The sequence below is a fragment of the Citrus sinensis genome, chromosome 2 (genome assembly GCF_022201045.2).
Source record: "Citrus sinensis cultivar Valencia sweet orange chromosome 2, DVS_A1.0, whole genome shotgun sequence".
NCBI classification, from domain to species: Eukaryota; Viridiplantae; Streptophyta; class Magnoliopsida; order Sapindales; family Rutaceae; genus Citrus; species Citrus sinensis.
Genome location: NC_068557.1, coordinates 30,045,190 through 30,098,098, shown reverse-complemented (window position 1 = coordinate 30,098,098; position 52,909 = coordinate 30,045,190). Strand labels below are relative to the sequence as shown.

At 35.8% G+C, this 52,909-nt stretch overlaps 6 protein-coding genes and 2 pseudogenes across 18 annotated transcripts in view; 3 read left to right on the top strand and 5 right to left on the bottom strand.

Moving 5' to 3' along the window:
* The first annotated feature begins 596 nt into the window (after positions 1-596).
* LOC102623886 (pathogenesis-related protein 1-like) lies at positions 597-1,132 on the top strand (annotated as a pseudogene).
* An 863-nt stretch (positions 1,133-1,995) lies between these two features.
* LOC112497323 (pathogenesis-related protein 1-like) lies at positions 1,996-2,487 on the top strand. The gene has a single exon (XM_025095642.2). The coding sequence runs from the start codon at positions 1,996-1,998 to the stop codon at positions 2,485-2,487; it is 492 nt and encodes a 163-aa protein (XP_024951410.2).
* A 14,295-nt stretch (positions 2,488-16,782) lies between these two features.
* On the bottom strand, positions 16,783-20,009 carry LOC102630885 (squalene monooxygenase SE1-like; annotated as a pseudogene).
* Positions 20,010-20,998: 989 nt separating this feature from the next.
* Positions 20,999-24,898, bottom strand: LOC102622494 (uncharacterized). Of its 4 annotated transcripts, none has more exons than XM_052435356.1 (6): positions 24,551-24,898; positions 22,363-22,457; positions 22,182-22,283; positions 21,691-21,761; positions 21,530-21,592; positions 20,999-21,426 (listed from the first exon to the last, which is right to left on the bottom strand). In XM_052435356.1, coding segments are annotated over exons 1-6 (612 nt in total). In that variant the 5' UTR covers positions 24,553-24,898; the 3' UTR covers positions 20,999-21,147. The 4 variants fall into 4 exon arrangements, with proteins under 4 accessions (XP_052291316.1, XP_006467783.2, XP_006467782.2 ...); XM_006467720.4 differs by lacking the exon at positions 24,551-24,898 and adding an exon at positions 23,411-23,759; XM_006467719.4 differs by lacking the exon at positions 24,551-24,898 and adding an exon at positions 23,181-23,377.
* A 2,468-nt stretch (positions 24,899-27,366) lies between these two features.
* LOC112497171 (uncharacterized) lies at positions 27,367-30,429 on the top strand. Of its 8 annotated transcripts, none has more exons than XM_025094715.2 (5): positions 27,367-27,762; positions 27,864-27,880; positions 28,210-28,297; positions 28,652-28,753; positions 29,973-30,429. In XM_025094715.2, the coding sequence occupies exons 1-5, from the start codon at positions 27,648-27,650 to the stop codon at positions 29,987-29,989; spliced, it is 339 nt and encodes a 112-aa protein (XP_024950483.1). In that variant the 5' UTR covers positions 27,367-27,647; the 3' UTR covers positions 29,990-30,429. The 8 variants fall into 8 exon arrangements, 6 of the variants coding, with proteins under 6 accessions (XP_024950483.1, XP_024950484.1, XP_024950486.1 ...); XM_025094716.2 differs by lacking the exon at positions 29,973-30,429 and adding an exon at positions 29,457-29,954; XR_008051728.1 differs by lacking the exon at positions 27,864-27,880.
* A 3,388-nt stretch (positions 30,430-33,817) lies between these two features.
* Positions 33,818-35,519, bottom strand: LOC127900452 (non-classical arabinogalactan protein 30-like). The gene is made up of 2 exons (XM_052435563.1): positions 34,875-35,519; positions 33,818-34,343 (listed from the first exon to the last, which is right to left on the bottom strand). The coding sequence occupies exons 1-2, from the start codon at positions 35,401-35,403 to the stop codon at positions 34,048-34,050; spliced, it is 825 nt and encodes a 274-aa protein (XP_052291523.1). The 5' UTR covers positions 35,404-35,519; the 3' UTR covers positions 33,818-34,047.
* A 6,247-nt stretch (positions 35,520-41,766) lies between these two features.
* LOC102623381 (eukaryotic translation initiation factor 3 subunit D) overlaps positions 41,767-52,909 on the bottom strand; it is a 12,541-nt gene continuing 1,398 nt past the window's right edge. Inside the window, exons 1-2 of one of the 3 annotated variants that reach the window (XM_006467723.4) lie at positions 52,472-52,909; positions 41,767-42,155 (exon numbers count right to left, since the gene is read on the bottom strand). The exon at positions 52,472-52,909 is cut by the window's right edge and continues 1,398 nt beyond it. In XM_006467723.4, the coding sequence (XP_006467786.1) occupies positions 52,474-52,909 (436 nt within the window). In that variant the 3' untranslated portion in view covers positions 41,767-42,155; positions 52,472-52,473. Of the gene's footprint in view, positions 42,156-50,735; positions 51,023-52,471 lie in introns of those variants that run through there. The other 2 variants (XM_006467721.4, XM_006467722.4) reach the window with 2 other exon arrangements.
* Positions 44,650-46,096, bottom strand: LOC102624729 (non-classical arabinogalactan protein 31-like). The gene is made up of 2 exons (XM_052434638.1): positions 45,553-46,096; positions 44,650-45,171 (listed from the first exon to the last, which is right to left on the bottom strand). The coding sequence occupies exons 1-2, from the start codon at positions 45,893-45,895 to the stop codon at positions 44,876-44,878; spliced, it is 639 nt and encodes a 212-aa protein (XP_052290598.1). The 5' UTR covers positions 45,896-46,096; the 3' UTR covers positions 44,650-44,875.

The window sequence follows — 52,909 nt, the reverse complement described above, 5'->3', positions numbered from 1 at the left end:
TCCAAAATCATGTCAGTTATTAATTGAATATAATTGAACAAGCTGATTTTAAAGGCATTTGAATCTGGTTTATTAATCAGTTTTCGTGTTGACTAGGATCGGTTCACGTCAGTTTCGAAATTTTAATTAGCAAGAAGATATGGCATTCTTAGAAGTAAAAGATAAAGTGTCTTGTACTTAATTATAAGAGAATAATTTAAAAATTAAATAATTTGATAAGTAAGATTTAGTTGGTTTTTTGGTCTAACAATTGTTTTTAAATAATAAGCATTTGTCCTGATTACGCTCCAATTTTTCCAGACGAAAAAGTGGAAAATCTACTACGTGTAATCATGTGGGGATAATAAATTCATTCATTAAGAAAGTAACAATAAGAGCTTAATTAATTTGTCCAAATACTAGACTCGGTCAATTTGATTAGTTAAGGCACCGCAAATTTTATCTTCAATTTTTTCCTTTTGAATATCCCACCATATACGAGTCTTGAACTAATAAGTTTTCCACATCATTTCCTTATATAAACCTCTATACATGGGCAAAATTTTTCATTCATAACCTAAGCAGCTAAGCTTTCTCATTAATTAAGTCACAACGTAATGTCTAACATTTCACTAGCAATCTTATGTCTTGTGGTCCTAGCTACAACCCAATTGTCCTCTGCCCAAAATTCACAACAAGACTATCTCAGAGCTCACAATGAAGCTCGTGCTAGCGTCCGCGTTGGACCGATGAGATGGGACAACAAGGTAGCGGCTTACACTAAAAACTATGCCAATCAACGTAAATGTGACTGCAGATTGGTGCACTCCGGTGGACCATACGGCGAGAACTTAGCGTAGAGCAACGGTGACATCACTAGTACGGCGGCCGTGAAGCTCTGGGTGGATGAGAGACCAAAGAACAATTACAACTCAAATACTTGTGTTGGTGGGGAGTGTAGACACTATACTCAAGTTGTGTGGCGCAATTCTGTGCGTTTAGGTTGTGCTAGAGTGAAGTGCAACAACAATCGTGGCACGTTTGTCATTTGCAGCTATGATCCTCCAGGCAACGTTGCTGGTAAACGGCCTTACTAATTAATACATATATATGTATATATAAAGAACTTACCTAAATCCTCTAAGCAAGTATGAGCATAGAGGGATTTGTGTTTTATGATGAATAAGCCATGTATTGGTAGGTATAAGAAAATAATAAAACATGTTGTGTGATCGATTTTACACTACATGCGAGATCACTTCCATTTACAGGAATAAATCAGTAATGCATCTAATTCTTTAACATATGCCATCAATCTATTTATGAATCTCAACCACTCAAAGTATTCTAATCTCAAGATCTAAAATTACTGTATAAACTTATGTAATTTATTATTAAGGGGCTTAATTATCCTTCCCATTATGGTAAATAATAACTAATACGGGTAAATTACATATAATAAAATTTTCTTGTGTGGTCTTAAGGGGCTTGATTGATGAGATGCTCCTTTAATCCTTACAATTTGAGTCAATTATTTAGTTAGTTCTTATATTTATAAAACTTATCAAAAAGATCCCTATAACTTTGTTTCCATTAAAATATATCTTCCTCACTTCTCTCTATTTGCTAACTGTTATATGTCTAACTTATCAGAATGTCAAATTATATTAGACAAAAATATTAGGTATGCTTAAGAAGTTAATTTAACATCTATTAAAGAAAAGAAATGAGTATTTTGAATAATTATAATTAAAAGATACATAAAATAAATTAGTAATTAGCCTAAACCCTGAAAATTAAAGGGGAATTTACCCTTACCAAAGTGCCACTAAGTTTTATTTATCTTGTATTACTAGAAATTTCTTTTGAAAAATTTTCGACCATACAATTCTTGATGATTTTCACACCATTCCCTATATAAACCTCTTATACACAAGCAAGCAGTTTCATCCATTACCTAAGCTCTTTCTTTCCCATTTCCATCGGATAAGCAAAATTAAAACAGTAATCACCACAATGCCAAGCACTTCAGTAATTTTTTGTCTCTTAGCCCTAGCGACAATCCATCTCTCCTCTGCCCACAATAAACCTGAAGACTACCTCAAAGCTCACAACGAGGCTCGTGCTAGTGTTGGCGTTGGCCCGATGTCATGGGTCTACAAATTGGCGGATTATTCACATAAACATGCACAAAAACTAAAGGGTAACTGCAATTTAAAGAAACCCCAAGTTAGCAAATACAGCGAGACAATTGCATGGAGCAACCAGGGCGAGATTACCGCCATCGAGTTCGTGAAGATGTGTATGGATGGGAAGCCATTATACGACTACAACTCTAATACTTGTGCTCTTAATGGTACGAAATGCGCAATCTATACTCAAGTTGTGTGGCGCAATTCTGTGCGTTTAGGTTGTGCTAAAGAGAGGTGCAATAACAATGGGACTCTCAACTTTGTCATTTGCAACTACGATCCCCGAGGTAATGTTTTTGGTCAACATCCTTACTAGTGGATCATAAAGAAACTTTCCTCTATATATGAGACCAGAGGGCTATGCATGAATAAGTCATGCCGTTGGCAGATATTCGAAAACAATAAAATCAAGCTATGTGTTCGCTTCCATTTATCGCAAGTAATAAAAAAATAAATTGAACATATAATTTCTCTTTTGATTAGGAAAAAAAAAACTAAATACAACTATTTAACCATCAAAAGATTTTAAAAGGGATAGCCACATTATGGATTAGGATTTTCTTATATTGTTTTTTTGTCCGAGTCTCTTCTAGTCTTTTAAACCTAGTAAAAAATATTAGTTTGATTGTCAACATCAAAATTTAAAATTTAATCTTGATTACTTATTTCACTTGTAGAGACTAGAAGAGAAAAAAAATACTAAGAGAGAATCCTTATCCCTAAATTATGATTTAACAAACTACTATGGATGCAAGATATTAATAGATTAATTATCCCTATTACACCTTGAAGGGGAAAATTCTTTAATTTTGTTTGTGCATGAACATGTAGAGAGTGGGATGTGAGGGGAAAAATTAAAAAAATATATATCAAAACATTTAGGAACATGAAACTTGCCATGGAGCTACTTGTACATTCAGAATTTTTGACCATAAATTAATTAAAAAAAATTGATTATTTGGTTACCAATCATAACTTTGAGCAAAATTTGGTCTTTCGGTAGAACCAGTAGCAGAACCAAAAGCTTTGATATAGGGGCTATTTTATTTTTAAAAAAACCAATAGGGTCAGAATATAATAAAGACAAATTTAAAGGTTAAATTTATGAGAGACATAATACTCATATTCTGTTTTCTCTTTTAAAGAAATGACAATTAAAGAGGGCCAAAATGTAACTATGTGTAATTTTGAGGATAAAATTTATAATATTGTAAACTTTTATAATGGTAGTATATGAAAAAAAAAATTCTATGGCTCGAGGGTCCATCAAACCCACTGTTAAAAATTAACTTGTAGGAAAAGGGTTTCCATGAGGATCATGAATTTATATATGCCTATTTAATTTTAGTTTTTTAGTAGGATTGTAATAATTTACCACTCTTTGCAACTGCCATCCATGATAATCTATCATTATATATATGCATGGTGGATTACCGTATGATGCCCTGTACAGTTAGTAACTCACTCCCGATTGCCTTGTCTGAAACAAAAGTTACGATGTAGCCACAGTTATACCGACCATTTGTGCAACATGATGATTTATTCTTTAATAAATACTCGACGCGGTGTCATCTTTGAGATAAATTTAGACTCTCATATATTGTACTTAGACATTTACGGTTTATATCAGATTTCAAACAAAAATCTAATTATTTTAAAATTAATTTAATTAAGTAGACCTACTTTTATTATATTATATGTATCTTACATAATTAGAAATTACTTTTGAAGAAATTTTCGACCGTTCGATTCTTGAATGATTTCCGACACCGTTCCCTATATAAACCCCTTGTACACAAGCAAAAGTTTTTCATCCCTAACCTATATAACAAGCTTTCTCTCCTTTCTATAATTCTATCAAAAAGCTAAATCGAGCCTACAAGTAATGTCAAGTATTAATTCACTAGCAATTTTCTATCTCGTAGTCCTAGCTGCAAGAATCCATCTCTTCTCAGCCAACTGTTGAGTGTTAGAAAATACATATTTATAAAGGAGAAAACCGTCATTTTACATTTCAAGTCTTACTAACAACCCTTACTTTTATGTATTTAACCTTCTTGTGATGTAATTACGTGTGTGTTATTTTAATTAAGTATTTTATGTATTTTAGGGGCATTATAGTCATTTCAAAATAAAGGAGAGATCAGACGGCAAAACGGACATCACTTTTGAACTCAGGACGGTCGAAAACCTTAGGAGGAGCATAAAAGGAAAAATGGCACTATTCACATGTACGGTACTATTCACGTATACGGTACTGTCTACGTTACTGTTCACGACACTGTTCACATAGACGGATCGATGACGTGGCATTGACCGATGATGTGGCATTGACTGATGAGGTGTCACGATCCTGTTGGGCTAAAATTCTTATGTACTGTTGATGGTGACGTGGCAGCATATCAGTGGACGAAAAATCTCACGTACGGTGCATGCATCACACAGGATTATTTTCAACCAAACCGCGTTACTGTTCATCCGGGTCAAACCGTGTTACTGTTCATCCGCGTGGTCAAACCGTGGACTGTTGACTGATGACGTGGCGCAATCCTGAGCGTCCAAACTGTTTTTAATCCGATGGCCATGATTTACTCCATGTATCTATAAAAAGGGGGCCTCCCCCCCCTAATTTGATATCTCTGAATCCATTTTTGGGATCCATTTTCTGTAATTCCTTCTCCATCTTGTATTTTCTTCGTATTTTAATAAATTCCCATTTTACCCCTAGTTCAATTATGAGTGGCTAATTTTCTTTCAAGCTTGGGTTGAAGGTGAAGTCTCAACATGTGTCATGGGCTTTATTTGGTAAATTTATTTTCTTTTCCCCTCTAGTTTTTGTGGATGATTTGACTTATCGTCGACAAATAATACTGATCTTGTCTAGATACCGCCTTGGTTACACCGGCTCTCTAGTATAAGGTTATTATTATTTGGCACGATAAGCCCTTAGCACCATATTGATTAGAGCGTGGTTCATGAGGTGTGGATTCCCCCCTCATGATTTAATTGGCATTAATACGGATTATTTAGCCCATGATGCATGTTGATACGGATCCAGATACCCAAGTACGTCATTTTAATAGAATTCTCTTTAATTTTATTCTCGCAATTACAATTCCAATTTTAGAAGTTATTCTCGCCATTTTAATTTAAGTTTTAGCATATTCCAAATCATTTCCACCACAAATCCAACCACCAATTTACAAAATTAATTCTATACACAATTAAAATCCACCTCCTCGTGGGATCGACACTCGTCACCATTGATCTATACTACAATAGATTCGTGCGCTTGCGAGTACATTAAAATTTGCACAACAAGTTTTTGGCGCCGTTGCCGGGGAGGTAAGTAATTTTAATTCATAGAATTAATTTTTGTGAATAATTTCTTTTATTTGTTTTCTTGTATTTTTTTTAATTATTAAAAAAAAAAAAAGAAAAAAAAAGTAAATCTACATTTAAAGGTTAGTATTTATTTTCTTTTTCTCTTCTTTAAAATTCTGTAATTTAATTTTCAATTTATTTTTTCTTTGTAATTTTTGTTTATTTATTAATTTAACTTTTAGTTAATTTATTTCACGTATTTGTTTTTGTGTATTTTTATAGAAAAGTTGTAACAGTGCAATAAGGTTAGTATCGTAATTTCTCCCTCTTCTTTATTTTTATTTGTTTTGTTCCCATCTTTATTTTTATTTTATTTGTTTTGCATGCATGGTCGTAGGTCATTATTACCTAATCTTGAACCTATAGACCTTGAACTTGAGAAAACACTTCGCACACAAAAGCACATTAATAAATTTGGAATGGATTTACAAGCACCACAGGAGAGGCCATTTAAGGACTATTTTAGTCCCTTAGCTAATTTGAGCACGTCATGCATAAGATACCCAAATGTAGCTGCTAGGAGTTTTGAATTAAAACCTAGTGTTCTAAATTGTCTCCCCACATTTTATGGCCTAGAAAATGAGGACCCATATAATCATCTGAATGATTTTCATGCAATTTGTCAAACTTTTAAATATGAAAATTTTTCAGACGATGATGTTAAACTTAGATTATTCCCATTTTCTTTAAAGGATAGAGCTCGTTCATGGTTAAATACGTTGCCTGCTAATAGCATTTCATCATGGGAACAAATGGTAACTAAATTTTTGAATAAATATTTCCCAGTGCATAAAACCAATGCTATTCGCAGGGAAATTTCAGAGTTTACACAAAGAGAGGACGAGCAGTTTTTCGAAACTTGGGAGCGATTCAATGGGCTACTCTTGAAGTGTCCACATCATGGGTACGAAAAATGGCACCAATGCCAATACTTTTTGGAGGGATTATTGCCGAATGTGCAAGAATGGCTAATGGCAACAAGTGGAGGAGAGCTAATGTCAAAAAGCGCAACAGAGATTTGGGAATTCTTCCAGCGACAAGCGGACAATTCCCAACAACGGAGTCGATCACTCAGGAATACTAGAAGGATTAAAGGAGTGAATGAGGTTCACATTGGCGAGTCAACTTCGGGAATCAAAGAAGTCAAGGAGATGGTTGAAGGTCTTGCTCGACAAATAGCATCGTTATCGACTGCTAAATCAACAGAATCACATGACCCTGACTCATATCCAGATCAAGCCAATGCCATAGGTGTAATGAGAAAGCCATCTAATTACAACCCATACTCCAACACATATAATTCTGGATGGAGAGACCACCCCAATTTTTCATGGTCTCAAGGATTTCAACAGAATGGACCAGCAGCTCCAGCTCCACCAATGCAACCAATTCCTCAAGTTCCTCAAGCCTCTCAGCCCCCATTTAGACCATTCAATCAGAACCAGAACTACTCTCAACCCAGACCATGGGAGGATTCATTCCAGAATCTCAAGAATGCTACTCACTCTACGATTGAGCAACAGAATCGCACCATTGATGGACTACGAAATGAATTGAGAGCGGGCTTTAACTCACAAGCCCAATCAGTTTCAAGCCTCGAGAAGATGGTGGGACAACTTGCTTCTTCAGTTCAGACATTGGCAATGACTGTTGAGAAAGGAAAATTTCCAAGTCAACCAGTGCCTAATCCTAAAGGAGTACATGAAGCAAGTACCAGTTCACCACAACAGCATGGAGAGGTCAAAGCAATCATGACCTTGCGAAAAGGAAAAGAAGTCGACAATAAAGTGGAGATGCCGGTGACAAAAGAAAATCAAATTGTACCTGTAAATGCTGAGGACTCACCACCGGAGGAAAAAGAAGAAACCAACCCACGAGAATACGTTCCCAAAGCTCCATTTCCTCAGAGGTTAGCGAAAGGAAAGAAGGGAAAATCCACAGGTGAGATTCTCGAAATCTTCAAACAGGTAAGTGTTAACATCCCTTTACTTGATGCTATTAAACAAGTTCCATCTTATGCCAAGTTTCTTAAAGACCTTTGTACTAAAAAGAGAAATATGCATGTTCAAAAGAAGGCATTTTTAACAGAAAACGTTAGTTCTATACTCCAACATAAAATTCCTTTAAAATGCAAAGACCCAGGCTCCCCCACTATCTCATGTAGTATAGGGAACCACACAATTGAGAATGCTTTGTTGGATTTAGGAGCTAGTGTAAATTTGTTGCCTTACTCTGTATTCGTGAAACTTGGACTGGGAGAATTACACCCAACTCCAGTGGTGTTACAACTTGCAGATCGGTCCACAAAAATACCTCGTGGTATTGTGGAGGACGTGCTTATCCAGGTAGACAAGTTTTATTTTCCTGTTGATTTCATTGTAATTGACACTCAACCAATACAGGACTCAAGGAAGCACATCCCCATTATTCTAGGCCGACCTTTCTTGGCAACTGCGGATGCTCACATTCAATGCAGGACTGGAAATATGCAGTTGTCCTTCGGCAACATGACTATGGAGCTAAACATTTTCAACATTGCCAAACAACCTCACAGTGCAGATGATGGAATTGTTGATGTGGATTTAATTGAAGCATTAGTTGATGACACATTTATTTCAAACTTTAGTGATGATCCTTTACAAACATGTTTAACTCACTTTGGTTTGGATTTTGATATTGACATATCAGTCGATGAGGTCAACGCCCTACTTGACTCAGCACCATCCATGGACACTAATAAATGGAAGTCAAGAGTTGAACAACTAGCACCATCAGAGAAGAAACTCATTCCATCATCAGAATCACCACCGAAACTCGAGCTCAAACCATTACCCAACACTCTGGAATATGCATTTTTGGGAGAAGAAAGTACTCTGCCGGTAATCATCTCATCATCCCTAAATGACGAACAAAAAGGTAAGTTGTTGGATGTGTTAAAAGAGCACAAAGGGGCATTAGGATGGACCATAGCAGACATAAAAGGTATAAACCCAGTAGACTGCATGCATTACATTCACCTTGATGAAAATGCTAAAACTACTAGGGAGATGCAACGTCGGTTAAATCCTAACATGAAAGAAGTTGTTAGAACTGAAGTCCTTAAGCTATTAGATGCAGGTATCATTTACCCAATTTCTGATAGTTCATGGGTCAGTCCTGTACAAGTCGTCCCCAAAAAGTCAGGAGTCACAGTAGTTACCAATGCTGATAATGAATTGATACCAACTAGAGTAACTACAGGATGGCGTGTATGCATTGATTATAGAAAGTTGAATTCTGTCACACGTAAAGACCATTTTCCTTTACCATTTATTGATCAAATGCTTGATAGATTAGCAGGCCATGAATTTTATTGCTTTCTAGATGGTTATTCAGGATATAATCAGATTCCCATAGCACCAAAAGATCAGGAGAAAACTACTTTCACTTGCCCTTTTGGCACTTTTGCATATAGGAGAATGCCATTTGGATTATGTAATGCACCTGCTACATTCCAACGATGCATGTTGAGCATTTTTTCTGATATGGTTGAACGATTCCTTGAAGTCTTTATGGATGATTTTTCTGTCTTTGGTGACTCGTTTGATCAATGTTTACATCATCTAACGCTAGTTCTGCAGAGATGTACCGAGAAGAGCTTAGTCTTAAATTGGGAGAAGTGCCATTTTATGGTAAAACAAGGTATTGTTCTCGGTCACATCATTTCAAGCAAAGGTATTGAGGTTGACAAAGCCAAGGTGGATCTAATTTCTAATCTTCCTCCACCTAAAACAGTCAGAGAAGTAAGATCTTTCCTTGGGCATGCTGGTTTCTATAGACGTTTCATTAAAGATTTTAGCAAAGTTTCTAGACCCTTATGCAATTTACTTGCTAAGGATGTACCTTTTATCTTTAATGATTCATGTCTCATGGCGTTTGAAAAATTAAAGCAGTTGTTGACATCATCACCCATCATTCAGGCCCCAAACTGGAACTTACCATTTGAGCTCATGTGTGATGCATCTGATTATGCAGTAGGAGCAGTATTAGGACAAAGAGTTGATCGAATTCCCCACGTTATTTACTATGCTAGTATGACATTGAATGATGCACAGTTGAATTATTCAACTACTGAAAAAGAAATGCTAGCAGTAGTGTTTGCATTAGAGAAATTTCGATCTTATCTCATTGGTTGTAAAATAATTATATTCACAGATCATGCTGCTCTTAAATATCTTCTCACAAAGAAAGATGCAAAAGCTAGACTAATTCGTTGGGTGTTACTTTTGCAGGAATTTGACTTGGAATTCAAAGATAAGAAAGGCACAGAGAATGTTGTAGCTGACCATCTCTCTCGCCTCCATTTTGATACAATTATGGAACCATTACCATTGAATGAGTCATTTCCAGATGAACAATTAATGAATGTCGAAGTATTACCTTGGTATGCTGATATAGTTAATTATCTTGTTACAGGTAAACTTCCAGAGCATTGGACCAAGCAAGACAAGGCTAAATTCTTTGCGGAAATAAAGAATTTCTTTTGGGATGACCCGTATTTGTTCAAGTATTGTGCAGATCAAATTGTTAGGCGATGTGTCCCAGAAAGTGAAATTCAAAATATCTTTTCATTCTGCCATGAACAAGCGTGTGGAGGCCATTTTAGTGCTAAGAAAACAGCTACAAAAGTTTTACAATGTGGTTTCTATTGGCCAACTATATTTCGAGACGCTTACACTTTCTGTTCTTCATGTGATAGGTGTCAACGAATGGGGAGCATTACACGAAGGAACATGATGCCACTAAATCCAATTTTAGTGGTTGAGATTTTTGACGTATGGGGTATCGACTTCATGGGACCCTTTCCCCCTTCTTTTGGCCATCAATACATATTGGTTGCTGTTGACTACGTATCGAAATGGGTGGAAGCAATTCCATGCAGAACCAATGATCACAAAGTGGTAATAGGATTTTTGAAAAGCAACATTGTTTCACGCTTTGGATTCCCTCGAGCGATAATCAGTGATGGTGGTGCCCACTTTTGTAACAAAGCATTCAAGGCTCTTTTGACAAAGTATTCAATCACACACAAAGTGGCGACCCCGTATCATCCGCAAACCAGTGGCCAAGTTGAGATCTCCAATCGAGAAATAAAGCACATATTAGAAAAGACGGTGAGGCCAGACAGGAAAGATTGGTCATTACGACTTGATGATGCATTATGGGCATATAGAACGGCTTTCAAGACCCCGATTGGGATGTCACCCTACAGGCTAGTGTATGGAAAAGCTTGCCACCTACCTGTGGAACTCGAGCATCGTGCATATTGGGCCATCAAGAAATTCAACTTTGACATGCAGCAAGCCAGCTCAGAAAGAAGATTACAACTGGCAGAACTTGAAGAAATTCGCAATGATGCATACGAAAATGCCAAGATTTACAAGCAACGAATGAAAGTCTTTCATGACAAGCACATTATGAGAAAATCGTTCACTCCAGGTCAGAAAGTGCTTTTATTCAATTCTCGTTTGCACCTATTCCCAGGTAAGTTACGCTCTCGATGGTCTGGTCCCTTTATTGTTCATACTGTTTTTCCACATGGGGCAATTGAAATTAAGGACCCAACGAACGGTGTCACGTTTAAAGTTAATGGTCAAAGATTAAAGCCATATCTAGAATACCAACCACATGGAGAAGACACCGAAATAAATTTGAATGACCCACCAGATTTGAATTGATTTGTTTTTTCTTTTCGTTGATTTGATTTTTCTTTCTTTCTTTTTATTATTCTTTTGCTAATTGAAATTATTTTTGCATAAGTGTGTTTGTCTAACTATTAAGTTTTCTCTTATCATTTTTAATCATGAGTACCTTACTTAGACCGTTCCTCCTGAACATTCTTAAACCACTTCAACGTGTCAAAACTCATCTCAAAAGGCAGATTCAATTTTGTAAAACACATCGCATTTGGGCTCTACAACCACCAGAGTTAGTAGCCTATGTTGAGAATCTAGAAAGCCAACTCCGAGATATTGAGAGAAGTGTTTACGACATCCAGTTGGAGCTTGAGGTAAATTCAATAAGAGGACGATTTTAATTTTCTTTGTGTGTTTTAATTTGTTTTTCTGTTTGTGTGCTTTAGTTTGTTACCCCGGTGAAGTGGCGGATAACGGTACTCCGTGATAATCAAGTCGGTTAACTTCAGTTTCCCATAATAACTGATATTCTGAGGCGAAGGTATGGACAGAAACGAGATTCTAGCGAAGCTTCACAAGCGATTCCCTTCACTTCCTCAGAATGCCCTCCTTACGATCTATAAAGCCCGGTCTGAACGCATGCGATTGCTCATGAAGAATAACATACCTGCAGACATCCGTTGGTTAATCGAGGCTAAAGTACGATTGGCAGGTGAGTTACCTCCTAAATTTATTGCATACATGCCTGGTTGTGGTAAAGGAAATTATGCAAGAAAACGACGAGCTCGAAGAATTTCTGTTGCTTGTCATAAGTGTGCCAGAATGAGTTGCGATAGAAACCCATGTTCTGTAGGAATGGTGTCTGATAACAGGGAAGATAAGATTCAATTCATTAGGGATGGCTTGAATAAGGAGTCATTGGATGATATCCTTTTGTCTCTTGAAACGCATTCCAGTGGATATGTGCAAGGAGCGATTCTCCGGTTATGGCCATTATTCCAGAAAGAGCATGCACGATATAGTCTCGGGAATCTGACTATAAACGACCCTGTTTGCCAGTTTATAAGAAAACTGGATGGGAAGCCCATCCTCGACCCATAGAGGGCGTTCAAGCCGTTTCTGGACGTAAAACCAGAGGAAGATGTGAGCCACAGTCGCAACTACGTGTAAATATCCTTTTACTTTCTGTTATTTTATTTCACTATTGTTTTATCGTTTGCATTATTGCCTTTAATAATTTTATTACTGTTTGCTTTTTCCTTTTTACTGTTTTCTTTTTGACTCGCGAGCCACGTGCTTTACGCGTTATTTGACACTGACATGTTACCTCATTCACAGCTGTGATCCATTGTCACCAAGATTCTTAAATGTGATTTACTTTTTGTCAAGCACTCACAAATTATTTTTGAGAAGTATCACAATGGCAGCCACTCCCAATAGACAATTCAAGAACATTTGTGTGCTTTCTGGATTTACCTATGGCAAACATAAAGAGTTCGTTGAGGCAGCCATAGATCTTGGTCGAAGCATAGCAGCGAGAAAATTACATTTGGTGTATGGAGGAGGTAACCGAGGGTTATCAAAAATGGTCTCAGAAGCAGCTTTTATCAGAGGAAGTCAAGTGTTAGGCATCATCCCAAGAGTCCTAAAACCATTGGGCAGTTCGTCTGACTCTGACTTAGAAGCTAGTTATATGGGCTAAAAAGATGTAGTGATGCATAATAATAATAAAAAAAAAAAAAAAAAAAGATAAATAAAGTGGGTTGACTAACATTTTATTTGACTTGAGATCGTATTATTTCTAAGCTGAGGGCATATTTATTTCATCTTGGTGAGAGCATGTGATATCATTTCTTTATTATTTTCTCTCTCAATTACCATTCATTGGAGTGACTATGTTTATTGGGTTTTAATTTCTTTGTGAGAGTGTCACTACTTCCAGTGAGATTTTGGGGTTTGACATGTCATTCTTGAAAGTAGTTATAACAAAGTCTACTGGGCTAATTCATGTGAATGGTTGATGTGGGTGTGATGTTGCTTTAGACTGGAGATAATGCTTATACTTTTATTTGATTGCTATCATTAATCTGATTGACTAAACACGAGTGTTTCTAAAAAAATATATATATATTTTGAATTTGAATTTTGTTTTCGCTTTATTTGCTAGGGACTAGCAATAAGCTGGTTGGGGGGAGTGTTGAGTGTTAGAAAATACATATTTATAAAGGAGAAAACCGTCATTTTACATTTCAAGTCTTACTAACAACCCTTACTTTTATGTATTTAACCTTCTTGTGATGTAATTACGTGTGTGTTATTTTAATTAAGTATTTTATGTATTTTAGGGGCATTATAGTCATTTCAAAATAAAGGAGAGATCAGACGGCAAAACGGACATCACTTTTGAACTCAGGACGGTCGAAAACCTTAGGAGGAGCATAAAAGGAAAAATGGCACTATTCACATGTACGGTACTATTCACGTATACGGTACTGTCTACGTTACTGTTCACGACACTGTTCACATAGACGGATCGATGACGTGGCATTGACCGATGATGTGGCATTGACTGATGAGGTGTCACGATCCTGTTGGGCTAAAATTCTTATGTACTGTTGATGGTGACGTGGCAGCATATCAGTGGACGAAAAATCTCACGTACGGTGCATGCATCACACAGGATTATTTTCAACCAAACCGCGTTACTGTTCATCCGGGTCAAACCGTGTTACTGTTCATCCGCGTGGTCAAACCGTGGACTGTTGACTGATGACGTGGCGCAATCCTGAGCGTCCAAACTGTTTTTAATCCGATGGCCATGATTTACTCCATGTATCTATAAAAAGGGGGCCTCCCCCCCCTAATTTGATATCTCTGAATCCATTTTTGGGATCCATTTTCTGTAATTCCTTCTCCATCTTGTATTTTCTTCGTATTTTAATAAATTCCCATTTTACCCCTAGTTCAATTATGAGTGGCTAATTTTCTTTCAAGCTTGGGTTGAAGGTGAAGTCTCAACATGTGTCATGGGCTTTATTTGGTAAATTTATTTTCTTTTCCCCTCTAGTTTTTGTGGATGATTTGACTTATCGTCGACAAATAATACTGATCTTGTCTAGATACCGCCTTGGTTACACCGGCTCTCTAGTATAAGGTTATTATTATTTGGCACGATAAGCCCTTAGCACCATATTGATTAGAGCGTGGTTCATGAGGTGTGGATTCCCCCCTCATGATTTAATTGGCATTAATACGGATTATTTAGCCCATGATGCATGTTGATACGGATCCAGATACCCAAGTACGTCATTTTAATAGAATTCTCTTTAATTTTATTCTCGCAATTACAATTCCAATTTTAGAAGTTATTCTCGCCATTTTAATTTAAGTTTTAGCATATTCCAAATCATTTCCACCACAAATCCAACCACCAATTTACAAAATTAATTCTATACACAATTAAAATCCACCTCCTCGTGGGATCGACACTCGTCACCATTGATCTATACTACAATAGATTCGTGCGCTTGCGAGTACATTAAAATTTGCACAACACCAACAATGCAACTCAGCAACGGTACGTCCACCTTCATAATGAAGCTCCTCATAATGTTGGCATTGGCATAGGCATGACATGGGACAAGACGTTGGAGGATCATTCACATAGCTATGCACTAAAACTTAAAGTTGACTGTATAATTGAACACTCAGTTCGCCATTACGGCGAGAACCTTGCATGGGCTGACTACGACTTTACCGTCGATCACATCGTGAAGATGTGGGTGGATGAGAAATAATTTTACGACTACAATTCTAATACTTGCGCTCCTAATCAGATGTGTGGACACTATACTCAAGTTGTGTGGCGCAAATCTGTGGGTTTGGGCTGTGCTAAAGAGCGGTGTAACAATAATCATTAATTCATCGCCATCTGCAACTATGATCCTCCAGGCAACGCTGCCGGTGAACGACCTTTCTAATTGGTAAAAACAGCTTTCCTAAATCCTTCAAGCAAGTACGAGATTAGAGGGCTTTGTGTTTTATTACGTTTTAGTCGTGGGTTGGTAGATATCCATAAAAAATAGGAAAAAGCTATTTCCCCCGAATCACGCCCCAACTCAAGCCCCGAATTGAAACTCACCGTTTTGATTAAAATGAAAACGCGCCGTTTCATAACAAAGCCAAAACCGATTCGTTTTACTTGTCAAAATTTTCCCCTTCCCTTCATCATTTTCCCTTCACTTCACTGTTTCCCTTCCCTGTCTCTTTTTCATGTGAGCTTGCTCACATCAAGCTGAAATCATCATCTTCTTCAAAGATGCCAAGATCCTTGCTTCTCTGAAAAAAACCCTCCTCCCTCCCTCTCATTCACAAGTCTCTTTGATGAACCGGCAATGGTAAGCTTCTGCAACAGTCAGATTATCTTCATGACCAAAATCACTTGCAACCTCCAAATTAGATTTGGGAGGAAAACGTGGCGGAGCAGGGGAATCATTAGCTTCATTCTTCAATTCTAAGCTTGGTGACAACGGTGAGGCGATATTAGTGTTTAATTCATGATCTTCACTCTTACAACCAATTAAATCCGTCAGAGACACGAGCTTTTCTATAAATGCAGTCAAATCTTCATAAAGAATGGGCGGTGCAAGTGCAATTTGAATGCCTCTAGCTAAACGCACAGCTGAAGGAATAACAGATTTTCACAATTGTATGATCAGGGCTAGGGAAAACAGACCATCACAATCATAAGACAAGAAAGGCTGCACGTTCGATTCGACTTCTTACTATTCCAGAATTTCATTTCTACTTGCTTCAACTCATCAGTTCAAGAGGGGCCAAAACAGAGTAGACCCTGCAAATCATCAAATCTTCTACTAAATTTATGGTTGCTTCACCCCATGGGAAAATGAAACTTTTTGTTCTGAAATTGCATTGCAGAAAGAGTGTTTCAGTAATGGCTCTGTGCTTTTCGTTTGCTTGTATCAGAAGGCGGCCCCAGCTGCTGAAACTCTTGTTTTCTGTGTTGTTTAGCTTTAGCAAGAGGAAGGAAGACAGTGATGAGAGACTCAAACGACATCGTTTTGATGCTGATGAAAACAAAAAAAAATGCACGAAACAACGTCGTTTGCATTAGTTTCGGGGTTTGACCCGAGGTAAATAGCAAAACTCTAAAAAATAAAATCAAGTTATGTGATCTTTTTTTACGTTGTACGGGAGTCCACTTCCATTTACAGCAATAAATAAGTGATACATTTCTCTTTTAAAGTTATTTAGATTATTAAATCTCATCAATTTTTTTTTAACTTAATACAAATTAATTAGAAAACAACTCATTGGCGGTTGAGTGGTGAACAAATCCTCATTTCAATTTTTAGGTATGTTCTAACAATTTCATTTCACCATTGACGAAATCTTTTTTCTTTATTTTGTTCGAACAAATCTCATTCACCCACAACTATTAGAGGTGTAATACTCAACATCTACGTTTCGCCCAACAATGATAATATGTAGAGCCCTAAGTACCCCACATGCCTTAGAAATTTTATAAATAAAATAATGATACTCTAAAATAGGTCAATCTTGATTATCCGAGAAACGGGGCCCTAGCTGTTTAAGTCGGATTTATTATTGTATGATCGAATTGTCCTTCAAAGGTGACTGTTTAATTAATGTTGTAAGTTATAACAGTATGGGATTCTAGTGGGTTTTAAAGACAAAAGTTAATTCCATTAAACAAAAGACGTGCTTCGGTCATTTTTTCCTAATTATATAAATTAAAACTTTGCTAAATCGTCTATGCAAGTACGAGCTTGGAGGGCTTAGTGTTTTGTCATGAATAAGTTATGTGTAGGCGGATATCTAAAAACAACAAAATCAAGCAGTGTGATCTATTTTCACTTTCCACCAATGCATGGGATTTCACTTCCATATGCAGCAATAAATGAGTGATGCATAGAATTTTCTCTTTTTATCTGTATCTTGTTCTCTTTCCGTATATATATCTATTGCCTAGGCAAGATGCTTTAATGGCCGCTCGCACTATTACATACCCACAAGCGCAATTACGTATGTGCAGGTATATGTATATGTTTGTGACCCTTGTTATGCTACCCCGCAAATTTTGGAATAAAATTAATAAAATAAAGTTTAATTCGTTGAAATTGTTATCTACTGATACAATTTGCTTCAAGCAGATTTGCTTGCTCTGCCACCAATTTTGGTGAGAGAGGAACTCCCTGCTTAAAGACTGGTTTAATTATGCCAAAACAATATAAATTAATCAATAAATAAAGAACTTGCAACATGTCTAGATTTCTTCCCCAAAAATTTTCTTGAATTTCTTGTTTTCATATTCTCACTTAACAGGAGGAGCTCTGTAGTATGCAGGCACAGCAACAGGGAAGAACATTTGTGTAATTCCTTCAGCTTTTATTATGGGGAAAATAATCCCAGAAGCATCCTGCAAAATAACAAACAAAATTAACCAAAGATAAATATATGATTCAATGCGAATTTTGAAACAAAGTTTTAGAATCCGATCTTATGACTTTTAACCATTAGCTATATGCCCAGTTATCTGGCACATCGTGTGTTAGATATCAATCCATGACCAATACAAATGCAATATTCTCTTGTCACACGCGTCATGTGGCCAAACTGATCGGCTAAAATCTTGGAAGGACAAAATGAAGTGAAGATACTCACAGAAATCAATCTAGCCCCAATCCACAAACGTTTGGGAGATGGAAATGGAATCAGTAAGCGTCCAACGCCATAAACTGCCACTACAAAAAAATGCAGAACCAAGCCCAATGGCCGGGGGTTTAGCCCCGAGAGTATTGATATTGGTCCACTTGAGAAAACACCTCCAAGCCTCAAGTAATCAAAGCATGCTTGCCGTATTTCCTCCCTTGCAGGATCTGAAGATGCGGAGAAAACTTTGTATAATGCGCCTGCTAATGTGTTTATTGTAGATGCCACGGGCTGCAAGCACAGAATTGGACGCTAATATTTTAAGCTAGCAGCAGCTTGAGTGTGTTGCAAGTAAAGAGCATTATGAATTCAAAATATTTACCTTGCGCAGTGTGTAAAAGGATTCAAAATATTTGCAAAGGGAATATGCATTGTCTAAAGAATGCAGGGGTCTGAGGAGATCTCTGAGTAGAATGACATCAGATAAGGCTACTGTCATTCCACCTCCGGTTAAAGGATGCCTCATGTTAAATGCATCTCCCATCAGAAGAGCACCTGGAGTTGGATATGGAGCTGCTGGCATGTTTCTATTTGGCATTGTCCTCATGTTTCCTTTTTCAGTTGCTGATATAAAAGCAGTTTGCAGCTCATGGGGAATCTGAAACATTAGTTCCTCAATTAGTCTAAAATGAAGTAGCAATTCATGTTTTGAAAGACAACATATTTCAAGTAACTCCTACACAAATTACTTGCAAAAGAAATGTACCTGGGGAGCGATAACAGTTTTCAAATATTGAGCCATTTTACCGTTGGAAACGGAAGGTACTTTTTGGCCAGGAATATCAACCAAACAGCGAATCTCGGTGCTACTGATAGGATAAAACAAGATAGGTGAAGGTTCTGCCAGAACAACATGCCCATGATTTGCAAATGGAAGCTTACAATACAATTCTCCAAGGCCAAGCCCACGAAACAAGAGGGGATCTCAACCTGCAGAATTATAATCACAAGTTAAATTGTAACTTTCGGAAAAAAATCCTTATAAGAAATTGGCGAGATCTATGATTTACTATCTTCATTTGACAAGATTAAACAGCATCTTCACCTTAGGATTGCAGAGATTGCGGCGCAAATTTGAACAGCAACCATCGCATACTACAGTGAGGGGAGCATAGGCCGTATGCTTTTCACCAGTCTTGGTTTTGTATTCAACTCCTTTGATGGTTCCATTGCGTTCAAGAAGAGATGTCACCGTTCCTTGTTCCATCCTTACACTAAACATAAGATTGGACAGAACATTCAATAATTTAGAAAAAAAAATATTTCAAATTATGAAATGAATCAAAATGAACAAATATGAACGAAAGAAAGCAGTACTTGGGAAGAGAAGCAGCCTTTTCTCTCATTCTTTGTACAAATCGCCCGTGGTGAAAGCTTCTCCCTGCCACATTTGAATTAAAACTTCCCAATGGATATGAAAGTTTAGTACTCTTCCCATCTTTGTAAAGGGCATATCCATACACATTCTGAGCATCAATGTCACTGACGCAATCTGCAGCCACATGTTTATAAGTTACAAGATGGATCTATGCCGATGAAAATGGAAGAACAAGATTCAAATTGACAAAGCTTGCCTTCTAGACCCAACTCTACTAGCTTTAGATATCCACCAGGTTGTAGCAGCTCTCCAACAATTCTGTCAGGCTGGCGTAAGTCTCTTTCAATCACATGAACTCGGCGTCCATCCTGAAAAAAAAAATTCCCAGATAAAAAAGTTTACAGAACATACTCAGAAACAGACAGCAATGCAAATGATATGTTTTGATTCCTTTTATCACCTTGCCAAGAGTGTAAGCAAGAGCTGAGCCTGCAACGCCAGCACCAACAATGATTATATCCGTGCTTTTGCCTGAATCTGATTTGCATATTCTGTTTTCTGAGCTCTTCATTGAAGAGTCTATGCTCTTCTTCTTTCCTTTTAAACCGTAGAACAAGGCAAATCCTAACAGAGTAGCAATTACTGCTCCCAATGCAACCATTTTCACAACTTGATGAATTGTAAGATAATATGAACTGTAAAGATTTTGTGTTTGTGTGTTTGATTCGATTTTTTACTTGAACTTGGCGCCTTTTATAGGCTTGAGTTGTAATAACTTATAATAATAAGCTGCTGAAACACATCTTGGCTTTTAGCAATTGGCCAAAATACATTATGGACCTATAATGTTTTTTTAACTTCCTGAAGGGATGTGATAGGATGAATAAGATTACAAACGAAAGCATAATCATTGTTTGATCAAGACTCTAGGATTGAAGATATTATGTAATCATCATCATTACGACAGTTTGTGCAACTTAGGTTATTGAATGATTTGTATTGGATTGTTGAGTCTCCAAGTCAAAACACTGCATTTTTCAAGCAAATGTTTTTTTGGTAATATGTGGAGTCTGAATTAGGAGTCCTTTAAGTCTCAAAATTTTCAAAACCATGGGGGTAGCTAAGATTAAATTCAAATAAAATTATAAATGATACAGATACAAACAAAACAAAGCTCCAAAAAATGTCCAACCGATGCTTGCCAAACAAAAGATAAATTCTTCTCAAAAATATTTTGTCAAGAATCTCTTGCCAATGAAAAGGCTGGGTCAGTTCACCAGTCACTGACACATGAGCAGTGATTTGTTAAACATCCATTTGTAAAGTTTTTTTCCTTTTTTTTTTTCACACACGTAATTTCTTGACCTCAAATCCATTTTTGTTATAAAAACGCTGATCCAGCAGGACAAAAACGTTTCATTGCACTGGTCCATGCAATTACACACTCAGTTGGATTGGAGTCAACAAATTTCAAACTCAAAATCAACTTAATTTTTTGGAAAAAATTGATTTGTGTCACTGATATATATGTTCAGCTTGATGCAAACCAAAAAGCTCGTTGCAAATTCTCCCCTCTGAATTGCGCTGTTCCGAGCTCAATGGCCTCCATCAATAGGCTCACATAAAAAAAAAAAAGAAACCAAAATAAGATGCCTGTTTTCGAAAGTGTGCACTCAGTGTTCAATACACAAAGATAATAGAGGAAAAAGTAAACAAAACTTTATATATCAACTGGTTATGAAAATTAAATAGTCAACCAAGGATGTTGTCTTTTTCATAATCAAGACACAACAACAACACGCAAATCACTAATACACAACAAAGCTAACTCATACAAAAGACATGCTCATGAGAGCTCAACAATTTTTGGCCGCTTTTTAGATTTCTTGTTCCCTGCAGATTCACTCAATGAATCATCCTTGTTTGTCTCGGATCTTTTCAGATTCATGGGATCGAATGTTTTATTATCCTCGACGTCATCATCACTGTCATCACTACTATCTTCAGTTTCTGTTTCACCACTGCTTGCAGGCAAAGGAATCGCTGGCTGATTACCAGCGATTGCAGATTCAGCAGCACTGACCGCCTCAGGAGTATGCAGATCAGCTATCCCCAGCATTAAATCCTATCATTAAGATGCAACTGAAGTTGTTAATGGACCAGCTGCCACAATATAAGTATGAACACAGAAAGGGGGAGAGACCAAAGAGGGAGAGACCTTCACTTACCATTTCAATAACTTCAGATTCGTTTCCGGTAAGCGCTTCCATATCATAATCTTGAGCATTATCCTACATTTGGTCAAAGGAGGCACAAGTTAGTGATTAAGAGAGCAAGGTTTGGATCAAGATAAATGGTATAGATTTAGTATTAAGATCAGCTGACAAACCTTTGCATCAAGTTGGAGCCTTTTATTAGCCTCTGATATGACTCCCAAAAAACCTTTAACTTTTCCCAAAACTGAAAAATGAGAGCGACAGATTATCGGACACTATCAAATACCTACAAAATGTATATGACTCTACATACCTGAGAAAATTCCTTGACATAAACTTGATAAAGATATTCCAAGCTCTAGAAACAACTTTGATAAAGATATTCCAAGTTCCAGAAACAACTTTGGAAACAAAAAAATTCTCTAATAAGGATTTCTGAAACTCTTTAATACAACAATTTACAGAAGAATAATTTTGAAATTTCTTTCTCCTTTGAGAATTTCATAATTCATCACTCAAACAAGATTTTTGCAATAATCTAACTATGGAAACAGAGTGCACATGAACCAATTTCACAGAGAAGCAACACCCATGACAAATTATCAACCAGAAGCCAGTATTTTGAAGGGAGAGTACTTCCAGAACACATAGAAATTCAGAATACCTTGGCTTCTAGGAACTGGTCCGTAGCTAGGCACTTTACCGGGGTTTGGTTTCTTTAACTCAGCATTCGTGTCTTTCTTGCTACAAACAAGAAGTGCAGATTCTGCAAATATAAACACAACCGTTGAACAACAGAGCTTGCAGGATACACATATATAGGAAAAGAGAGTACAAACGTGTACCTATAGCTGAAGCCGAAGAATCCTTGTGCTCTAAGTGCAAAAGATCTTTACTTGTACCCCCCATCCCTTTCTTCCTTTCTTTTTTCTTTCTCTCCCTGTACATAAAGAAGCACAGGCTACTTAGGTTTTCAGAGACAGGAAAATTCTAAAGACATAACCACCAAAAGCTAAGGGCTCGTTTGGTATTGTTTCCGAATTTGTATTTTTTGAGAATAAAAATGAAAATGAAAATGGTGTTTTGCAATTGCTGTATTTCGAATTTCAATATGTGTCTAGTATCATTTTCTGTATCCTGTATTTTAAAACTAAAAACTAAAAACAGTAATATGCGTTTGGTAGACACAGTTGAAAATTAGGGGTGGGCAATAGTCGGTTCGGCCGAGCCGAGCCGAACCGAACCAAAACCAATCGGTTCTTTAGAAGATGAACCGAATAGGGACCGAATTTAGGAACCGAACCGAACCGAACCGAAATATTTCGGTTCGGTTCGGTTCCTAAATTCGGTTCGGTTTGGTTCGGTAACAACATTTCTGTTTAATCACAATATTCAGCTTAGCAAATATTCAACATTTCTGTTTAATTATAAGTTTAATTTAACTTGTATAACTGCAGTAACAACATTTCCGTTTTGATGATTTTAAAATAACAAGAAACTAAAATTAGTTAAGAGCATGCATATAATATTAACTTGCAGGATGTTGCTATGTTACAACATCTGTAACATACACACCCAAAGCAAATAGCACATGCGTCCTGAGTTACAGAGAAAAAGCAATGCAAATGCAAGGTTGGGGGGTTAGCTGAAGCAGCATATGTACCTTACAGATGCTTTAACTTAGCCAGCTCCTAACTTGCAACGAGTACTCCGATGTTATGAGACCCAAACCGAATAAAATAAAACGAACATGATTTGAAATTGATTGAGATTTGAGGCAGAATGAGATGTTGGGTATTGATCCGAGACCCAAAAACTCAAGTTATTAAGCAAAAAAAAAAAAAAAAAACAGACGGGCCATGGCATAAATTTAAAAGAAAAAAAGACACCCACAGGCTGCAGCTGCAGCAACCAAGATGACCGTGTGCGAGGGTTAACGACGGCGTCACTGTGCTTGAGGGGAGGGGCCGTGCTGCTACTGAGGGGCTGTGCTAGGCGCTGACCGTGGTGTGAGGCGAGGGAGGGACGCGAGGAAGAGACCGAGAGGGGCTGAGCCGAACCGCCCCATGCACGCGCAGAGGGGGAAGATACTGCCGAGGGGTGGTGCCGCCGCTGAGGAGCTGCGCCGTGAGGGGAGAGAGAGACGCGAGGGAGAGGCGCGAGGGAGAGAGGCAAGGGCAACAGTATAGATGCAATCGTGAATTTGTGATTTCCGATTTAGGGTTTTGATTTTTTGTGATTGAAATTTGATTTTAAATTTATATATTTCAATTTAAATATTTTGTAATTAAATTGAACCGATCGGTTTTTCGGTTCAGTTCGGTTTTAAACCGAACCAAATAAAAATCAATCGGTTCAATACTTTTTAAACCATTCGATTTTTATTTATAGAACCGAACCGAACCGAACCAAAATTTTTCGATTCGATAAAAACCGAACCGTTTGCCCACCCCTAAATGAAAATGATAAAATAGAAAATATGTTTTTGATAATATTTTTTTCAAAAATAATTTTTACTAAATATTTATATTATATTTATAGTCATAAAATAATTATTCAGTTAATACATACACAAATACAACAAAATAATTTAAACAAATTTATTATTAAAAAATTATATGATAATAAAGTTTTAGAATTAATATCAATTAAAAAAAAGTTTTTTTTTAGAATATTCATTCTAAAAACACATTAGATACGGAATTAGAAAGCTGTTTAACTGCTTTCCAAAAACAATATTTGCTCTGCCAAACGAAAAAAAAAACTACTTCACATTGACTCACCAATCCACTCCTTCACTTTCAATTATAAATTTCACAATAATCAATAATCATCAGCACTAGCAGGAAAATTACATTACACGTTCAAATTATCAATGTATTAACACTAACAAATCTATTGTATTATAATCCATTAATCAAACCCAAAACCCAATCAGCAACTCACATAACAAAGATTCCCAAGCAAATTAAAACCCAATGAATGCCAAATTCGATTGTACGCAAGCAAATTAAAACCCAATCAGCAACTCACATAACAAAGATGGAGCTGAGAGAGCAAAAGCAGTCAAGGTAGTTGAATGGAGTAGCAGTGGTTGCAGCGAGATGGCGGCTGGGCAAGTGACAGATCCGGGAGAGTAAAGACGGAGCAGCAGCGGCTGGGCTGAGACGAGAGAGAAAGATGTTGCAACTGAGAAAGTGCAGATTTGCTGGGCAGTAGATGAAGATAAGGGGAGGGAGGGAGTGCAGATTTGCTGCAACTGGATCAAGAAAGGTGAGGGGAAAGACAGAACGACAGTGAAGAGAAAAGGAGGAGGAGGGTCACGATTTTCTTTCGTTTTTTAATTCATTTTTAGGTTTAGTTTGTAATATTTGCAGAACATGTTTAAGTTGTTTTCAGTTGATTAGTTATAATAATGAATCCGAATTTTTTATTTTGTAATTAATGAACTCACCAAACATGTATTATGTGTATTATGAAAACGAAAATGAAAACGCAGCTTAGAAAAGGGTACCAAACGGGCCCTAAAATTTTAAAACCAAACAAAATTCTAACAGAAAAATATAACAAACCCATGTTCTTAAACTCGTCATTATCACTCATGATATTACATTTATGTTTCACAAATTAGTTTATGGGTGTCAGCTTTTATCTCACCCGAAAAAGAAAAAGTAATAGTAAAGTCATCTCTAAAAGTTTATAAACCAACGATAAACTAATAAAAATAAGTTTAATTTCGATAGAAAACTGTAAAATTAAAGGACTTACATGAATTGAGACTTTTAGTTGTGAGCTATGAAATTTACTTCAATGAGCAGGTTGAATGAAGAATATGAAGGAAACAGAAATAACGGCGACAAGCAAAACCCTCGGGATTACTCAATGGGCCCGCTAGATCTAGTTGGGCCGAGTTTGATTAATTTCTAGACCAAATCCATTTAAAATAATAATGTAATTCATAAAAAAAAATTTATTTATAATTAAAAATAGATTAAAGAAACGACTATTGGCACCCTTCAAATCCCTTGTAAAACCCCTTTTGAAAGTTACTCTTTTTTTTTTTGTTAACAAAGTTACCCCGTTAAAAGTTTTTAAAAATAACCTCCACCTCATTCTTAGCAATGCCGAAAGAAACAGGTTTCCTTCTCATTTTCTAATAAATTCATTCTATATTTCTGTAAAATAATCATAAAAACTTGACAACTTTGAGTAAATAATCAATCTTCTAATTATATTAACAAATGTCTGAGTATGAAGTAGATTGTAATTGTAAATAGATGTAGAGCCAACTCTATTTTCAAGTTGTAGTGTTGGAAACTAATTACAATAACATTAATTAGATATATGAAAAGTAAATTCATGTCTTCGAAACAAAATTCAATTAATCATGTATAGGTAGGGGTGGCGTTTCCCTGTTCAATTCATGGTCAGAATTGAACATAACCGAAACTGATCGGTTCTCAAGAATCCAAATCGAATACAAACCTTTAGGACTATAATATTTTCCAAATTTTGCAGCTTCATCCCTAATCTTATTGTATATTACAATTATGGTAGCCACAAGCCATAACCACTATATTTGCTCACGACTTTTAAGTCCAATAACTAATATACACCAGCACAAAATCAACCCCTCATAAGGTTTAAACAGAAAGAAAGCAAACACTTGGCATAATTTTTTTTTAAAAAAAACCTCCAGCACCAAAGATGATCGTGCATGAAGGGCTAACCGCTTGAGGGGCTGAGTCCGTGACGGCGTCACCGTGCTTGAGGGGCTATGTCGCCGCTAAGGCGCTGACTGTGAGGCAAGGGAAAGATGCGAGGGAGAGACCCAGAGGAGCTGACGGTGCCGTGTGTGATGGGCTGAGTTGTCACCGTGCTTGAAGGGTTGTGCCGCCGCTGAGGGGCTGTGCTGTGAGGAGAGGGAGAGACGCGAGGGAGAGACCGAGAGATATAGATGCGAATCGTTTACTAATTTAGGTTTTTAATTGAAATGTGATTTTAGATTTTAGTTTTTAAATTATATATTTTTTAATTTAACTAATTCGAACCAATCAGGTTTTTAGTTCGGTTCAGTTCAAAATCAAATCGAAAACAAACCAATCTATATGTAAATTTTTAAACCATTTGGTTTTTATTCTTAGATTTGAACCAATCGAACCGAATTTTTTGGTTCGGTTCGGTTCGATTCCACAAAAACTGAACCTTTTGCCCTCTCCTACTTATAGGCTTTACCTTTGTTATACTCTCTACCTAGAGCTGACAAAATTTGACACGAACACGACATAAATAAATGGGTATGGGTGGTCAAATTTAACACGATTATTAAATAGGTCGGATTTGGATCGACATGATTTTGTATTGTAGAATATTATGAGATTATAGTTTAGAAAATGTTTTGTATTGTTCGGAAAATATTATGAAATTATGTATAAATCGATTATGGTGTTAAAAATTATCTGTAGGATAAGGAAGAAGCCCCACAAATATTGGATTAATTTTTTTTTAGTATTAGAATTTATAATTTATTATGTTGTCTTGTTAATATTTTGTGTATTGGCATATTATGCATTAGGTAATCAACTTTAATTTAATTTTTTTGTTTTATAAAAAAAGTAAAATTAAAATTAATGAAAGCCTAAGCCCGTTCAGGTCCTGCCCAGGCCCAGTCCCAGTCCGTACAAATTTGGACAAGTTTTTAGAGGGCTTAGACTTAATGATAATAACATGGGCTTGGGTCAGGGCTTTAAAAAGCCCGATCTAAGCCCACAAATTGCCAACCCTACCTACTCATTGAAGCAAATTTCATAGCTCATAACTAAAAGTCTCAGTTCCTATAAGTTCTTTAATTTTACAGTTTCCTATCAAAATTAAACTTATTTCTATTTGTTTATCGTTGGTTTATGAACTTTTAGAGAATGACTTTACCATTACTTTTCTTTTTCGAGTAAGATAAAGGCTGACACTCATAAACTAATTTGTGAAACATAAATGTAATAGCATGAGTGATAATGACGAGTTTAAGAACATAGGTTTGTTATATTTTTCTGTTACATTTTTGTTTAGTTTTAAAATTTTAGCTTGGTGATTATGTCTTTAGAATTTTCTTGTCTCTGAAAACCTAAGTAGCATGTGCTTCTTTATGTACATGGAGAGAAAGAAAAAAGAAAAGAAGAAAGGGATGAGGGGTACAAGTAAAGATCTTTTGCACTTAGAGCACAAGGATTCTTCGGCTTCAGCTATAGGTACACGTTTGTACTCTCTTTTCCTATATATGTGTATCCTGCAAGCTCTGTTGTTCAACAGTTGTGTTTATATTTACAGAATCTGCACTTCTTGTTTGTAGCAAGAAAGACAAGAACGGTGAGTTAAAAAAACCAAACCCTGGTAAAATGCCCAGCTATGGACCAGTTCCTAGAAGCCAGGGTATTCTGAATTTCTATGTGTTCTGGAAGTACTCTCCCTTCAAAATACTGGCTTCTGGTTGATAATTTGTCATGGGTGTTGCTTCTCTGTGAAATTGGTTCATGTGCACTCTGTTTCCATAGTTAGATTATTGCAAAGATCTTGTTTGAGTGATGAATTATGAAATTCTCAAAGGAGAAAGAAATTTTAAAATTATTGTTCTATAAATTGTTGTATTAAAGAGTTTCAAAAACCCTTATTAGAGATTTTTTTTTTTGTTTCTAAAGTTGTTTCTGGAACTTGGAATATCTTTATCAAAGTTGTTTCCAGAGCTTGGAATATCTTTATCAAGTTTATGTCAAGGAATTTTCTCAGGTATGTAGAGTCATATACATTTTGTAGGTATTTCATAGTGTCCGAAAATATGTTCTCTCATTTTTCAGTTTTAGGAAAAGTTAAAGGTTTTTTGGGAGTCATATTAGATGTTAATAAAAGGCTCCAACTTGATGCAAAGGCTTGTCAGCTGATTTTATTACTAAATATATACAATTTATCTTGATCCACAGACATATATACATAGATACACGCATACATACAAACACACAGACATACAAACAGACATACACACACACACACACACAGAGCTATAGGTACACGTTTGTATTCTCTTTTCCTATATATGTGTATTCTGTAAGCTCTGTTGTTCAACGGTTGTGTTTATATTTGCAGAATCTGCACTTCTTGCTTGTAGCAAGAAAGACACGAACGTTGAGTTAAAGAAACAAAACCCCGGTAAAATGCCCAACTACGGACCAGTTCCTAGAAGCCAAGGTATTCTGAATTTCTATGTGTTCTGGAACTACTCTCCCTTCAAAATACTCGCTTCTAGTTGATAATTTGTCACGGGTGTTGCTTCTCTATGAAATTTGTTCATGTGCACTCTGTTTCATACATATATACATATATACATACACACATACAAATATACAAGCATACAGACACATACACACACACACATACAGACACACATACACACAATACATACACACACACACACACACACACACACACACACACACACACACACACACACACATATAAATACATAAATACATATATAAATACATACATACATACATACACACACATAGAGACACACATACACACACACACACACACACACACACACACACACACACACACACACACACGTACACACACACATATTGGGATTTTTTTTATATTTTGTTATTTTAAAAGTCTAACATTACATCCCAATTAATTAGGTAGATATAACTCTAGTGAAAATCCTCACTTTCAAAGTTTCATTTCATCATCACAAACATAAAAATAGAAGGAACATATTTCAGCTGCGCGGATGGCTCCTCTTGATTGGCAATATGGAAGTAATAAGCGAGAGGCTTTGTTTTCATGCATGATTAATTCTAATAAAATTAAGAATAATTTATTATCACAATTGATAAATTTTGATTTATAAACCATGGTCCTGTCGTAATCATGCCCGGCCCATCAGGCCGCCACCCAGCATAAAATATGGAAGCAACGGGAAGTGTCCTCAAACACACACACACACACACACACACACACACACACACACACACACACACACACACACACACACACACACACATACATATATACGTACACACACACTCTTAGTGTAAGTTTATAAAAAAATAAATATTAAAAAATTAGGTATGTCCAATTACACTTTTGGTTATTGGGATTTTTTTTTATATTTTGTTATTTTAAAAGTCTAACATTACATCCCGATTAATTAGGTAGATATAACTCTAGTGAAAATCCTCACTTTCAAAGTTTCATTTCATCATCACAAACATAAAAATAGAAGGAACATATTTCAGCTGCACGAATGGCTCCTCTTGATTGGCAATATGGAAGTAATAAGCGAGAAGCTTTGTTTTCATGTATGATTAATTCTAACAAAATTAAGAATAATTTATTATCACACATGATAAATTTTGATTTATAAACCATGGTCCTGTCGTAATCATGCCCTCCCCATCAGGCCGCCACCCAGCATAAAATATGGAAGCAACGGGAAGTGTCCTCAAACTCAAAGTAAGCTCAGCCCATACTCACAAAGTGGCTTCTTTAGGTTGAAAAAGACACGAGCAGATGGATTGCGCTGTTGAGCAGGGATCTTGGAGAGACTCAAACCAAATCAACCAAAAGACTTGGTTAAAAGTCAACCTGCGAATCTTCTCTTAAAGGACATGAACATTATTCACTAACGATCGTGTCGCAGTCCAAGAACCGTAGTGTTCTCATGCTTATTAAAGCCTCTAAGAATTCAAATCACATAAGTGATCCTCTTTCTCTCTCTCTATTAGTAAACTCTCTTGCTCTAAAAATACAAAACAACTAGAGTTTTATTCTTTTTCTTAGTTCTTTTTATTTTTTAGAACTTTTTAATTAAAGCAATCAAAGTCAAGCCACATTATTTTGATACACATTTTTTTTGTAAACCAAAGAAATGACTTAAGAGTTAGAGGGCTGGAAAAATCTCAGCGTCCCTCTAATTGTTTTCCTTAAAAGTTGGTTCGGAAGTGCTTCTGGCCGCACATATTTACTTGGTGTGAGAAGTAATTGGTTAAGGTATCTCCCGAACTATAAATTTAAGTGTTGGAGTTAGCATTTGGTCACTAACTAACACGGAACAGATTGCAGCATCAATACATATCAAGTAAATAACGCTCTAAGCCTCGAAATGCACCGAACTTCTCCAAGTAAAGGAATGACGTCCAATGCATAGGCAAGGTCAGCAGCCAAACCATTAATTTTCCAAATGTGTGAGAGACGGTGTGAACAAGAATGCCCATCAAATTTGAGTACTTCATTGGGAACTCAAAGAGGGATGGGAGAATAAATGAATAGCCAATTAATATCGAGTCACACTCTAACCATAACTGATGCCATATTGCCATCCTCTGTCAATAGTTGAATCAATTGCTAAAATAGCAGCCTTAGTCTCTGCCAAAAAAGTAAAAACACTACCACAAGCAGCTGGTCCTAGGTTGCTCTTACAATTTTGCTAGAAACTCTTTACACAAACATATTACAAGTATTGTCCCAAGTATTGTTTGTTATTCTGACATACTTGTCATAAATCTTAAATTCCATACATTTCTTTCAAATAATTTTCCCCATAAACCAAGCGCGAGCAACTAAGAAGATTAAATTTAATAAATAAAAAACTGTGTATATATATACTTAGAAGTGTTTGTTTGGTAAGAGAAAATTTGCGTAGATATGGGGCATAAATCAGAGGAAAATAGAAAGTTTGGGGGGTCTGATGAAGAATGATTTTAATTGAGGTTAAATTTGTCATTAAGAGGCTGTTATAAGTAAAGAAAATGAGTCTTAAGAGATTAATTGGTGGTAACAGTAGTCCAATTCTTATTTTCAAGAAAGATAGTCCGACTCTAATTAAAAATATCCAAGCAATTTCGTGATTCATATCGTCTAAAATTACTTAATATAAGTGTGGGTAAATTATCTGTATGAGTCTATGTCGAGTTAATGAAACACTTCTTTGGATTCTGGCTTTGGATGAACAAGAATAAAATTCACAAACAAAGAAGAGATAGCATCAAAAATTGATAGACAAGTGAGGCGGTGGAGGTCAAATCCATCGCAAAACTTTTTAAACAGAAGGTGACAAAGATGAACTGCTCATACAGGCAGCCGCGTGCAGCTTCGAAATCATCTCAACGGCTAGCCCAGTCCTTTTTTGTTCCCAACCCCACACCTCCATTATTTGTTGCTGTAACGTTAACAATTTTACCAAGTACTCGAAGCAGAGTCATGGACCCCATAATTTTTCAAACTTGCTGTTTTCTTTTTTACCGTTGAAGAAACAACAAAATAACGGCTCAGATTTTGATGATCAGATTATACCAATCTCTCTCTCTTTTTTTTTTTTGGAGTCGAGAAGAGAAAAGACAAATGCATGCATGGAGAGAGAGAAAATGACATGATGGGTGTACAAAAGCATGATTAATCGACATGGGGTGACCCCATCACCATGATTCACCATTTGAACAAAATGAGTGCAAATTGCCATCGGATACGTTTTACATTTTGCTATCGGTCAAAAAGGGGGTTTGGAATAAAAAGATTATTCGAGATAACGGTGCCAATTTTGGGCAGGGGTCGCCGAGTTTTTGAAATTTTTTAGAAAATGAGTAGAAAAAATTAAAATGTTTTTAAGATGACCCCTGTCTTATTTTTCAAGACAATCCTCAATTTTCTTAAAATGTTAACTTGCAATATATTTTAGCAACTCTCATATTAAAATCCTTGTTGTTCCGCCATTGATTTATGGTAATGATATCTAATCTACACTACAACAAATAAAAATTAAAATATTTTAATGAATATCTTTAAAGTTTGAATTAATGATAGAATTGCACAAATATTTTACTTTAGCGGGCTTATTGATGAGATGCGTATCATTTTTGTCAATTTATAGCTGTAAATTTATATTTTTAAAATTTCTTTTAATCATCATTCCTACTTACCTCATAAAGTTGTTTTTTTCCCAAAAGAAAAGAAAAAAACCGTTTGAAATATTTTTTACGTGATACACAATTATTGTGGAAAAATATATACGATGTTTGGGTGTTGTTTTACCAATTTTGAATTTTCTATATGAATAAACATGTGATTGACTTGTAAAAATAATGTGGTACTTTAAATGTACAAAATCGATTATGGAATGCAATTTAATATGCTATATATTACTTTGAAGTTGGACACCGTGGTTAACTAACTACAATACGCACTAAAAAGGTGCTATTGAAATGAATATGTGATTTTTATATTATTTTTTATTTTATTTTAAGTGGTCGTCAATTTAGTGGAATGCAATTTTATATGGAATGCAATTTTATATCAAATTTTTTATTTTATTTTAAGTGGTCGTCAATTTATCTTCTATTAATATTTTTTTTAAATACTGATAATACACTAGACTACTGAATTACATTAGCTATTACAACAAACAACTATACTGATATTTATAATCGGACATATAATTAGGGGCTATAAAGTACTTTGTTCAGAAAAATAACCGATATTTATAATCATAGCTATAAAGTACTTTATTCCGACAAATAACCCTTGCAACCTTTAAATTCTATAAAGTACTTTGTCCAAATAAATAAAATACTTTGTTCGAATAAATAATCCTCACAAATGGGAATATCTCTACTCCATTCTTATATTTTATGAGACAGAAAAACTTTAAATAAATCTACATAATTATGCATAATATTAAATTGAAAAAGTTTTGAGTATGTGGAGACTCGAATCCCTAACTCACAATCATACTTATCTGAGGGTAACGAGGGTAACGGTTCAATGGTCCAGTGCTAGTTAAGTGATTGTGATCTAACCATTCGGGAAATCTCAATCGACCTTGTATTTCGGTCGTTTTACATTTTCCATGACCAATGGGCCAGCGCCACAAAATAAATTAAGATTTAAAATAACTAACATAAATGATTATTTAATTTAATAATACTAGGTAAAAAAAAAGAGAGTAAAAACAAATTCCAAGGATTTGACTTTTCTTTTCTTTTGCAACATTATCCCAGATAAAAAAGTAACAATTGCTATGTCTCTCATGTTTGCCACAAGGCAGACCACTCAATTAGTTTTATTACTGCCCTTTTTCTTGGTTTTGATTAAATATATAATATTAATTACCATTTAATTTTAGATCCGCCGTATAAATTTATAATATGGGTACATTTATGATGACAAAAACATTAAAAAAAAGGAAAAAAATGATCCATATAGCATATGCATTTATAAATATAATTCATATTCAAACAATGAGCCTCATAATTTATTTGTTGCTAATTAAACTAGCGGGATACTATAATTTATTAATGTCAACGAAGCGACACAGTACAAATAGAAACAAACAGACTGGCATTCCCATTACAAGTTTACAACACAAGATTGGTACAAAGCACTGGATATGATACGATATGACTGAAGCAAAAAGACAGAGAAAGAGATTAGAGAGAGAGAGGGAGGGAGGGGGGGGGGGGGGGAAAATAATTAAAATAAGATTAATGTGGGCATTTGGGTTCAAAGGCCAAAGGGCCAACGGTGTAGAGAGCAACTGGAGGTTTGCCTGCGGAGAGTGACTCAGGCCTCAAAACGGCGCCGGTGGCTCCACCGTGGAGATTGGACGGTTTGGCGCAGGAAGCCGAGGGTGATGTGACTAGGAACAGCTTGCACTTGTGAGCTCCGTAGCTGGTGATTGTCTTGGGTGCTTTGATCCTGAAGTAGCCGTTCTTGTCCGTTTTGCCAACCACATTGAGTGGATACTTGGTGTTGTTGCACTGCAATTTCACAGTCGCCCCTGCCCCCTCCCCCCAAAAACATATCAAAACAATGTCTTTGTCAGTATTCATTTGGTGGTCATTTTTTCTTTTTCTTTTTTTACTCAAAATACTCTTGTGGTTTGAGAATGAGTAAAGCAAGATTTGTTTTTGAGATTGATTAAACCCATGGACAATATTAAAAGAATAAAAAAAATATTTAAATACTAGGGACTTCAAAGAGAGAGCTTGAAAAAGGAAAAAGTAGCTAGCTATGCTGCCATAACCATGCCTCCTACTGAATGTGACATAAACCTAGAACAAAGAGAAAGAAAGAGATCAAGAGCACCTCTCTCTCTTTCTCTCTCTCTCTCTCTCCATTCAAAATCTGGGAATGTATACATACTGCATCCATGAAAACAAATGCACATTCGCATCCATACGTATGTTATGTATGCATGATGTATAACTAAACATATATGTGAAATTAATTGAAGTAATAATGATGGAAAAAATCAAGTATGTAAATGTTAGAAGCAGGGAAAGTTAAATTGAAAGAGTTCGAAACTGACCGAGAACAGCGGTAGCTCCTAGGAGGGTATCAGCTCCGGCGTACTTGCAAGACTTGCAATAAACGACGCCTTGAACTTCAACAAGGCTCCTAGGGAAACGATGGGTGGGTGTGGGTGGGTGAGCAGGAGCAACGTGCGGTGGAGGTGGGTGAGCAGGAGCAACGTGTGGTGGAGGTGGGTGAGCAGGAGCAACGTGTGGTGGAGGTGGGTGGGCAGGAGCAACGTGTGAAGGTGGGTGAGCAGGTGCATGAGCGGGAGTGTGAGCCGGTGCATGAGCCGGCGGGTGGGGGTGGTGGTGATGATGGTGGTGGCTTGGGGCGTGAGCCGGTGGGGCAGTAGGAGGGTGGCTGTGGTGGTGGTGGTGGTGGTGATGGTGGGGGCTTGGTGCCGTTGCCGGGGTTACCGAGTGGTAGTGTGATGGTGGCATAGCCATGGAACTCTCAGTGTAAACCTGTTCACCATACACAGTGAAGCTGCAGCCGGCTAAGACCAAACAAACATGAACAACAATCAGTAAAGCTTTACCCATTTTGTTTTGTTTTTTTTTTTCAGTCTTCTTTTATCTCTAGTAAAGAAGATGGCCAGCCAACTAGGGGGAGGGTGAGAGAGTGAGAGAGATCGAGAGAGGTGGTGAAAACGATCTCCGATTGGGGGAATTTATAGGGGTTTTAACCCGTGATTCTCTGCGGTTTTTTGTGATAAAATTTTTATTTTATAATATGGTGGTGGGGCTATTATTATGCATTATGCTGTGAGGTGGACACAAACATAATGCAAAAGAAGAGAGATAATGAGATAATGCAAGATTGATTCGTTAATTTGTTTTAGCGTTTGGTTGAGGCCCAAATAAAATTTGTTGAATTTTTTTTTTAATTTTAAATCTAATATTAAAGTCTAATGATATTCATAATACTGATATTCAATGTCAAATGTGTAGACAACTTCTAACATCTCAAATTGACTCCCATAATGTGTGTGTATATTATTCAAGGAGACTTAAAAGGTCATTCCACATGTGTTGTGTGTAGAAAAAGAGTGACTAATGAGTAGGGATGGTAAATTAATCCGGACCAGGATTGGACCCGGATAATCCGGTCCGGGTTTAACCCGTACCGGAAGGTAATACAATGCGGATCCGAAAAGGATATTTTGAACCCGGATATATTCCGGTCCGGATCCGGTTTATCTTAACCCGGATGTCCGAAACCCGGACCCGAATAATTTAATTATAAAAGAAAAAAAAAAACCCTAATGCCTTAAGTCTTAACCTACTGCAGCCGCTTCTTTCTTCTCCAATTTCTCTTTCTTTCTCCTCCATCTTCTCTTTTCATTAAAACAAACCCACTGCAGCTGCTTTCTTTCTTCTCCAATTTCTCTTTCATTCACTCAAATGACTTGGAAAAATCTTTGTATTGAAAGGAAGACAAAGAGGAATGCACCCATTAAGGCTTATACTCATTTTTTGTCACTCTTGCTGGTTTTTGACAGCTACTTTCCGCCACTCTTGCTGATTTTTTGTCACCAGAAATTGCCGAATCTCCACAGCAACTTTTTGACGATGCTCTCCTCGACGCCGACGACAACACCAATGCCACCAAAAATCTGAAAACTCAGCAATCCTCCCTCAACATTCATTTAGCTATGGTTTCAGGATTTTGGTGATTTGAGATTTGGAGATTTGAGGAAGTAACATCAAGAGAAAAAAAAAAATTGTAATAGATATGCGGGTTTAGAACCTGCAATCCAAAAATTTGACTTTTTCTGGGTTCAATCCGATTCGGACCTACAATAAAAATATCCAGATTATATCCAGATCCGGTATAACAAAATTATCATTCGGATTCAGAATCGAAAAGACTGGACTCGAACCCGGATCCAGATTTTGCCATCCCTAATAATGAGTGGGTTCCATACGTTATTTTACTTACTAGGGAAAAATTATACCGGTGGAGGATTTTAAAAGGATAATTAGGAATACAAGGTGATTAAATCCCAAGAGATCGTTGTAAACAAGTGGCTCAGAGATTCACATGCAGAGGTGAGACCGTGCGAGTGGGCTCCGGAATTTTGGCACATGTAGCGAGGCAATGTAGAAGTTTCCGATGTTTCTTTGGTTACTGAACCTCTCGTCTTTATTTTTTTAAAATTAAATTAAATAGTACGTTGATTCTTTGGTTTGGGAAATTAATGATATTTACTAAAACTCTTGGTAAATGGTAAATAAGATGAATGATTGGTATGGGCCCAACCAAAAAGTAATGGCAAGTGATAAAATTTCGAGCTCTTTGTGGATAAAGAAAGAATATTGTACGTTACAATAATTTTTGACGTTGAAGTTCCTGTGTTTCACAAGAAAAGTGAAAATAAAATAAAGCAACCTTAATTTCCTCCGTTATTAAAAATATTATAATATTTTAAAAATATATTAATTATTTATTTTAAATTAATAAAATATATTTATTATCTATTAAATTATTAATTAACGTTGAAAGATAATGACATTAGAAGGGTAATTTAATATTTTCACACGATATAAAAAATAATAAAAGAATTTAAGAATATAAAAATGATAATTTAAAAGTACGTAAGTGATAATAAGATAATTTAAGAGTATATAAATAATAATTTTTTTATTTTAATTTAAATTTCAAAAATAAAATATCAATTCGCTGTATTAACTTTCAGATGGTAACTAATGATTTAGTTATTAGTATATATATTTTGTCAACTTAAAATGAACGATTAATATTATTTTTTACAACAAAACAAATATAAGGTATAAAATGATAATTTCCCTAACATAAATAAAGAAATGAAACACTATTTTCGCTTTTGCCACTTTCGTTTTCGGTTTCGAATTATCGTCGGAGTCTAGAAACTAGGTTGTGTATTTATTATATGTGCTCTGTTTTTATTTGTTTATCTTTTCTCTGTTCTGACACCTTAGAAAACTTAATCAGAAAACGACATGGCAAGGAGAAAAGAAAATATTATACTAGGGTTATTGATATTAAATCAGAGCTAGAATTAGCCTTAGGGTTCCTTCTTTTAAACCCTAAAAATTGAAAACTCAAGTTTATTATTTATCGTAATATAATTAAATTCCGACAAAGTTAAATAATGGGTTCATTTGATGGGTAAGTCGTGTAAAATTTATCAATCATTTTTCGCGTAAAATTAATAGTAGAAATTTCCAAATCTAAGCGAATGTCAAATTTGGTCCAACGCATGAAATAAATTAAAACTCTGGAGATGATAACTTTCTAGATAATGTAATTGATTGTCCAAGTGATTGAGCTTTTTATATATGGAACTGCAAATGTAATTCCTCTGTCCCGCATTTCGGTCCTTTTATAGAAGGTTAGATATTATATTTTGATGAACTATTATTTGAACTAATTAAATAATGATATAATTTTTATTATTTTAATCGAGATATAAATTAAATATTCTAATTAAGCAAATATAGTATTATTTTTATGTTTTCATTGGCTTGATTCTTGACCAAATCATCTTTCAGTACGCATCCCTCAGTTGATTACTGACATGGCATTAACCCTTCCCTGGTTGAGACGCAAGTAACAGGTACCTACTGGCGATCGAGGTCGGTTGAATTATTTGATGCAGTACATCATAAAATTTTTTTACTAAATTTGGTATAGATTATATCACATTAACATAATTTTTTTAATAAAAATTTACTAATGGTATATAATTAATAATTCTTAATTGACATTTCTCTCTCCTACTTGTTTGCTTATCCTTCCACCATTTTTATTTTATTTTTTTCATTTATCTCTTACTTTGTGTTTTGTTTCAGCTTCTCATAAACTCTTTCACTCCCAATCTATAAACAAATATTTTCATGCATTTGTCATAGAATTCCAGTTAAATCATATATTTTTGGTCCAACAGTACTTATCGGAAAAAAAATTATTTCAACAAAAAATCATTGATTTTTATTTAAGCCCACATTAATTGATCCACATTTCCACACACAAGTAAAATTATACAACCTCGCATACAAAATGCAGCTTTTAAAGTTCAGAAGTTTCACTATGCTCTGATTTTACAATCATAAAGATTGCAAATAATATTTTTTTTTTAATCAAAAAGGCATAAATGACAAAGCTTTTATTATAATGATCGGCCGATGAATCGCATGTGCCAGAAGAGCCGAAGACAAACCCAGTAAAGCAGAAAAAACAAAAAAGTATTAACTCATAGGACAAGTTTAATTAATAAAAATTAATTATATTGAGTAAGAAATAAGGATCACTTAAATTTTATTTCTTCTTGTGTTTGGGGTAAAAGGATTATATATAGCTTTACTGATGTAATCATCATCAGGTATGTGTAATTTATGAAGCTGCGTCCATAACCGGATCCACCAAGAAGTCACATTTAAATCGAACAGCTGTTTTTGTATTCAATCGAGAGATTATACATTAGGCTTAGGGTTGCAGCACCTCAATGGCGAGCTGAAAATAATAAATTGTTGTTGACTTAGAAATATAAAATGAATTAGAATGATCGAGATAATCGGATATAACAGATCATATTATAATAAATACGATCTGATCCGATGTAATGGAGTTCGATAATATCAATACCGATTGTGCGTATAAGCCAATAGCAGTTCTTGATTTCTTGTATTGTATGATTGTGTTGTATCCATTCGATTCAAGCATAAAATATAAAAAATGAGACGGGTATGAGTTGAGCAGTGCTGCAAAAGAAAAGATGATCGCCCACTCAGCCGCTTGGCAGTTTGCATGCAGTCCATGAGCAGCCATTTTTCATTCAGCTGCTCACCGTCCTTGGTCCTTATTCCTAATATTTATTACCCTATCAACTAACTCTCTTGTAATTTTTTTTTTTTTTTACAACATCAATGATATAAGTAACATGTACTGTTGAATCTAATCAGCTGTACAAATTATTTCTATTAATAATTTTTTTAAAATAATAGAACTAGTTAACAATCGGTTCAAAATGTGATTTGAAATTTAAAAAAAAAAGTAAAAAGAGATATGATAAAAATAATAATATCTCGGGTTCTTTTATTTAAAATTAAACAAGTATTACTTATTTTATAGCATTTTGATGTCGAAACATATGAACCGCTTTGATTATTTTAATTGATTTGATAGTTAATCCTTGTGACTTTGAGTCCTATTATCAAATTGGGTTACTTTAAAAAAAAAATGAAAGAGAAAGTGGTTGTGCAAGGGTTTATCAATGATTATTTTTTAGGTACTTAAACTTATATCTAAGGCTGAACCTTATCTAAACTACTTGCTTTTGGTCGCCCGAGCACAGCCTGCCAACAATTATGGCGGTTGAATTTGAATGGAAGACTAGTATTCTTTCCAAGCAGTGGACCTAAGAAAGGGCGAAGCAAGTGACTTTTACAATTACTTTGCTTCTTCTGTTCATTAAAATACACTTTGCATTTGACGTGTGGTTATTTCAAGATGATTTGGTACCAAAACTTATTTTTAAGTTATGCCAATTAAATTCAAAATAGCAATATTTAATTGTTTTCATTATACCCCGGAAATTCTTCTTTTGTTAAATTAAAATTATGCATAATTTGATTCTATAAGAATGTAGCCCGTATAATGGTCGACTTTTACCTATCTAATTCTTTGAAATATTTTATATTTGTATGAATAATATGATCTTCCAGGGACTTTTAGTCGCTCATGTGCTTTATTTTGTTATCCCTCGTATATTCTTTGGTTTCATGATTGTTGATTTCATGTAGAAGATTTATTTATATTTGTACAGGAAAGATAGTTTTACTTTTCAAATTATCACAGGAGACTCTCTGCTTGTTATTGACTTATTATTTCATCAATTGTGCTAGATGAAGGAAATGGAGTTCAAGAAGTTGTTCGATACACAAAATATTGCTGCCTTGCTGCCTTTCGTATTAAGAGGAATCCGATTCAGTGTGTTCTCCTTCCTCACTGCTCGTTGCCAGCTCTTGAAGTGCACCCAACATTTACCGTACGAAAAGCGGTCAGTTTCCATACCTTTTGAGCATGCTTACTAGGACTAGGCATTGGATTGGATTCGGATAAGAACTTGTCAACTTGAATTAGACAAAGTCTACGAACCCAACCAAACCCACGAACCCAGCCGCATTGACATCGTTGGCCAGATTCACAAACCCGCAGCCACAAACGTAGTCGGCAGCCCCAAACCCACATCAACTCCCGAACCAGCCAGCACCGAGCCTCTGGGAAGAAGGAAAGACTAATTGTTTCAGTTGTCATGACCTCTACTAATTGATTCTTGATCTTCGAAAGAGAGGAGTTGGAGAATCTTTTTCCAGATATGGCAATTAAACTTGAAGGATTGACACTTGGTGGAAATCAATGCTTTGTTGTCATTATTGCTCTTATTATTCTCCTTTTGCCCACAATTTGGCTAGACAATCTTAGCCTTCTTTGGCAATTGGTAACCACATCGACGTCCCCCCCAAATTCAACTGATATTTGTCATTTGAATTAACCTGGTCTGATCCTATCCCAAATTAATCTGACATATTCATCCCATCAGAATCCAATCCGATTTAAGGTTCAGATTGTGTTCAGTTTTGAAAGAGATCTCTCATTCTGACATCTACTACGCACAGGATCCTTCAACAACGTTCTTCCAAAGATTGGTGTAGGTAACAAGTTCTGTGCTGCCACCCAACTTCGAAAAACTTCCCACACACACATTCCCCCACACACACCCACACCCCCACCCCCCCCCCCCCCCCCACCCCCCCCCCCCCCCCCCCCCCCCCCCCCCCCCCCCCCACCCACACCACACCCACACACACACATATATATATCAGTCTTGAGTTAGTCTTGACTGTAAAATCAGCCAGCCAATATAACAAGATAATAAATAATAGTATCACCACCAATCTAGCGAGTTCACTTCGTTTATCCTTAATGAAGTCAAGCATGACAATGCCAAAAGATAGTCAATCATAATTAAAATTCAAAACAAGTGAAAAAAAATCATCATAAAACCTTGAAAATCATTGTAGACAAGGTTCCATTATCCATAGCAACAAAAGTCATGGCAACTAATTATAACCACTGATCTCCAAAGGGCACCATACCCTATCATAATTGAAGTATTCTGCTGCTTGACTTACAACATCAAGAACATCAGGTCAAAAAGGGCCAGAATCCTTTCAGCTTGTTAGTCTGCTACTGTCATGATGCAAACCACTCACTGGCAGGCATCTGTTTTTAGAAAAAAAAAGACTTCGACCTGTAATCATCAAATCGTAATTTAGCAATCAGCAATTCAAATCCGCTACAGGGTTGAGCAACCTTTTGCAAATCAAAAAGTTTGCACTAATTCACATAATACAACTAATACTAAAATGAATCTAAAACTCAGATCAGGAAGTGGTCAAAGCCATTAAAGGAATGGTCAGAGTGTAACAAGCTACCAGGTGTTAACAATGGAGGGAAGTGGTACAGTGTGCTTGAATATGCAAAAACAATCAGAGTCTACCAACTGCAATGAACTGGATGCAGTAGGAAATGCATTAGTTGCCACCGTTAAGAAGATAACCGTTGCCCACAGACAACAACAGTGTTGGATACATCCTAAGAAGAAACAGGGTACCTTCACTTTATCTCTTTTAAGAAGATTAAACAGTTCAATATGGAGGTATAACAGAAACAGTGGACTACACTGAAGAAGATATTCGATTGAAAATTAAGGAGTTGATTAAATCTTTAAGATACTGAGACAGCATAGTTTTTTATGAATGGAAACAAAATAGTAGCCATGTTGCAAGTTACAAATTCAGCCTGGAAGCAGAATTTTTTTTTGCGACAAGGATGGCATGAAGATGACCGGCGTCGCACGAGCTTTCAATCGGTACCAACCTTGGTCGGAGGAGTGGCCGGAAACGGAGACAAAATCCGAGTTGGGTTCGTGGGTATTGTGATAAAGAGAGGGGTATTGTGATGTATGTGCAATATAGAATAAAAATGTGTAAATAGTAAATAGTTTAAGGTGCTAAGTAAAATGTTCATATGGATGCAGTAGAAATTAACTTAATATTTATAAAGTAAAGATTAAATAAAATTGAGTAAAATGGGTTCTATAAAAATTTACAATTGTGCTGACAAAAAGACAAAAATAGTGGTACGGTACCACTGTGGTACCGTAGCTTGATCCTCCTTAAAGTTTGAATTAATGATAGAATTACACAAATATTTTACTTTAGTGGGCTTATTGATGACATGCGTATCATTTTTGTCAATTTATAGTTGTAAATTTATATTTTTAAAATGTATTTTAATCATCATTCCTACTTACCTCACAAAGTTGCTTTGTTTTCCCAAAAAAAGAAAAAGAAAAAAACCGTTTGAAATATTTTTTACGTGATGCATAATTATTGTGAGAAAATATATACGATGTTTGGGTGTTGTTTTACCAATTTTCTATCTAAATATGCATATGAATAAACATGTGATTGACTTGTAAAAATAATGTGGTACTTTAAATGTACAAAATCGATTATGGAATGCAATTTAATATGCTCTATATTACTTTGAAGTTGGACACCGCGGTTAACTAACTACAATATGCACTAAAAAGGTGCTATTGAAATGAATATGTGATTTTAATCATTTTAAAATCTGAAATTTGTGATCTAAAACATTTCGGGCAGATGTTTAATCGCAGCAGTTATCTTTCACAAATTAAAAATTTTTACATCAAATTTTTTAGAGTAATGATACAGCCACAAACTCTTGTACAAACTTATTTTGTACAAACTGACGTGGCATGATAAGATTGGTTGAATGAAAATATAAATTAATAAAAACAAATCATGTGGGCCAAGTGATATTTAATTCAACCAATCTTATCATGCCACATCAGTTTGTACAAAATAAATTTGTACAAGAGTTTGTGGCTGTATCATTACTCAATTTTTTATTTTATTTTAAGTGGTCGTCAATTTATCTTCCATTCCTAGTTTTTTTTTTAAATACCGATAATACACCAGATTATTGAATTACATTAGATATTTACAATTGTTATTACAATAGATAATTATATTGATATTTATAATCAGACATATAATTGGAGGTATTAAAGTACCTTGTCCAGATAAATAACCCTCACAAACGAAGAATATTTCTACTCCATTCTTATTTCATAAGGAAAAGAACTTACAAATAAATCTACACAATTATACATAATTCTTAATTCTCATTACCCTCATTATCTGTGAGGGTAATGAGGGTAAAAGTTCACCGGTCCAGTGCTATGCTAGTTAAGTGATTGTGATCTAACCATTCGGGAAATCTCAATAGACCTTGTATTTCGGTCGTTTTACATTTTCCATGACCAATGGGCCAGCGCCACAAAATAAATTAAGATTTAAAATAACTAACATAAATGATTATTTAATTTAATAATACTAGGGGAAAAAAAAGAGAGTAAACAAATTCCAAGGACTTGACTTTTCTTTTTGAACAGTATGCCAGGAAAAAAGTAACAATTGCTATGTCTCTCATGTTTGCCACAAGGCAGACCACTCAATTAGTTTCATTACTTCCCTTTTTCTTGGTTTTGATTAAATATATATATAATTACCATTTAATTTTAGATCCGCCGTAAAATTTTATAACATGGGTACATTTATGATGACAAAAACATTAAAAAAGAGGAAAAAAAACATGATCCATAGCATATGCATTTATAAATATAATTCATATTCAAACAATGAGCCTCATAATTTATTTGTTGCTAATTAAACTAGCGGGATACTATAATTTATTAATGCCAACGAAGCGACACAGTACAAATAGAAACAAACAGACTGGCATTCCCATTACAAGTTTACAACACAAGATTGGTACAAAGCACTGGATATGATACGATATGACTGAAGCAAAAGACAGAGATAGAGATTAGAGAGAGAGAGAGAGGGGGGGGGGGGGGGGAAAAAAATTAAAAAAAGATTAATGTGGGCATTTGGGTTCAAAGGCCAAAGGGCCAACGGTGTAGAGAGCAACTGGAGGTTTGCCTGCGGAGAGTGACTCAGGCCTCAAAACGGCGCCGGTGGCTCCACCGTGGAGATTGGACGGTTTGGCGCAGGAAGCCGAGGGTGATGTGACTAGGAACAACTTGCACTTGTGAGCTCCGTAGCTGATGATTGTCTTGGGTGCTTTGATCCTGAAGTAGCCGTTCTTGTCCGTTTTGCCAACCACATTGAGTGGATACTTGGTGTTGTTGCACTGCAATTTCAGAGTCGCCCCTGCAATTGAACCCATGGACAATATTAAAAGAATAAAAAAAAATTTAAATACTAGGGACTTCAAAAAGAGAGCTTGAAAAAGGAAAAAGTAGCTAGCTATGCTGCCATAACCATGCCTCCTACTGAATGTGACATAAACCTAGAACAAAGAGAAAGAAAGAGATCAAGAGCACCTCTCTCTCTCTCCATTCAAAATCTGGAAATGTATACATCACGCATCCATGAAAACAAATGCACATTCGCATCCATACGTATGTTATGTATGCATGATATCTAACTAAACATACATGTGAAATTAATTGAAGTAATAATGATAGAAAAAAATCAAGTATGTAAGAGTTTGGAGCAGGGAAAATTAAGTTGAAAGATTTCGAAACTGACCTAGAACAGCGGTAGCTCCTAGGAGGGTATCAGCTCCTGCGTACTTGCAAGACTTGCAATAAACGACGCCTTGAACTTCAACAAGGCTCCTAGGGAAACGATGGGTGGGTGTGGGTGGGTGAGCAGGAGCAACGTGTGGTGGAGGTGGGTGAGCAGGAGCAACGTGCGGTGGAGGTGGGTGGGCAGGAGCAACGTGTGAAGCTGGGTGAGCCGGAGGGTGGGGGTGGTGGTTGCGGCGGCGGCGGACGCGGATGCGGCGGTGGCGGTGGCGGTGGTGGTGGTGGTGGTGGCCTGGTGCCGTTGCCGGGGTTACCGAGTGGTAGTGTGATGGTGGCATAGCCATGGAACTCTCAGTGTAAACCTGTTCACCATACACAGTGAAGCTTTACCCATTTTGTTTTTTTTTTTTCAGTCTTCTTTTATCTCTAGTAAAGAAGATGGCCAGCCAACTAGGGGGAGAGTGAGAGATCGAGAGAGGTGGTGAAAACGATCTCCGATTGGGGGAATTTATAGGGGTTTTAAGCCGTGATTATCTGCGGTTTTTTGTGATAAAATTTTTATTTTATAGTATGGTGGTGGGGCTATTATTATGCATTATGCGTTATGCATTATGCCGTGAGGTAGACACAAACATAATGCAAAAGAAGAGAGATAATGAGATAATGCAAGATTGATTCGTTAATTTGTTTTAGCGTTTGGTTGAGTCCAAAATAAAATTTGTTGAATTTTTTTTTAATTTTAAATCTAATATTAAAGTCTAATGATATATTCACAATACTGATATTCAATGTCAAATGTGTAGACAACTTCTAACATCTCAAATTGACTCCATAGTGTCAGTGTGTGTATATATTATTCAAGGAGACTTAAAGGTCTGTCCACATGTGTTGTGTGTAGAAAAAGAGTGACAAATAAGTGGGTTCCATACGTTATTTTACTTACTAGGGAAAAATTATACTGGTGGAGGATTTTAAAAGGATAATTAGGAATACAAGGTGATTAAATCCCAAGTGATCGTTGTGAACAAGTGGCTCAGAGATTCACATGCAGCGGTGAGACCGTGCGAGTGGGCTCCGGATTTTTGCGCATGTAGCGAGGCAATGTAGAAGTTTCCGATGTTTCTCTGGTTACTGAACCTCTCGTCTTTATTTTTTAAAATTTAATTAAATAGTGCGTTGATTCTTTGATTTGGGAAATTAATGATATTTACTAAAACTCTTGGTCAATGGTAAATAAGATGAATGATTGGTATGGGCCCAACGAAAAAGTAATGGTAAGTGATAAAATTTCGAGCTCTTTGTGGATAAAGAAAGAATATTGTACTTTACAATAATTTTTAACGTTGAAGTTCCTGTGTTTCACAAGAAAAGTGCAAATAAAATAAAGGAACCTTAGGCCCCGTTTGGTACCGTTTTGCAAGCTATGTTTTTGTTTTCATTTTTATAATACACACATAAAACATGTTTGGTGGATTTGTTTCACAAAATAAATTACAAAACACAAAATCCGGATTCATTATTATAACTATACAACTAAAAAATAAGTTAAACATGTTCTCCAAAATTTACAAACTAAAACTAAAAATGAATTAAAAAACAACAAAAAAATCGTGACCCTGCAGCCCTCACTTTTCTCTTCACAGCAGCCCTCACTCTCAATCCAGTTCACTGCAGCTCCCTATTTCCCCTCAATTTTCTCAATCCAGTTGCAGCAAATCTCTCTCTTGGTCGCTCTTGGTCTGCTAGCCACTGCCGCTGCTCTTTCTCCGCCGTAACCGCTGCTGCTCCGACTCCGTCCAGCTACTGCTACTCCGACTCCGTCCAGCTGCTGCTACTTAGTCTTTGCTCTCTCGGATCTGCACTTGCTCTCTCGGATCTGCACTTGCTCTCTTGGATCTTCGTCTACTGCTACTTCGTTGTTGCTCACTCGGATCTGCACTTGCCCAACCATTGTTGCTCTCCCGGATCTGTCACTTGCCGGTATTTATTTTGTTTATAAGCTGAAATTTTTGAGAGATGATTTGAGTGATTTTTAATTCTGAAAATTTCTGACGTTGTTCATATGTAGTGACAAATTATTTATTTATGAGCTGAAATTTTTCCTCATTTATTTTAGAGATTAAATCTATTAAAACAAACAATTTCTTGTGGGAATTCCTTTATGCTGATTGGAAAACTTTCCACTGTTATTGACTTAATTAAGCGTGCAAAAGTACTCTAGACTATGATAGTTGAAACCCAAAAAAGCAATGTTAAAAATAGCCAGCATATGGATTATGATGCCAGATTTTTGTTTCATCCCTATGTTTGTTCCTCAGACCAAGGAAAGACGCTGAGCCATTTAGAAAATCGCAATTACTATAGGCTTGAGACATAGCTATCTCTGTACCAATATAAATTCTATGAAATTACTAGAACAAAAAATATTAGCAAAATAAAGTGCACAATTTGTTTTTATTTAGATACTTCTACAAATTTTGGTATTTAGCTACACCATAACCAGACATCTTGATGACTAAATTGTTCCCAAAAACACTACACTAGCATACCAAATACCTGGGTGGGTATTTCCGTGGTAAATAAGATGAATGATTGGTATGGGCCCAACGAAAAAGTAATGGTAAGTGATAAAATTTCGAGCTCTTTGTGGATAAAGAAAGAATATTGTACGTTACAATAATTTTTAACGTTGAAGTTCCTGTGTTTCACAAGAAAAGTGAAAACAAAATAAAGGATTTAAAAATATATAAGTGATAATTTTTTTTATTTTAATTTAAATTTTAAAGGTAAAATCATTAATTCGTTATAATTATATTAATTTTTAAATGATAACTAATGATTTAGTGGTCGATAAATATATTTTGTCAGCTTAAAATGAACGATTGATATTAGTTTTAACAACGAAACAAATACAGGGCATAAAATGATAATTTCCCTAAAATAAATAAAGAAATGAAACGCTATTTTCGCTTTTGCCACTTTCGTTTTCGGTTTCGAATTATCGTCGGAGTCTAGAAACTAGGTTGTGTATTTATTATATGTGCTCTGTTTTTATTTGTTTATCTTTTCTCTGTTCTGACACCTTAGAAAACTTAGTCAGAAAACGACATGGCAAGGAGAAAAGAAAATATTATACTGGGGTTATTGATATTAAATCAGTGCTAGAATTAGCCTTAGGGTTCCTTCTTTTAAACCCTAAAATTTGAAAACTCAAGTTTATTATTTATCGTAATATAATTAAATTCCGACAAAGTTAAATAATGGGTTCATTTGATGGGTAAGTCGTGTAAAATTTATCAATCGTTTTTCGCGTAAAATTAATAGTAGAAATTTCCAAATCTAAGCGAATGTCAAATTTGGTCCAACGCATGAAATAAATTAAAACTCTGGAGATGATAACTTTCTAGATAATGTAATTGAGCTTTTTATATATGGAACTGCAAATGTAATTCCTCTGTCCCGCATTTTGGTCCTTTTATAGAAGGTTAGATATTATATTTTGATTAACTACTACTTTAACTAATTAAATAATGATACAATTTTTATTATTTTAATTGAGATATAAATTAAATATGCTAATTAAGTAAATATAGTATTATTTTTATGTTTTCATGGGCTTGATTCTTGACCAAATCATCTTTCAGTACGCATCCCTCAGTTGATTACTGACATGGCATTAACACTTCCCTGGTTGAGACGCAAGTAACCGGTACCTACTGGCGATCGAGGTCGGTTGAATTATTTGATGCAGTACATCATAAATTTTTTTTACTAAATTTGGTATAGATTATATCACATTAACATAATTTTTTTAATAAAAATTTACTAATGGTATATAATTAATAATTCTTAATTGACATTTCTCTCTCCTACTTGTTTGCTTATCCTTCCACCATTTTTATTTTATTTTTTTCATTTATCTCTTACTTTGTGTTTTGTTTCAGCTTCTCATAAACTCTTTCACTCCCAATTTATGAACAAATATTTTCACGCATTTGTCATAGAATTCCAGTTAAATCATATAACTTTTTTTTTTAAGTCTATTATACAGAGATATTACAGACATTACAATTAATATTTACAATCATATTATATAATTGGGACCACTACCATACACTGACACACTAAAGTATATGCTCAGATGCTCTGCTCGTTGCCAGCTCTTGAAGTGCACCCAACATTTACCGTACGAAAAGCGGTCAGTTTCCATACCTTTTGAGCATGCTTACTAGGACTAGGCATTGGATTGGATTCGGATAAGAACTTGTCAACTTGAATTAGACAAAGTCTACGAACCCAACCAAACCCACGAACCCAGCCGCATTGACATCGTTGGCCAGATTCACAAACCCGCAGCCACAAACGTAGTCGGCAGCCCCAAACCCACATCAACTCCCGAACCAGCCAGCACCGAACCTCTGGGAAGAAGGAAAGACTAATTGTTTCAGTTGTCATGACCTCTACTAATTGATTCTTGATCTTCGAAAGAGAGGAGTTGGAGAATCTTTTTCCAGACATGGCAATTAAACTTGAAGGATTGACACTTGGTGGAAATCAATGCTTTGTTGTCATTATTGCTCTTATTATTCTCCTTTTGCCCACAATTTGGCTAGACAATCTTAGCCTTCTTTGGCAATTGGTAACCACATCGACGTCCCCCCCAAATTCAACTGATATTTGTCATTTGAATTTAACCTGGTCTGATCCTATCCCAAATTAATCTGACATATTCATCCCATCAGAATCCAATCCGATTTAAGGTTCAGATTGTGTTCAGTTTTGAAAGAGATCTCTCATTCTGACATCTTCTACGCACAGGATCCTTCACAACCTTCCTCTTCCAAAGATTAATTGGTGTAGGTAACAAGTTTTGTGCTGCCAATGTTAAATGGCCCAACTTCGAAAAACTTCCCACACTAGCGTTATCTTGTAAGGAAAAACGCATGCATGGAAACATGACACACACACACACACACACATATATATAAATCGGTCTCAAGTTAGTCTTGACTGTAAAATCCATTTTGTGGCGAAGTGCAAAGTATGACAAGAGATGACAAGGCAAAAGCAGCCAGCCAATATAACAAGATAATAAATAATAGTATCACCACCAATCTAGCGAGTTCACTTCGTTTATCCGTAATGAAGTCAAGCATGACAATGCCAAAAGATAATCAATCATAATTAAAATTCAAAACAAGTGAAAATTAATAATCATAAAACCTTGAAAATCATTGTAGACAAGGTTCCATTATCCATAGCAACAAAAGTCATGGCAACTAATTATAACCACTGATCTCCAAAGGGCACCATACACTATCATAATTGAAGTATTCTGCTGCTTGACTTACAACATCAAAAACATCAGGTCAAAAAGGGCCAGAATCCTTTCAGCATGTTAGTCTGCTACTGTCATGATGCAAACCACTCACTGGCAGGTATCTGTTTTCAGAAAAAAAAAAGACTTCGACCTGTAATCATCAAATTGTAATTTAGCAATCAGCAATTCAAATCCGCTACAGGGTTGAGCAACCTTTTGCAAATCAAAAAGTTCGCACTAATTCACATAATACAACTAATACTAAAATGAATCTAAAACTCATATCAGGAAGTGGTCAAGCCATTAAAGGAATGGTCAGAGTGTAACAACAAGCTACCAGGTGTTAACAATGGAGGGAAGTGGTACAGTGAGAACAGTGTGCTTGAATATGCAAAAACAATCAGAGTCTACCAACTGCAATGAACTGGATGCAGTAGGAAATGCATTAGTTGCCACCGTTAAGAAGATAACCGTTGCCCACAGACAACAACAGTGTTGGATACATCCTAAGAAGAAACAGGGTACCTTCACTTTATCTCTTTTAAGAGATTAAACGGTTCAATATCGAGGTATAACAGAAACAGTGGACTCCACTGAAGAAGATATTCGATTGAAAATTAAGGAGTTGATTAAATCTTTAAGATACTGAGACAGCATAGTTTTTTATGAATGGAAACAAAATAGTAGCCATGTTGCAAGTTACAAATTCAGCCAGGAATCACAATTATCCTGTTGCCCTAAGATCAAGATTACAGAGGAAGTTCTATCTATGCTTTGTATTTTAAGTTTTGATCCGAAGAAAGAACTATGTTTCTTGGATCACCTTCAAAACCTTGCAATAGAGTAAAAGGACAATTTCAGCTTGAGAAGTAATTGAGCCATAAGTCGCTTATCTCGCTAACCGCTGAGAAAAATTACGCATTCCTTATCACTGATCCTAACATCAAGCATTTGAAGTATTCAGTCAAGGAAATTAAAAAAATCAGTTCCTAGGGTTTTAAGAAGAAACATAGGATCATCTTATTCCAAACGGCCACCACTAATAAAAGTTACATAACAACCTTAATCCCAGAGTAATAGGACAAAAGTGTCAACTCACTCTTTTCCAGTCCTTATGTCCTTTCTGCTCTTGGAATTAAGGGACAGAAATCCCTTCATGTCCTTTCTTTGATCTTCTTTTAGTTCCTATTTCATGTGCTCTTTTTCTAGTGGCCAACAAGTCCCAGCATGCTAAGGCAAGAAACCGAGACATACTAGTATTTAACTTATCAATCCTTAGCATGACAGAAACGCCAAAAGGACCATGCCTAGAATGCAGAAGCCAAAATAGGCAAACACTACTGGAACCTCTCAGCTCATCTCACATATATTCAACATATCACAACCAGTATCTTGACCTTGGAATTCAGTATTGTTGTCCAGCATTAACCACAAAAATTCATTAACCATGTTTCAGCTGCTTTGACATATATATTATAGATACAAAAACTACAAATCTTAATGCAAACAATAGTTATAGAAGACATGTAGCTAAAAGAGTACAACTCATTAAAGTGCAAACGCTAAACCAAAATAAATAAAATATAATAACGAATATTACCATCAAGCTTGAGCATCAACAACAACATCATCCAAATCATTTGCAGCTCCATTTGCCTCCACTCCTTCAGCATTCTCAGTAGGTGGCTGAACCTGCTCCTCCTCTGGCAAAGGCTCCTCCACATAATCATTCTCAAATGCATCTGGAGGAACCTCATAGATCCTCACTTGCGGCTTAGATGGATCCTTCACAAGCACATACTTCCCCTCATTCAACTTCATGCACAAATCCACAATACTCTTCACAATTCCCCACATATTTGCAGTACTCAAGTTAATCTGGGTGGCAAAATCCTTTGGCTTATACCCCATCACAGCCAATATCACATGGTTAAAATGATCACGTGGATGAACCCTTGAAACATATCCCAATTTCATCAAATCAGCACTCGCCAACAACGATTGTGCAGTCCATTTTGCCAACTTATTAGCATTGTTC

What these genes read in the sequence shown, in the direction of transcription:
- LOC102624729 (XM_052434638.1), bottom strand. Translation starts at nt 45,895, where the DNA reads ATGGCTATGCCACCATCACACTACCACTCGGTAACCCCGGCAACGGCA. An exon ending in AGGAGCTACCGCTGTTCTAG is followed by an intron (nt 45,172 to 45,552) that starts GTCAGTTTCGAA and finishes GTTCAATTGCAG; the next exon opens with GGGCGACTCTGAAATTGCAG.
- LOC112497171 (XM_025094713.2), top strand. Translation starts at nt 27,648, where the DNA reads ATGTGCTTCTTTATGTACATGGAGAGAAAGAAAAAAGAAAAGAAGAAA. An exon ending in ATGTCAAGGAATTTTCTCAG is followed by an intron (nt 28,298 to 28,651) that starts GTATGTAGAGTC and finishes TTATATTTGCAG; the next exon opens with AATCTGCACTTCTTGCTTGT.
- LOC112497323 (XM_025095642.2), top strand. Translation starts at nt 1,996, where the DNA reads ATGCCAAGCACTTCAGTAATTTTTTGTCTCTTAGCCCTAGCGACAATC.
- LOC127900452 (XM_052435563.1), bottom strand. Translation starts at nt 35,403, where the DNA reads ATGGGTAAAGCTTTACTGATTGTTGTTCATGTTTGTTTGGTCTTAGCC. An exon ending in AGGAGCTACCGCTGTTCTCG is followed by an intron (nt 34,344 to 34,874) that starts GTCAGTTTCGAA and finishes GGGAGGGGGCAG; the next exon opens with GGGCGACTGTGAAATTGCAG.
- LOC102622494 (XM_006467717.4), bottom strand. Translation starts at nt 22,465, where the DNA reads ATGTACAGGGAGAGAAAGAAAAAAGAAAGGAAGAAAGGGATGGGGGGT. An exon ending in GGCTCCAACTTGATGCAAAG is followed by an intron (nt 21,593 to 21,690) that starts GTTTGTCAGCTG and finishes GACCAAATGTAG; the next exon opens with GATAATGCTCAAGATTATGA. An exon ending in AATCTGAAGTTATTGAAATG is followed by an intron (nt 21,427 to 21,529) that starts GTAAGTGAAGGT and finishes TCTTAATGATAG; the next exon opens with GATTTAATGCTGGGGATAGC.